Raw genomic sequence first — 58,818 nt, 5'->3', positions numbered from 1 at the left:
TGCCCTCAGTTGTGCTGCTGATGCCCTCAGTTGTGCTGCTGATGCCCTCAGTTGTGCTGCTGATGCCCTCAGTTGTGCTGCTGATGCCCTCAGTTTAAGTTCAACACACATTGTAATGTTAACTCATTTGACAGTTGCGTGCCCCACGGTGACTGTGAACAAATGCTTAACCTGCAACTATTTATGTGTTTTAACCTTAATTGAACATTTTACTGCACTGTACAGTTAAGTCTAACACACATTGTAATGTTGACACATTCGACAGTTGCGTGCTCGACGGTGACGGTGAACAAGTGCTATATCTGCAACTATTTATATGCGTTCTAACCTTAATTTAACATTTTACTGCACTTTACAGTTAAGTTTAATACACATTTAATACACATTGTAATGTTTAATACACATTAATCAACAGTTGCGTGCTCGACGGTGACGGTGAACAAATGCCTGGCAGCGCTACGGACGCTCCAGGGCTTCCCTTACTTCCAGCCAACATGTCTGTGCCGCGAGCCTCACATCGACAGAGAGTGCAACACCTTCCATGAGTTCATCTTCGACCATCCCTGCTCCTTCGTCCAGAAGAATGGTGAGTAATAAGGATGTAGTCAAATAAATATCTAATTTGAAACTGGTATTGTTTGACGATGTCTTGGAATTTATCTGTTCGAAAGATCCGAGATTTCGAAAGAACCTTTCCATGGTAACGATGAAAGTTTGAACGGAGGGCAAGGCTTTGCATTCGCCAAATGTAGAGCCCAATTAGAGAGCCATGGGAGCGCTCCGCCTGCTGGGCCAAGACCTGAAGTAGAACGTCGAAGAAGTTCTTTGTACCTGTTCACTGTGGATTAAAAAAGGAACCCCGAAGTTCTTTGTAACTGTTTAGTGTGGATCAAATGTTGAAACTCGTGTACTGAACCGTTTTCATCTGTTCCACTTGAATCATAACTGGGTAGCCAAAAAACGGGTTGTCTTGTCCATATGGTATCCGATAAAGACCAAAAGAAAGGAGCTTTGTCTCTGCTTAGGTTGCAAATTAGCTTAGCTTAGGTTGAAAGCCAGAGAAGTGTTAGCATCTGTTCCACGTGTATTAGAATCAGCCAGAGAACTGTTTGCATTTGTTGCACATGGAGCAGAATTTGAAAGCCAAATAATTGTTTCTATCTTTCTCATTTGTACCAGAAGCTTGGCTGTCGAGGCAGCATTTCCACATCCATAACATTCATAATAGAATTGCCAGACGGGCCGCGTAAGTGCAACGTTACGTTGGGGTACGTTTCTCGACCGTAACGTCTTGCAGGAGCCTAGTCTATCATCCGTAAATAGGCCGGTAATGAGGCAAGAGTCGCGCTCCTAACGACTGTAATAATCGTCAATTGGTCAAAGCTAATTACGGACTAGAATCCCTGACAATAACGGCGCAGCTTCCCAGCCTTTGTCTGCCCGTCCTCAGTTTGTACTTGGCATTTAAACTGACCTAAAATATCATTTGACGTTCTACTGAAGCATTTACAAAGGAGTGTTATCTTTTTAAGAAGCCTGCGTTAAAATAGCAGTTCGGTTTTCCGCTGGATCCACGCTCAAGGTTTTCGTCCAAACTGATCTAAATCTCTTAATATATATTCTAGCTCTCTGCACATTCCCAACTCAGAATTGTTCAAGAAATAGATGAAAATAAGCAGCACAAAGATAAAAGATATTTGAGAAAGAGATAACACAATAAATAAGATAACCGACTGAAGTCACAGTTCACCGACAGTAGAACTCACACGAGCCGTGTGCTAACAATTTATGTGGTCCAAGCACTCCCCTTTTATAAGCTTCGTAATTTGTAACGTTAGCCTAAACATATAATTTTCCGCACTTAATTTTTATTTTACCTTCAGGTTTTGGCATTTACATTGAAGAATTAGCTTGTTCAGGGTCTCAGCGATTATTTTGAGCTCTCAGGGCCGTTAATGTTGAAAGGCAATTATGCAAATAGTTTGGGTATTGATGAAGACGTTGTTCTTCACGGTTTTTGAGCCTTAATTGAGGAGCGCGTATTTTGCTTAATTAGCAGTAATAAAAACCGTATTTTCTTCTACACGACTCGAGCGCATGGATTAAATTCCATTAGCAGAAGCATGGTTCTCAAGACGGTTCTGTGAAGGCCGTGAGGAGACGGCGCTTGGCACGTCCAAACTTGATCACAATTAATTACTTTATTCTCTAATATAATAGATAATAAGTGATAATAAAATAATAATAAATCATTTTAAAAAGTTATACGACTATATAAACTGCAATAATATTTAACTGATATTTTGTCTTCTGAATGTGGGAGGATTCGATCAATACCGAAGCAGTAGTACCATCGAGATCTCAATACTATGGATAAATTCAAATCTGATAGGAATAACAAGGCAAAACGAACTCGTCGTTTTTAATGCTAACATTTCACAGAACAAACATGCGCTTCAGTCTCTGGACACTGCAGTGCGGTCTGAGTTTGTTCAGCGCTTTCATCTGTGCAGATTTGTGATGGCAATTTCAACAGTTTTATCAGAAGCGAAGTCCACATAGATTGAAATTCAGGGCTCCGCAGCGTAAGTTGTTAAGAGCTGCGTATGACTGCAAGATTTGTGGACTGTAAAAGCTATTAGTTTAGCCGAGTTATCTAATTTTTGCTCTAAATTTCCCTCTATATACGGCAAATTTCTTTGAACGGTGCAGTTTGAATAAATAAATGTTTATTAAACCGCGCGTTGCATGTACCAGACATATAAATTACTTAGCAATAAACCCCCTGCACAGAATGTGTCTTGCATTCTTATCTTGATCTTAATTTAGTTCGTTTCTTGCAGTTGCCATGGCATGAGAGATTGAGATAATCAAATGGAATGAAATAATGAAGAGTTATCCTTTAGGGACGGTATGAAGCTAATTAGGTTATTCCACTCGGCGCAGCTCGTTCCATCTCAACGTAATTACCTCCACGAGCTTCTCTCATGGCACCGCCTATTTTCCACCCTGCCTAAAACAGCTCAGAGCCTCCTTTTATCTCCAGCGCTTTGATCTCAGGATCTCCGATTCCCGCTCTCTGTTATAAGCAGGCTATCAATTTCATCATGGATATAAAGTTCCTGATGAAAATCATTGGCATGGTATATCGGTGGCCAATGGATGGCCTTCTGTTGACCGCCGCTTGCTTGTAATATTTTTACCGGGGTGAGTGGAGCTTGCTGGTAATGAGAATGTAGATTACGCAGTAGCTTCTTCTTTTGATGTGCAGTAGTTCCTTCTTTTGATTGCGCAGTAGCTCCTTCTTTTGATTGCGCCGTAGCTCCTTCGTCCGATTACGCAGGAGCTTCTTCTTTTGATTGCGCAGTAGCTCCTTCGTCCGACTTTTCTCCTTAAAATTGTACTCGAACGCAGTAACGGGCACTGTCCGGCGAGAAGGCTCACAGCAGATTGGGACGGATGCGCAAGCAGAACACTAGAACTATAAATCCCGCCAAATATTCGGCCAATGATGTGCGCCTCTGCCAATGGTCTGTGGCTCAGTCCCTGGTCTGATGTGTGGCTGTATTTCTGGTCTGATGTGTGGCTGTATTTCTGGTCTGATGTGTGGCTGTATTTCTGGTCTGCTGTATGGCTGTATTTCTGGTCTGCTGTATGGCTCTGTCCCTGGTCTGATGTGTGGCTGTATTTCTGGTCTGATGTGTGGCTGTATTCTGGTCTGATGTGTGGCTCTGTCCCTGGTCTGATGTGTGGCTCTGTCCCTGGTCTGATGTGTGGCTGTATTCCTGGTCTGATGTGTGGCTGTATTTCTGGTCTGATGTGTGGCTCTGTCCCTGGTCTGATGTGTGGCTGTATTCCTGGTCTGATGTGTGGCTCTGTCCCTGGTCTGATGTGTGGCTGTATTCCTGGTCTGATGTGTGGCTGTATTTCTGGTCTGATGTGTGGCTGTATTTCTGGTCTGATGTGTGGCTCTGTCCCTGGTCTGATGTGTGGCTCTATCCCTGGTCTGATGTCGGCAGAAAATCGCCGATGTCGAGGCAGGATAAAACGGGTAAATATTTTGCAATCCTCCAAGTGTTGACCGACGATGTTTGGCCAGCGGAGAAAATCGTGGCTATCATCCGCGCACAGCACACTACCCACATGAAAATTATGTCAGGATTTTAGCCTGGAGCTTAATTTTGATTGCTTGACCAGCCATAGACGGCTGTTAATTTGTAATAGGGTAGCGTGGAGCTCGCTCCTCTTCAATTATTTAAAGAGATCCTCAGGTGAAGCCACAACAATCGAGTTGCGCGCGTCGCTTCAAAAGCTTGTGACCAGTTTTAAATTGAATATGCAAATGTGCTGACGATCGAACTTACCGTCACAGCCTTCACACATTTAAAATTTAATGCGTCAATATATGATCGGTATAAATATAGACATTTGAAGCATTCACAATATGAAATAGAATTTCAGTTTAAATGGATCTTCAAGCCATTAGGTATAAATATTTTTCTAAAAATGGTAGCACCGATTCAACTCGGTTAATAAAAACTGAAATGCATTTAAAATATCAGAATATTTTCTGTCACCCTGCCCCGGCTGAATTCACAGGAAAGACGAGACTGAATTTGCAGCGACATTTTTTGGTTCAGCGCTCGAAATGTGGCTCGACAAAATTGCAAGCTCGTTCAAATTTCGTTTAATTTTTCCATGTATGAGCGTTTCTCTATAGCCATCAAATCCAAGAGAAAAACTCGATTTCAACCAGAATATAAAAATCATGTATTTATTTGCTTGCATTACCTCAGATGTATTCTGAATTTTGTATTCAATTTATTACCAAAATGGACTGATTACCGGCGCTCATAAGTTTCTGGTGTTCAGCTTTGTGTGTTCAATTAAAGTCCATGCATAGTCTTGGGTAGACCGCTTGTGTAGTCTCATGTATTACTCATATTATATAGCCTTTGTAGCCTTGTGTGACCTTGTGTAGCCTGAATGTGTAGCCTTGTGTAGCCTGTATAACCCGCTCGTGTGTAGGAGAGATAGAAAGAGAGTCCGCATGCTCGGTTATGCAAACAAAACTCGGCATCGGAAATCGACGCACGGCGGCCATATTGCTAATGCATTGTCCGTGTTTTGTTAAAGCGTTACCAATGTTTTGCATGTTCCTTGTTGAAACTTAGAAATTAGAAAAAATACAAGATAATGGCAATCTGGCCGCAGCCAGATAGCATACCCAACATCAGCCTTTTTGGTGATGAAAGTGCCGAACAGGCATCCGACGTTGAAATTACGTCGAATAAACGTTGTGTCAATGATATCATAATCAACATTGGCCTGGTTTAACAATTAAACAAGTGTTTAATGGCCTGGATTAAAATACTTGACGATGGACATCAGGCCACAATTTAGTTGATGGTGTAACCCTGTGGAAATTATAATTACTGGCGCCACATGTACGGCGTCGGAACTCTGGCATCTAAATTCCGAATATATTTGTTTCGTATAAATCAAATAATGAAATATTGATACAATAAACGTTGAAAACTTGGCCTTGGAAAATGATTGGAGCACACTTGTCCAACCAATTGTAGACCGAAAGCCAGGATTCCCGCGAAATAAGCAACAATCCTGAGGATTCGTGAGGCTGCCACTTCTGGGTGATTACCATAGCTGTCAGCATTAGGTGCAGTCAAACGGATGAAGATATTTTAAACTGCTTAGCCTAATTGATTTTCAACTCTAATATCGAGAAAAAAACTGAAAACAAACCCTTTTGGTCCGCTACTGATGGCAGACTTCTATCAAAGACGCTACTGAAAACTTCTAAAGGTATAAAGAGAAAGGTCCGATGGCCCAGTTGACGATCCAGGTTTTACTTGCATTCCTGGTAATGGCCAAAAAATCACTGCCTCAAAGAGCTAGAAGGATTTGTAATAAAATTTACAAATTCTTTCACCTAGCGTTTCTGCCCAAGTCTGCATGCAAATTCATCACAAATCAGCCTTATTGAAACTCTATCTATTATAAAATGCTCTTAATTTTAAGCGTGAGCTGGAGAAGGTGACACTCGATTTCTGCAGAGTTCCATTCGTCTTGCGTGTCGATAGCATCTCCGGCCCAGCAGTCAATCTGGCGTCGAGAAGGCTTAGCCGTGCAGATATCTTGGTCGGCATATCGGAGGCTATTGGATTGCTCACGGCCGGCCGCCGATAAACCTGCTGTCATTTTTATCTAGGAGGGGCGTGAGTTACACAGTTCAATTGCAGAGATAGTCACGCCTGATGCCAATCAACCGGTACGAGGTTAGGCCGAGACGGATGTGAAAGCCTTCTAGGATTGGTACGTTAGTGAACGGCATGCAGTGGGTGAACGCCTGAAATTAGACAAAATTGCAAAAATTGCAGAATGGAGTTTGATATTAAGGAGATATCTGGTGGTCACTTATTTAATTTCATGACATTGTGATAGGTCTTGAATGACTGTAGAGCAAGTTATGGGAACAAGTAATATTTCGGTAACATTAAAATGGAGGGTAGGTTTTAGGACTCTAATCGATGTGAATTTTTGTAGAGGCTTGCACTATTAATATATGGGATGACTGAATTTGTTCAAGAAGGCTCAATAAATGTACTTTAGGTAGACTCTATCAAGTATTATTGCATTCTCGAACTCAAACATGGAATCATTCTGGTGTATTCTTAAGTTTTATTCAAACCCACTTTTTATTCCGTTATTTTTTTTATACCCGGGGTTTTTCACGTTAAAAAAACCAGCCCGGGTGGGTAGGTGGGCAGCTACCCACCCAGGCAGGTGCCCAGTGGTGCAACCCTGTGATCTCCACTGGTGCATGCAGTGGGTGAACGGTGGATGCAGTGGGTGAAAAGCCTGAGAGTAGATGGAAGGAAGTCAGAGGAAGGCCAAGAGAAGAAGAGAAAGTCAGGACTGAGAAAGAAGTGGAAGCTACGGAGGTCGGGTCAATAGATGTGAAGGTCAAGAAGAGGACAAGAGAAGGTCATGTGAAGACCAAGTGAAGTCTGTACTATGTACTATGAGTGGTCTGTACTACTACTTGTGGTCTGTACAATGAGTGTCAGGAGATGGACGGAAGGATAAAAATAGTAGGTTGGAGGGATAGAATATTTCCGAAAGCTGAAGAGAAAACAAAGGCTTGGTGAAGGGTGAGGATGAAGAGGGAAGGCAGTGTACAAAATATAATAGCAAAGGTGAAGTGAAGGCTAAGAAACAAGAAGGCAGGGGAATACGATTCAGAAGTAGTATGAAGTCCATCTAGGAAGGCACCAAAGCGAAAAGGACGGTTGAAGTTAGTTGAAGCTTTGGAAGGCTATAGCTTAGCAAAGCAGAGAAGGCCGGAGGAAATCTGAGGCATGCAGAGGATAACTGAACAAGGTTAATTTGACAGTTGATTTGATATATATTAATATAATCTATAGTAATATTAGAAGGCCAGGCGAAGGCACAGCAGCGGAGGTGTGCCGCTCCCCGCTCAGGTGCGCGGCATCGATTAAGCCTCGGACCTGCGAGGCTGGGGAGGATGGGTGAGGCTGGGGAGGATGGGTGAAGGTGGCTGGGGATGAGTTTAGTTGGACGAGGTTAGGTACTGTGTCCATGGGTCATGCCAGTGCGGTGGTTTTGGTTTATTTTAGATTTGCTGGTTAGACGGGCTAATTTCTAGCCTGTCACTCTTGTCAACTTCAAAGCTGTCAGCCCGAACTTAAGTTGGTCGCTGCTATCTCCGCTCGCAAATTTGGATTGCGGTGCAGACTTGAATAAATTGATACCTCGAGCTTGTAGCTGATGCAGCGAATATACTAACTGATATCCTAGCAAATATCCTAGCTATTATTCAAGCTAATATCCTAGCTGATATCCTAGCTGTTATCATAACTGATATCCCAGCTTTTATCCTAGCGCCATGCTAGTACCTGATATCCTATAGCGCCTGATGTCCTAGAGTAACTAGAGCTACCATCAGTTACTAAAGTGACTCGAGTGTTTGCTAGGACAAAAAATACGCTGTTGATCAATATGTTGGAATTTAATCAATCATTTAGTCATGCTTTTTCTTTATTTAGTAATTACCTAAATAGTAATTTTCTAGTTAATGGAAAATCGTTGTAGTGGAAACATTTTGCCTTGAGTGCGGCACTATGGATACGTCAAGCCAGAAGACACGTCAAGCCAGAAGATTCGTCAAGCCAGAAGATACGTCAAGCCAGAAGATACGTCAAGCCAGAAGATACGTCAAGCCAAAAGATACGTCAAGCCAGAAGATACGTCAAGCCAGAATATCGTCAAGCCAGAAGATACGTCAAGCCAGAAGATACGTCAAGCCAGAAGATGCGTCAAGCCAGAAGACACGTCAAGCCAGAAGATGCGTCAAGCCAGAATATCGTCAAGCCAGAAGATGCGTCAAGCCAGAAGACACGTCAAGCCAGAAGATGCGTCAAGCCAGAAGATACGTCAAGCCAGAAGATGCGTCAAGCCAGAAGACACGTCAAGTCAGAAGATACGTCAAGCTAGAAGACACGTCAAGCTAGAAGACTCGTCAAGCCAGAAGATACGTCAAGCCAGAAGACACGTCAAGCTAGAAGATGCGTCAAGCCAGAAGACACGTCAAGCCAGAAGACACGTCAAGCCAGTAGATACGTCAAGCCAGAAGACACGTCAAGCCAGAAGATACGTCAAGCTAGAAGACACGTCAAGCCAGAAGACACGTCAAGCCAGAAGATACGTCAAGCCAGAAGATGCGTCAAGCCAGAAGATGCGTCAAGCCAGCGATCCTGTGTTCAATGGACAACTTTTCTCGCAGTCATAATTGCAGGGTAACTTCTTGTGGGAAAAGTTAGGGAGTGGGGAGAGTTGGGAGTTAGGGAGTGGGGAGAGTTGGGAGGGAACAATATTAGCAGCCACAGCAGCAGCAGCAGCCACAGTAGCAGCAGCGTGTGACCTATCACCAGCAAATCGCTTCAAGATTCCCAGAATGTCTATAACAAGAGCTTTGCACAGCGCGTCCTGCACAGCGCGTCCTGCACAGCGCGTCCTGCACAGCGCGTCCTGCACAGCGCGTCCTGCACAGCGCGCCCTGCACAGCGCGGCCAGCAGCGGCAGGCACAGCAGCGGCAGCAGCAGCCACAGCAGCGGCAGGCACAGCAGCGGCAGCGTGTGATCTATCACCAGCAAATCGCTTCAAGATTCCCAGAATGTCTATAACAAGAGCTTTGTACAGCGCGGCCTGCACAGCGCGGCCTGCACAGCGCGTCCTGCACAGCGCGTCCTGCACAGCGCGTCCTGCACAGCGCGGCCTGCACAGCGCGTCCTGCACAGCGCGTCCTGCACAGCGCGACCCTTCCTCCTGTTGTAAATAAACACAGAATTTCTGAAAATAAATCAAAGTATTTTTGATAATGAAAAAAATGAAGTAAATAATATAACTAATAAGAAAGTAGATAAAATTGATACTAAATAAATGAATAAATATCGATAATAAAACGAACAAATACATAAATATACGAGAAAATCAAATCCCATGGCTGTTACGTGCAAAATATTCAAGCGCATTTGTTTCTCTTGTTAAGAAATGTTCCATATTTCTGTTCATTCGGCATCAACATCTTTGCCTTGTGTTGAATGCCTGTGTCCTAATCATATAGAACTTCTAGATTTGGCTAGAAATAAGCATTTTATGGAGGTTGATTCAATTTTCAATTGACAGAGCCAATATCCGTCGGTCAGATATGTGGAGGTACTTAAATCTTCGACGTAGAATCCGTAGAGTTTCCAATAACTGAATCGTTCTTATACATAGGCGCTTCTGCATACATTTCGTTCTCGTCTGCCGCTTGGGTCGATATATCCCGAATTAGTGTCATTCACTGAGCGATGGTTCGAAATTATTCATGTATTGATCCAACAACTGACATTTCCTAGCCCACTGACGTCAGTTGCAGGGAGTCCCTATATATTTACCTCTACCAACATCTGTTTCTGAGGCTTTCTTTTGCCTCTTCTTCATCCTTAGCATCCAATTATCCAGCATTATGGTTTGATCTTGATCCCGTAGCCTGCACAGCAATGCACTATTGTATCTTTACCGGAATCTAGGTTTATTTATATTACAACTACTTCTTCCTAGCGCAAAAATTCTAGATATAAGTAAAAATTCTCTGCACAATCGCTCTCAGAGTGTGACGAATGCATGGTATGCTCATCATAATTGTTGAAATGTAAGTAGCAAGAATCTAAAGTAATTTCCAAAATGGGCTGCTTACTTTTTAGAAGAAACTTCTCGCCCACCACATTTTATTTTGTTGCTAATAAGTAAACTATTTTAATCCATCGTCTGAAATTCGTGGCCATTGATATGCACCCAAAATGTAATATTCGGAATTTGACCATTAACGAAATGGGAGTGTGGGACTTCGTTCAATTTCTAAGCAAGGACAAAAATTTTGTGTAACCTAAAAATTGAATTGGCTCGTCGAAGAACCGAATTTAATTATTTTTTATATCCGTAACGTAGAAATCGCACTCCTTTCAGCCGGTGCTGCAGGTTGTTTTTCTGGAGCGTTTTATTTGCGAGTGCCGCGCTTGCACCTTCGAATATCGGGTTACGGGCTCACTAATCCTGCTGTTGGGCGGGGCATTGAGCTGTTACGGGGAGGGTGGGGAGTAGGGGGAGAGACGAGTGGAGGGAGAGACGAGTAGGGATGTAAGGGGGTACAATAGAGCCCTATAAGAATGTGGGTTCATAAAGAAAGGCTTAATGCGGCTGGCCTAAAGGCACGTCCACACCTCGGCTCAGGTTACCTCGCCTTAAACGACGTTGAGGAACTCGAGGATCAAACGCCCGCCTGATATTTGCTCTTGATATTGAGCAGGAGGAGGCGGATGGATTAATGAGGATCTGGCCCCACAAGATTCTTGTCTAATTTAATGAGACTGCGAACTGAATCAATCAATTTACTATAGGCAATGAAATATTAAGCGGCTGAGTGTTCTGGTTCTTTGTATGAGCATTTTATTTATACCCGCAATTTATACTTTCATTATCATGATTTATACATAAGATATAACTGTTTTGGTTGATCTAGCTTGAGTGAAGAACATTTTACGAAATATTTTAATGGTTCGTAATTTTCTCGTATTTATGGTTAAGAAGATACGGGTGGCAGATTCCACTCATGTTGGATGTACAAAGATTATTTATAATCACCAGCATAATATCGCCAGCCAACGGTTTCCTAATTATTCGGTACACTTGCATGATGTCCTTCGGAAGTGTTTCGGACGTAGAAGTCCTTGACACCCCTGAAGCGCTGCTGTGTCAGGCCGTCCTCGATCCTAAGGTCCCGAGGGGCACTGGAACATAACTGCTCATCTGCCCTCAGTTGTGCAGGCTTAAGCCCTCGGCTGTGCTGCTGATGCCCCCTGTTAGGCTGACTGATGTCCTCAGTTGTGCTAGCTGATGCCCTCAGTTAAACCAACTGATCGTCTCAACCTGCTTTAAGATTATTTTCGTAATAAAGTGACTTAATTTCTTTGTGGTCTAACTTTTCTCACACAGTGAGATCAAAGCATCTAAATAGGTTTATATGAGGAGATAGGCTGTAATCCAATACTACACTGTAATATCCCTTATTTTAACACACTCAGCATAATGAATGGGTCATATTATCAAATAGTGACACTATTAGCCGAGCCAAACTGGGTCAGGATGACCCACAAAAAGGCAAAAAGTGCATCGATATTTGAAGAATGTTACTTTAATTTCCATGAGTGCAACTTGACACTTGACAGTGACGTGCTTGACAGTCACGGTGAACAAGTGTCTTAATTGTTGCCTTGTCACAGATTTCTGAATATTTCAATGCAGTCTACAGTTGTTTTTAAAACACACTGTAATATTAAACCGTTTCACATTTGCGTGCTTGACTGTCACAGTGAACAAGTGCGTTGCCTGCAACTATTTATATGCGTTCTAACCTTAATTGCAGATTTTACTGCAGTGTACAGTTTTAGTACACATTGTAATGTTAACACATTCTACAGTTGCGTGCTCGACGGTGACGGTGAACAAATGTTTTACATGCAACTATTTATATGCGTTCTAACCTTAATTGAACATTTTACTGCACTGTACAGTCAAGTTTTATACACATTGTAATGTTAACGCATTTGACACCTTAATTGAACATTTTACTGCAGTGCACAGTTTTAATACACATTGTAATGTTAACACATTCAACAGTTGCGTGCTCGACGGTGACGGTGAACAAATGTTTTACATGCAACTATTTATATGCGTTCTAACCTTAATTGAACATTTTACTGCACTGTACAGTCAAGTTTTATACACATTGTAATGTTGACACATTCGACAGTTGCGTGCTCGACGGTGACGGTGAACAAATGCCTGGCAGCGCTGCGGACGCTCCAAGGCTTCCCTTACTTCCAGCCAACATGTCTATGCCGCGAGCCTCACATCGACAGAGAGTGCAACACCTTCCACGAGTTCATCTTCGACCATCCCTGCTCCTTCGTCCAGAAGAATGGTGAGCTAGCAAGAATGGTGAGCTGAAAAGAATGGTGAGCTAAAAAGAATAGTGAGTTAAAAGGAATGGCGAGCTAAAAAGAATGGTGAGCTTTAAAATCACTTGTTTGCTTGAATCGCAAGTTAAGCAGGAATTTAAAAGCAAAGACAATACCACAAAATTCACCATATCTTTATAAGAGAAAGCGTTTCGGAGTCCTGCTCCATCGTCAGTTCATAACACAAAATTCGGTTCAGAAAAAGTTCAGTCCTAGAAACACAAATAAATCAATTAGTTAAGTAAAATGCACTCTCAGGTTTCAAAACGGAAAATAAATACGACATGAGACTAAGGCTAGTAATTGGCTTATCTATTTACTATTTCAAGAGGAAAGGAGGCTAAAAGCGGCATTCAGACTAGGCTTCTGTTTGAATATATACAGGGATCCTAAAATTCGTATATCACTAACACCGGATGCGGAAGCTAGAATTTTGAAATCACTATCAGATACACAGAGGTGTTGCTGATTGGTGAATTAAAAGGAATGGTGAGGTAAAGAGGTTAAAAAAAGAGGTTAAAAGCTGAAAAGATTGGTGAATTAAAAGTAATGGTGAGGTAAAGAGAATGGTGAGCTGAAAAGATTGGTGAATTAAAAGGAATGGTGAGGTAAAAAGAATGGTGAGCTGAAAAGAATAGTGAGCTAAAAAGAATGATGAGCTCCATTACCGTCATTATATTCCGCTACGCTATGTAATGTTAAAAATTAGCATCTCTACCTCTATGCTACCATTATTTACAATATCATACTTGTTATCATACTAATTTATGTTGCATTGAAAAGTTGACCGCCGTTTAGGTAATGGAATTTGCGTCACGCGTTCAATGCGCGCGGTACGGACCGTATATACGCGCGCCTAGCGCAACTCNTAATTTATGTTGCATTGAAAAGTTGACCGCCGTTTAGGTAATGGAATTTGCGTCACGCGTTCAATGCGCGCGGTACGGACCGTATATCTACGCGCGCCTAACGCAACTCCCCGCCGCTGCGAGACCTCTTTGCGTATTTAGCGTTTACGCTCAAATTGCGCAATTATGCGAACTACTTTCAGTTCTAGAGCTGGACAAAAAGTAGCAATTCAGTCCTTAATTATCTATGTAATTAAATCATTTTGTACAATTTATAGATTCATTGGTGTGATTTAAGTTAGTTATTTTAAACTTGAACTCTGAAAATATATGTTACGATGTTTCTCCGACCACTTTTTAGTTTGTAGCATGTTTCAAATCCATGCGTTGTAAACATGGTCTTGTGAAATTTCAACTTAATTTCATATTTCGATGCATGAGTTAAATAAAAAAGTATTGACTGAATTCTGAACATTTTCTCCCACAAAGTTCTCCCACAAAAAATGCTTGAGATTTCCATGCCGAGTTTCAACACAAACTAACTTGTGTTCAGCTGACGCGTGAAGTTGGCATTTATTTTGCATAAAATAAACAAATCCAAAAAACGAGACGCAAAATGAGCATTCATAGACGAGCACCGCCAGTTGCGACAAACGTTTTGTCGCATATTAAACGTTTTGTCGTATATTAAATGTTTTGTCTACGGACGACAATTTACGACTGTCATCGCCGACATTTCATGTACCCGCAGACAAATGCTAACTCCTCGTGGACCGACTGTCACCCTATACTCGCCTGGCTCCCCATAAACATTGCATTTTCAAAGGCTAATAAACCCATACACACTGCATTAATATCTTTCAAATAACCATCCACATACCCGCAACCCCTCCTTTTCACAACCCTCTCCCTAACACCCCCGGCAAGGTTAAGGCATAGATATGTTCGTGACGCTGGCATGTATAGTAAGTTGATTATACATTGAGAAAATCTGAGCAAAACACATTCATGTATTTTAATTTATTGCACCATTGGGGCTACATCTTCTTTAACTGATTTTGTGAGTGACATGAGTTTGTCAATTGCTGAGTCATCGAATATTTACGTGCAGCTGGCGCGTCACCGTATTGGGGCTACATCTTCTTTAACTGATTTTGTGAGTGACATGAGTTTGTCACATGCTGAGTCATCGAATATTTACGTGCAGCTGGCGCGTCACCGTACGCAGTGCACGCGCTGCCTACGTGCGAGTACGCGCTACGTGCGTGCGAGAGCCTGCCGGGCTGCATAGCTCTGCACACTAACTTCCGTGACGCCTGCATGGCTGATGGCGGCGTCTGCAGGATGACTAGCAGGTGCGCTCTGCATTTTCTGGACCTGTTTATATATTAATATAATGTAATGATAAGTTAAATAATATGACATGATATAACATAATGTAATTGAATATAATTTAATATGTTATAGACGCCTGCATGGGAGACGGCGGCGTCTGCAGGATGACACGCAGGTGGTCCCAGCATTTCTTGGATCTGTTTATGTATTAATATTATATAATATAATATTAAGTTACATTATATGACATAATAAAACAATATAATATAATATAATATAATATAATATAATTGAATATAATATAATATACCTAATATATTATAATATTGTCGTAACTACCTAACTGATAAGTATATTTTAGTAAATATTGAATATATTCTTCATTGAAGTTTGTGTGTGTTTGTTGTACGCCTGGCACTATAAAACTATTGAGGCTGTTGGATCCAGGATACTTATCGTGTCTGCATGTCGCCTCGGCCTGAATATTTATTCTCAATTGGAGAATGGAAAAGCTTTGCTATCTGGGAGGAAAGGATCAAAGCAAAAATGCAAAATTTTTTCTAAAGTTTAAAAAGTCTAAAACTTGGGGAGTGATCAAGCCCGGGCAACGTCGGACCAACCCACAACTCTGCCACATTTTCTAACATTTGACCTGACTGAATACATTTATTATTTGATAGTCTGAATCATAAATTTCGAATATCGGTATCGGTCGGCTTGGTTTTTTGAATTTTTGAATGACATACATTTCCTATTAGAAGTGTCAAAAGCTTTCCTGTGCCAATTTATTTTAGGTTTTCGATCAAAGAACGCCGTATGAACTTACTGACTGAATTTTTCCTGTCTTCCATCTGGATCCAAAGTGTGTTTGAAAGCTGAAAAATAATTCTCAACCTCCATTGCATAAGTTTATCGAATCACATAATCCTAACTATCTTTTTATTTCAATAAAATAAACATGATACCAAGATATTTACAGATAGAACAGTGCACAATAGGTACATAAATGTTACTCAATACAGTTAATGTTAAATGAAAATGTTACTGCCATACAGCCAGCAGTGCCTCGCAGCTTGGATCAAGCTCAAGATGTCACCGATGTTTGGCTGCATTTGCCCCAACGATAATCAAAAGCAAGAATGCACGCGCATATTCGAAGTGGTTCACCAGAACCCGTGTGTGGGTAAGTACGGCGCTCGTCTTGTGCACACGTCGTCGGTCCACACGTCGTTGGTCCACACGTTGCTGGTCCACACGTCGTTGATCCACACGTCGTTGGTTCACACCTCGCTGGTCCACACGTCGCTGGTCCACACGTCGTTGGTTCACACTTCGCTTGTCCACACGTCGTTGGTTCACACTTCGCTTGTCCACACGTCGTTGGTTCACACGTCGTTGGTTCACACGTCGTTGATCCACACGTCGTTAGTTCACGCGTCGTTGGTCCACACGTCACTGGTCCACACGTCGTCGGTCCACACGTCGTTGGTCCACACGTTGTTAGTCCACACGTCGTTGGTTCACACTTCGCTTGTCCACACGTCGTTGGTCCACACGTCGTTGGTCCACACATCGTTGGTCCACACGTCGTTGGTCCACACGTTGTTAGTCCACACGTCGTTGGTCCACGTATAGCTCGTGTCGTCAGCCTCAATCAACACGCAAAATACTTCGGCAGTTTCGGGTCTCAGAAATTCTCGAACAAGTTTAGTTTTCGAGCGATTTTGTGCACATGAATGGAATTTATTTTCGAGCGCATAACTTTATCTCTATAGTTTATAGTTTTTTCTCTGTCTTTCCGAAGATTTTGTGTCTCTACTTGTATATTTTTATCTGAGTCTTGAAAGTTTCAAAATCTCTGTAGATTTGAGCTCATTTTTTCATCGTAAAGTTTGTAATGGCGTGTAAATTATATTATACATTTTACACAAATGTTTTGTATTCTGTGTGTTTGTGTTTGTTTAATGTAAATATAGACTGGATAATACTAGCGGCGACCTGTGATTTTGGGACTTTACTGATTAAACTTCTAATTCATTATAAATATAGTTAATTTAATAGTCTACTCTATTTAATTATGAATCTAAAATACTTCTCGATTTGATTCTAATTCTATAGATGTCAAATAAATTCTTTAATTAACTCACACTTGTCAACTACCAAAGGAAATCTAACTAACTTGGCAAAATCTAGAGAAGTTCTTAGTAATATTCTATACTTCGTACATCTTACTTCTTATACTGAAGAAATAAAAATACAAAGCTTCTTCACTTTCTATACTGATAGTACGTAAGCTCGTTACCTGAACTTAAGACATTTTTGAATCTATTTAATCTAATTCTATTCAATGATATCATCAAAAGTCTTGCGTATATTTCATTCTCAAGCAAACGGTCTGGAACAGATTTAAGTTTCCTCGATGCCCATAGAAGTGATGGTTCGATAATTTATGTGTTAGTTATTTTACATTGTACCTATTCTTACTTATAGTTGTAATAATTTGAGTTGTACAGAATTTTGACTAAAACAATTCTGAGCCATTGTTAGTGTTGTACTTGGTTTTTTCTGCATTCTTGCACCTCGTTCTCTTTCCATGCACTTATTATGTGGAGTTTCTGGCTACTGTAATGTGAAAGCATTTGTTTGTAGGCTTCCTGTACTAGCCATTTGTGTCTTGACTGAAGGAACTGCACTAGCCATTTGTGTCTTGACTGAAGGAACTGTACCAGCCATTTGTGTCTTGACTGAAGGGACTGCACTAGCCATTTGTGTCTTGACTGAAGGAAGTGCACTAGCCATTTGTGTCTTGACTGAAGGGACTGTACTAGCTAAATACTTTTCATCAAGAATCTCTCTGATCATACGCTTCGCTCAACAAGTTTTTTGCTCATCAACAATTTCATTTTTCAAGTATTTTACTATTTAATAATCTAAAAAATATAAAAGATCTCACTGATCAAACATGTTACTCATCAAAGATCTTACTCATCAAAGATCTTACTAATCAAAGATCTTACTCATCAAAGATCTAACTCATCAAAGATCTTACTAATCAAAGATCTTGCTCATCAAAGATCTTACTCATTAAATCTCTTACTCATTAAAGATCTTACTCATTAAAGATCTCCTCATGAAAGATCTTCTCATTAAAGATCACTGCGATAGAGAAGCTGTGGCATGATCTTTTGCAAAATTCCAATAACTCATTAAAGATCACTGCGATAGAGAAGCTGTGGCATGATCTTTTGCAAAATTCCAATAATATGACTAGAAAAAATCCCAGCCAGTTGCCTCTAAGTGTTTCATAAACATCAGTACCTACGCACCAATCATATATGTGAATTTATGCAAGAACTACGTGCGAACTACAACTATATATTGTATTCTTTTATTTTTTCGTAAAGTACTTGTCTCGCCTTTTCTCTCTTGAGTCTTTTTCTTGCCACGTACTCAAGAAACTTTATTTCTACTAAGAGTTTGTTTTGACTTGTGCTAGCCTGGCTTTCTCTTCGATTCATTACAGATGAGTTGCCTGTCTTCAATGCACCTAACCTTATAGTGGTCACTGGCACCGATTCTCTGGGGGACGACACCTTCTGGAGTGTCATGTTCCCACCCAATCCCCCAACCTCACGGCCGCGACCACATGTGCACCATCACACTGCACCACACCACCTCTCTGCACCACTTCCCCCTGCACTGCCTCCTCACCGCTATAGCAATAGAATGGTACCAAGTAACGTCAATGGTAACGCTGCTCCCTACTATCCGCCCTACCTTCCTCCCTCTGTGCATGTGGTAACACCTGAGCCTTTAACGCCTCCTCCGTCTCTCGTGTACTCTGCACAAACTCACAATGTGCTCTCTGTAGCTCTGCCGAGCTCGTCAACCGTCGAGGATAACCCGCTTTGGTCATTTCCAGTCAACGTTTTACCGCGCGATAACAACTCCGCCTCCTTGCGGAGGATGGACGGTGGTTCTCTTATGAACCCCCTCATCGCCCCACCGTACTCTGCCAACCCCAGTGGGGGTGGTGGCATACTCACAAGTGGCAGGCCCCTGGGAACAAGTGTCAACGCCTTGTCCCCAGTGGCAGGGGATAACTCCCGCGCTGCCTCTGTACTCGGCAATTGGTTTACCAAAACCAACCAAGTTCCTGGCCTGCCGGCGGGATCAGCATCTGCCGCAGCCTCCGTCGCAGGGGACGTTGAGCACAGTATGTATTTCCCCTCGTTTATGCGCCCTTAATTACATGCTGGATGAATTCAGTGCTTAATTTTTAGCTAATTCAATGTTGCTTCAGTTACTGTAACTAGCTTTTAAGGCGCAATGAAATGCTTCGTAGGTGCGCTCTCTCATCGGCTTAACTAAAATGAACTAATATTGAGCAGCACTTAGTATGACGCTGCACAGCGTTACAGCGTTATGTTTCTGCTTATACTTGGATCACGCTTCACAAAGAACGCTTCTCGCTTCTGCTTATTCAAGAAACGAAGACATACCGGACACCGTTAAATTGCACGGTCTCTCCTCCACGTCTCTTGTGTTGCCTTCATCTCGCATCGCGCCGATGCCTCTTCTCCACCAGCTCTCTTCCATCTTATTCGATTTTCAATCAATTGGCTTATCATACACAACACAGCGTTACGATTCTATTCCTTGCGTTCCTCTGACATACCTTATCCTAAATTTAATTCGATCCTGCACTGAAGCATGAGTGATGGTCCTCATTCTTTATTTCTTGGTACAAATGAAATCAATCGCACCTACTTCTATACCTTTTCGCACTTTATCTTCTATATATATTCGCACCTTATCATCATCACGATGTTGCCACCAAAATTGTGCAAAGTTTTGTCTAAAATCTCCATTATTTGCACGTAATTATTTTTGCATATTTTTTCACATTGCCAATCCGTTTTTCAGCATATAGCGTAGCTGTAAGTAATTATACTATCAACAATATTATACGTATAACTAGAAAAATGTATTATTTTTATCGCATTATAGCTAACAATGTTGTATTTCAGCCACGGTGAGTTTCAATGATTCTTGAAGCAAATCCCTTCAATGATGCATCGCTAATTGTGAATACGCTCTGTAATGTCAATACTGCTGAATAATACGGCTGGGCTTACACCACACTGCCTGGCACATTCCAGGCGCATATGCCAGTCGCGGTACTGTCCAATACTTCTATGGGAATGCACTAAAGAATATTGGACTGGTCCGTGACTGGCACGTGCCAGGCTGTATGGTGTGAACCCGGCCTATAAGGAAAAGTTTTACCGTCTCCACGCAATATCTATTTACGCTATTCACCCCAAAAAATATGTATTGCAAACAACGCTGTCCATGTGCTCGATAAAGCAGAGTTACTGCCTTCAGTCAAACCCCGCCTTGTGATGCGAATTCTTTTACAATTGTTAGCAGATTGATTTCCTCCCTTCACTAATCTCTTCAATGAGGAGGAAGCGCGGATTAATGTCTGTATTGTGCATACTAATTGGAATTTGGAATGCCGCCATCTCTGCTGTCATCACTGACTGGTTGTTTTCAGTGTCATTTCTATACACGAGTCTGCCCTGCTAACCAACGCTCGAATGGAATGGAGCTGTTTGCGAACTCTTTCTATGAGTCTGTCCTGTTAACCAACGTTCAAATGAATTGTTTAGCGTTCTCTATACACGCATCTGCCCTGTTCACAAACGCTCCAATGCAGCTGTTTGGGTTCACTTTACACGAGTCTGCCCTGTTCGCCAACGATAAAATGTAGCTGTTGACGTTCTCTATACACGAGGTTGCCCTGTTTACCAACGCTCGAATGTAGTTGTTTGCGTTCTCTATGCATATTTAATAAAGAACTTTTAAGGACAACTACTTCGGAACATGTTCACTGCGGAAAATATTCAAGTTCAGTAACAGCTAATTGCTTAGCATTTTCAATTTTGTCTTCAGAAGAGCAAGGCGATTCGTGTTTTGAGAACTGACATCCGACCATTCCGCGTTTCAATTAGTGCGCAATCCGCCATGATTAAACCTACACGCTTTCACAAGTCATTAATTGTAATGAGACGCACTCGAGAAGGATCAAGTGAAGGCGCCTACTTGAAACTACCAGGCTTGTTTGGTTCTCAAGCGTACACCTGAATTGGCGGCATGGTAGTACCATCGTTGTGACGTACACTGCACTACCAGGCTTAATTGTACCAAAGTTAAGATAAGATAGATAAGGCGCTCAAAATAATGCGGAAATTATGACTTCTTGAAACGACTTGGCCCGAATCTTTGTTTAGAATAACGCTCTAAAGACCCCTCTGGGAAAATGAATAACATATACTCAACGAAGACTCCGTCTATATCGTTAATGAAGACTCCTTTTGTCACCTTTCTGAAGACATTTAATCGAGATCCGTCATTTGTAATAATGGTAACGACGCTGCAAAAANCTCCTTTTGTCACCTGTCTGAAGACTTTTAATCGAGATCCGTCATTTGTAATAATGGTAACGACGCTGCAAAAAAAAACCTTACGCGACGTTAGAAATAATGAGGCAATACTCGTGGCCCATAGAGACCGAAATACTCGGCTCGGAATTCAATAGAAAATACTCCCAAATAAGAAACGTGCTCTTAAAGAAAGTAAGAGCGTAGCTCTGTCAAGAGAAAGCAAGACACGGGGCTTTGTCTGGAGAAAGTAACACACGCGACATTGTGTGGAGAAAGTAACACACGCGACTTTTTCTGAAGAAAGTAACACACGCGAATTTGTCTGGAAAAAATAATACATGCGACTTTGTCTGAAGAAAGTAACACACGCGACTTTGTCTGGAGAAAGTAACACATGTGACTGGCAGAAGAAAGTAACACCCGTGAATCTGGCAGGTGAAAGTAACGCATGTGACTCTGGCGGGAGAAAGTAACACTCGTGGCTCTGACAGGATAAAGTAACACTCGTGGCTCTGGCAGGAGAAAGTAACTCTCGTGGCTCTGGCAGGAGAAAGTAACTCTCGTGACTCTGGCAGGAGAAAGTAACACTCGTGGCTCTGGCAGGTAAAAGTAACACTCGGGGCTCTGGCAGGAGAAAGTAACACTCGTGACTCTGGCAGGAGAAAGTAACACTCGTGGCTCTGGCAGGAGAAAGTAACACTCGTGACTCTGGCAGGAGAAAGTATTAACACTCGTGGCTCTGACAGGAGAAAGTAATTCTCGTGGCTCTGACAGGAGAAAGTAACTCTCGTGACTCTGGCAGGAGAAAGTAACACTCGTGGCTCTGGCAGGAGAAAGTAACACTCGTGGCTCTGGCAGGTTTGTCCGCCAGTCGCCGCGACCCTGCGGTGCTGATGCACAAGACCTGCCAGACGTCGCTGGTCGAGTGTCTGGCGGACCGCAAGTGCAAGCGGCTGATGGACGGCGTGCTGGCCACCTGCGACGCCACTCAGTGCAGTCAGGCCGCCTGCATGGACAACCTCCAAAAGTTCTACCGAAACGTCGACACCAAGTGGGCCATGGACGTCGCCTTCTGCCTCTGCAAGTCAGTTCCGTGCGGGATGCTAGTGCTGGTGGCAGATGTACGAGAGTGTGGTGTATGCGCGAGAGTGTTCGGAGCGAATGTACGAAAGTGTTTGGTGACGGATGTACGAGAGTGTTGTGGCGGATATATGAGAGTGTTTGTGTTGAATGAACGAGTGTTTTTAGCTGATGTATGTGAGTTTAGCGGATGTACGAGAGTGTTCGGAGCGGATGTACGAAAGTGTTTGGTGACGGATGTACGAGAGTGTTTGTGTCGGAAGTATAGAGTGCTTGGTGGCGGATGTACGAGAGTATTGTGGCGGATATGTGAGTGTTGGTGCCGAATGAACGAATGTTTGTGAATTATGGATGAGAGTGTAGAGGATGTACGGAAGAGTTTGCGGCGGATGCACGAAAGTAAGGCGGATGTTCGAGTGTGGCAGATGTACGAGAATGTGGCGGTCGTGTGGCTCTGGCAGGAGAAAGGAGTGTATGTATGAGAGTGTGACGAATATAGGTAAGGTGTTTAACTCATAATATGAATGATGCTTTCAACTTCATAATAATTTACAAATTTTAATAGTGCTCAGTGGCCAATTGTCAGTACTTAAGATAAAACTTCATCCCAAGATCGTAATTTTGTTATTAATTTCAAAATAATTTTATGCCATAGAGAGAAATTTTATAACTAAGGTAGTAATTTTATGCTTATGACAAAATTATTTCATACCTACGAGAGCACTTCGAATTAAATTCACAGGCTCATATGAGACCAAGTAACGAGACCAGTAGAGTACAACTTCTTTAAATTATACGTAGTCATTGGATTAGTCTTTAGAATCAACCAATACAACTACCGTATAGGTAGTTAACACCTTCAGCCGCGCAGATGCGTGCCATTTTCTAACTGGCTAGTCAATATTCCAATTCTCTATTGAGTTGCGACGAGCTAATGGCCACACGTACAATTCCTTCAACCATTTGTTAACTGTCTTTAACTCTGGCTACCCTCGGGAACCAAAGCATCAAAACTCGCTTATTAGCACGTAATGGCCTTAGTACACGTAACGGCCTATAAGTACACGTAGCGAAAAATTTCTGGTCTGCGATTGGTTGGTCTAGCGTGAGCAACAGTCTGTAATTGGATGATGAAGTTAAGAACACGTACCTACTGTGATAGTATGTATGGTCCTAGAATTTAAGATACGAATAACATTAACGTTGAGAAGGGATCTATTTAGAAAAAAAAGATGAATAGATAATCGTTAGAATTCACGCATATGAATTCAGCTCTGAAGACAACACACATATACCTGCAGACGCAGCAGCCAGACTGCAGACGCGTGCCTTGCAGCGCAGGAACAGTTGCACCCAACCTGCGCTCGCAAGCCTGCAGGCCGCGTGCCGCTGCTCTGCCACCGTCTTGCTGCCTCCTGCAAGCAGGATGCCAGCTGCAGGTGCCAGTATATTACACTTCAATCTTTCGTATTAACATACATAACTTAGTGATGTCGGCGCTGAAGTGTAGGCCTGATGTGGCCTGTCGCCGATTCTTTTACTTCTCGTGACTTGTTCATAGAAGATCTAAAATCGTGTCATTTGACCGGATCTTTTCATGACTGGCGATAGTTTGAAATAACCTTTTTGCCCATGCAATCTTCAACTGTAATCTTTATTGTTCAAGTTTTGTCTCTGCAGTCTTCAACCTGTTCAGGTAAGCCGACGGCACACATCTGGTAGTGAAACACAATTGGTAAGATAGCACGTATACTGATAACAGAGAGATGTGGAGGACTAAGTCTGATGGCGATAAAATAAATACTGACGCGACGTGTTGATATCCTGTACATTAGTTTCCGTAGGCAAGTTAAGGTTCTGATGAGAGTTGTGAACATCAACACTACAAGCAACCAAATCTTCATTGTTGAATTTTTTAATTTTTGTAAAGCTGCAATTTCTTCTTCAACATTTAGAGTGGTTTTTGTTTAAATTTTGTTTTTTGAGTCTGTAGGATATAATATCAGTCCCTTACTGACATTTATTTGACGTTTTGACTGATTATTTGATGTTTCGATTTTACAGTATCTCGTTGTTACGGAGGTTTCTTATCATTTTTATTTGCGCCAAATATCTTCCTTGTGCCAGGCTAGTTTAAATTCCTCTGTTCCATGCAGTCCCGTCATACTGACATGCTGGCCTCAATGTCAAACCTTTCGTTACTAAAATGATTTGCGTCCATATGAGAATAGCAATTGATCGTCTTACGCTGCATTGTTTGTTTCCACTCATAACGTTTATTTGGACAAGTTCCCAGTAACTTATTCCTTCTTACTTCCCAGACGACACTCGAAATGGACTTTCCAGCCATTTATTTCCGCAGACATCGGTTCGATTTTTTTTGTCCTTAACTCAACCCAGACATCGGCTCGTGTCAGCTTCTTCCTATCCTAGACGTCGCTTTGAAAGGCTCTTTTCAATCGTTTTCTACAGATCTAGGCTCCATTTCTATAAAGGAAGCCATAACTTATTCATGTCTTCTACTCGGAGTTGCCTACCACCGTGCAACCCTGACCCTAGCCTACCACCGTGCAACACTGACCCTAGCCTACCACCTTGCAACCCCGACCCCAGCCTGCCACTCTGCAACCCCGACCCCAGTCTATCACCGTGCAACCCTGACCCCAGCCTACCACCGTGTAACCCTAACACAAGCCTACCACCGTGCAACCCTAACCCAAGCCTACCACCGTGCAACCCTAACCCAAGCCTACCACCATGCAACCCTGACCCTACCCTACTTCCCGGTGTTGCAGTGGAGTCCCAGACAGACTACCACCGCGTGATGCTCAAGTCGCTGGCTCCTGACGTGGAGCTCACCACTAACCCTGACCCCAGCCTACCACCATACAACCCTAACCCTACCCTACTTCCCTGTGTTGCAGTGGAGTCCCAGACAGACTACCACCGCGTGATGCTCAAGTCGCTGGCTCCTGACGTGGAGCTCACCACCTCCCCCAGCATCGTGTACTCACCGCGTCTCACCACTGAGATCTTGAGTGAACCTGTCCACCAGAGCGGTGGTTCCTCTCAGCAAGCGCGACAAGGTGGTGGTGGTTCTGTGGTGGACGACACCGAGAATACCTGGCTACCACCACCTACTCTGCCGCCTACCACGACCACCACCAGGAAACCTACCACCACTACCCTACCACCAAGTGAGATATCTTTCTCTCCTAAATTATTATTTATATCTTATTATTATCACGGTCGTTCCAGGTGTGCTACAGTTGAGCAAAATAGAACTTTTCGAATTCGAATATCTAACGTTTAACTAGCAGGATCTCGCGTAGTGAGACAGCAAATAATTGTTACGTGAAATAAATTACTTTGTTCATTGCTTGAATTGACTTCAAGCTCTAACAACGTTGTCCAAGTGACGTTACACTTCAGCCACTCTGAAGCCAGTACAACTTTTGTTCTCTTCGCCGTGCCTGCACTTATTTGCTTTACCTTTCTGTCTCCAGTGAATTTGTTTTTTTTTCTTGACAAGGATTATGACATCACAAGGATTATGATATTTTGACGTGGATTAAAGATATCACGCATGGTAACCTTATGTTTATGTAATCAGATTACTGCGAGAAACATTACCCTAGTCGCAACCGAGCTGACCACATCGTGGAGGGAGGAGGCAAGCGCTTCTACACGGTCTCAGACCCCAGCTGCTCCGAGTTGTGCTTGTGTCACACGGGCAAGCAGCTCGTGTGCAATGTCCTGCAATGCGTCGAGGCTCGACCGTGTGAGACTAAAGTCGCCATTTACATCCACGCCGCCCCCGCCTTCATGGCCTACAGGGGCGAGTGTCTCTGCTACTCCGGCAACTTTATCTGCGTCAGGCCTGAGCACAGTGAGTCTCGATCTCGAGTGGCAGTGTTGCAAGTTACAGGTTTTTGTAAACCTTCACTTGGGAGTCAATTTCTTGACAGTCTTCTCTTGGGTCCTATTTTCTCGTAAGTCTTCACGTGAGTATTTTTATCATGACAATATTTTGCTGGGTTTTGACTATTGACTGATGGCAATGAACTTTCCATCGTAACCTACAATCCCGTCAAGACTTTCTTCCTGAGAATTATCCATCTTAACCTCCAATCTCTTCGACACTTTCTTCTTGAGAATTTTCCATCTTAACCTTCAATCTCTTCGACACTTTCTTCTTGAAAATTTTCCATCTTAACCTTCAAACTCTTCGACACTTTCTTCCTGAGAATTTTTCATCTTAACCTCCAATCTCTTCGACACTTTCTTCTTCAGAATTTCCCAGCTTAACCTTCAATCTCTTCGACACTTTCTTCCTGAGAATTTTTATCTTAACCTTCAATCTCTTCGACACTTTCTTCTTGAGAATTTCCCATCTTAACCTCCAATCTCTTCCACACTTTCTTCGTTGAATTCATCCATCTCAATATTCTTCTGGTTGAAGTTCCTGTCTGCTGTGTTTGCAGAAGTCCAGATATTCCGACGGTCTTCCAAAGAAAAAAGAAACACAAAAAGATTTCGCTGTTCTTCTAGAAAATTAGCTGCTCGACTATAGGAACGATTTTCATAACAAATTTACCGAGAACACAATTGTTATTAAAAACCTCAAAATGGCGGATAATTTATTGCTACTGACGTTTTATATTCCATGCAGCTGAACTGAAAGAAGGAGTGAACACAGAAGGTGAATTTCTCAAAGCGTCCCCTTATTTTTTAATATAATTTGCCTTCTCAGGTCTCAGTTCCTAGTGCCTGTTTGTACTATTGATCCCGCCTAATTCATCAAACTAGTTACTCTAGTAATTAGTTCATCTTGTAGTGCTTATATGCTTTCTACTACCGCTAAACTAGAGATCCCCAGCCTCTTTCCCTCTCTTACCAGATCACCCTCAAAATTCATCCTATGATGTCTCATATATCATGTATGTTCACATGGAATAATGAATGGTCCATCTTGTCGAAAAATGAATGGTCCATCTTGTCGAAATAGTAGCGGACTTTCACTACCAACATCACGGGCAAGGAGCTGACGTAGCACCAATAGATCTTTTGCTGGGCCCAACTGAGTTAGGATGATCTACTCGATGGCAAAAGTTGCATTGCCATTCGGACTAAGTTTTGCTCATTTGTACGAGTGTATGATACATTTGCAATGTTCCCGCGTGCGCTGCACGCTACACATTTAGTTACAAAAGTAGCGGCCGTTGCTACACACAATGATAAGTACTGCTATCTAGCCAGCTCGTCGTCTCTACTCGCGCGATGTACGTTCCAGTTGAGAGAAAATTGGGTTAGGTTTATGGAGCTTTAATACTGGACGTCGAAGCCAGTTTTGAAATGCTAATTGTACATAATTGACATTTTTTATTGTTTGCGTACGCCGTAGACAATATTTCGTATCAAATTTGATATTGCGTGCAAAAAATCAATTGAAAATTTCTATTTTATTGTAATTCTGTCGTGATTCAGTCCCTTTAATGTTGAACATTCATTCTAAGATATTTTCCTTCATAGCAAATAGTAATTATTTTCCTGCCTGGGCAACATTCTGTAGAAAACGTGTTTGCTTCTGTAGTGTTGGCTGACTAAACTACCCGTGTTCTCTGACTAAACTACCTCTGTTCTCCGACTAAACTACCCCTGTTCTCCGACTCAACTGCCCGTGTTCTCTGACTAAACTGCCCATGGTTGCTGACTGTACTGCCCGTGTTGCTGACTAAACTGCCCGTGTTTGCTGACTAAACTGCCCGTGTTTGCTGACTAAACTGCCCGTGTTTGCTGACTAAACTGCCCGTGTTTGCTGACTAAACTGTCCGTGTTTGCTGACGGAACTTTTAGTTTTGGCATGCTGACCAAGCTGTGCGATATGTTATTATTTGTTAAACCGAGCCATTTTGCATCGTTCTTTAGATCCCCGGGCCTCCGCAGGCATTGAGGCCCTCATTACGCTAACCGTGTCAGTATTTAATTTACCTATGATGCAATTAAACTGGGAGTTAACGGTATAATAATGAAAGTATGTATTATTGATATTGTGAGCTGATAATAGTGACGGTTACTATTGCAGAGTAACACTAACGATGTGTTTGTTGCCAGCGATGTGCGGCGGCAACTAACTACCGATGAGGTTTTAACAAAAGGGTCTAACTAAATGGTCTAACTATGCTGTTCTAATGATAGGGTTCCAGTTATGGAGTTCTAACGATGGAACCCTAATAATTGGGTTCTAATAATAGGGTCCTAACTAAAGGGTATTAACAGTGGGGCTCTAATGATAGGGTTTTAAGACAGGGTTCTAACGATTAAGTTCTAATGAGGCAGTTCCAGGATGTGGTACTAAAATTTCGGTTTAAAGATGGAAATCTAACTACGGGGTTTTAAAGATGGGGTTCTAATTACGGGTTTTAAAGATGGGGTTCTAATTACGGGGTTTTAAAGATGGGGTTCTAACTACGAGGTTTTGAAGATAGGGTTCTAACTACGGAGTTTTAAAGATAAGGTTCTAACTACGAGGTTTTGAAGATAAGGTTCTAACTACGAGGTTTTGAAGATAGGTTTCTAACTACGGGGTTTAAAGATAAGATTCTTTGAAGATAGGTTTCTAACTACGGGGTTTAAAGATAAGATTCTAACTACGGGGTTTTGAAGATGTGGTTCTAACTACGGGGTTTTGAAGATAAATTTCTAACTACGGGGTACTAACGACGGGGTTGTTTGCAGCGATGTACGACGCTGGGGAGGGAGTGTTCCTGTACGTGGGGTTCAGTCAGGCTGAGGAGGAGCTGCTGAACCCCTACACGCATCTCTCCGTTGTCGACTCCGTGCCCAGGCTGCAGGCGCTGCTGGAGGAGGCAGCCATCGCCGTCAACGAGGTACTGCTGCCTTGTGGTTCATTGGTACTATGCCTTGTGGTTAATTGGTACTGTTGCCTTGTGGTTAATTGGTACTGCTGCCTTGTGGTTAATTGGTACTGTTGCCTTGTGGTTAATTGGTACTGTTGCCTTGTGGTTAATTGGTACTGCTGCCTTGTGGTTAATTGGTAGATAATAGTAAGCATGGCCGTGCTAGCGAAAAAACTAAGACTATTAAATTAAGTAACTCGAAATATGCACTTGTATAAACATTTAGCGTTTTAGAAGACCTTAGAAACTGTCACTTTTAAAAATATTTCTCAAACTTTTTGTGTTTGAAGCCTGGCGCTGCAAATATATAGGGTGGGGGCTGTTGGGGGCCATATCCAGGAAAATTATCGTGTCGGGATATTACCTGGAGGGAAGGTTTTGACCAAAAATTTAAATTTGATTTTAAATTAATTTTTATAAATTTATGTAAGATAACGTAATTTTTCAGATTTTAAAACGATAAATAGATGTGAGTTATATGCTCCATTTAAATTGTGAGTTTTAGCGGTCTTTCCTAAATTATCCTACCTTAATTTCATTTTGAGCAACGGAATTATGAATTAGGGAATTCTAAAATTGCGGGGATTATTTATTATCGAAACCGGACCACGTCTGGCTAACCTGCTAGTTATTAATAATATTGAAGTGTCTAACCTGATCCCAGCAGTCATCTCATTCCTTATTTGTCCAGCAGTCATCCTATTATTTGCACTCCGTTATAACTAACATTATTCAGATAATTCAGTGTGTAGTATGAATTTATTTCCGTTTCAAGCGGCGTATGACAGATGAGGATGTGACCGAGAGCGCACCTGTTGTAAGTAGCGACTTTCTGATTTTTTATATCTTCTTATCATGAAAAAGAAGAAGTTATTCATTTTAACAATAATCCTCAAAAATTTCAGTTAACTATTGTCCTTGTGAGAGAATTTTTCAGACGCGTATAACGTTTGTTTTGTTGGGTAATTGGATGTTTGAGTCTACGGATAATGCACAAATTAGACCATTTTGAAAAATTGGATGTGGAACTTTGTTGAATTTGATGAGAGATATGGTGAGAACTTCGACGAGATAACTTATTTGATAAATTTGAAAGGGAACTGGGGGTTAGTCTAGTTTAATATACTTCTAACATACTCTAGTTGAGAGGTGCAAGTTAGTTTAGTCCTATTATTTAACCATCTATAACACCCTTACATTTAATAAGCCTTCAGAAGGCAGCAAGACGAGCGTGTAACTCTCATGTCTGTGTACACTCTTAAATTTAATAAGCCTTCATAGAGTAGGAAGACGAGGGTGTAACTAAGTAACTCGAGTAAGTAACTGTAACTAAGTCTGTGTTGTTGCAGTCGTACTGCGAGCTGACGCTGCACTTATTATTTAACCGTCCATAACACTATTACTTTTAATAACCATTAAGAAGGCAGGATCAGCATGTAACTCTCATGTCTGTCTTGTCACAGTCGTACTGCGAGCTGACGCTGCAGGAGCAGCTCAGTCAGAACCTGATCTTCAGAGCGACGCTCCCCGCCCTTGACGAGCACAGGGACAACCTCACCGCTGCCATGCTCAACAGGGAGAAGGTCTGTACTTTGTATAATGTCTCAAAACATAATTATCCATCTTTATTTTTAGCCTTCAAATCCTTATTTCAATAAATATTCATTTTCTTACTCTCCTATAGCCCAATCATTCCACGAATGTAAGTAATACAACGGGACTCTATTTGTCGTAGCGGCTATAGAAATGCAGAAAAATTATACGTCGTTATCGAATGCATCTGTCAAAATTTCAAATTAGTGTTCCAAATCTCATCCAATTAATTCAACATTTATAGGCAAAAAACATATGCATGGAAGCCACTTAATTTATAATGAGCTACAATGAATTTAAATAAAAAACAATGATTTCATTACCACACAATAATAACTCATCGTTGAACAATAACTACTCTTCATTGGCCGCTATTTGCATGGTGCAGAACGAGTGCATGGAGAGCCTGAAGATCGTGGCAGAGAAGATCACGGACCAGCACGATGACATCCGCAGCGACATCGTCTTATCCATGTTCCTGCTCGCTGAGGTACACGTGAACGTGCCTCCCGTGCCTGCAGCCTCTGAGGCTCTGCAGGCCTCTCTGCTTCTCACGTCTCTGCTCACATCTCTGCTCACTGCAGTCTCTGCGAGCTGGTCTCTCGGCAGATTATCTCTGCTGGATTTCCCAACCTTGTGATACTCGCTAACCTAGCCTGCGATACGCGCCTAGATTGTAAGGACTGACAAAACCATTAGTTAGCCACTAGTCAACTAGCAGCGCACTAGCTGTCACTTTCATCTAGTAGGACTTTGTATAGCCAACTATTTTTACACATCACCGTGGTAGCCACTCTTGTATGAACTACAACTTCCCGTGACTCGCACGTTGCCGTGTTACTGACCTAATACTCCGTATGAACTACAACTTCCCGTGACTCGCACGTTGCCGTATTCGTAGCAGGTAGTCGACGTTGATGTTAGAACTACTCACCACATCCTCGTCAAAACTTTTCTTAGGCACATCGGTGGCCATCGAATAACTATCGATAATTCTGCAGTACTTTTCGAACGAATTTGAAATCATGAAAATTTGAACCTGTTATGCCTTCTAGTCCCAATCCCCCCAAAGACGTCGATTAACACTGCCCCCAAAGCACGCTGTATTATGCCCATCCAGACCCCCGCACCATACACGGTGGATTTGAATATCTGCAAAGGATTCAGTAGTTAAATGTCTAACGAAGGTAAATATTAACAGAGTCCAAGTGTGGACATTTCCTCACCTGTCACCACAGCCACAAACTGAACCCGTAAAAAAAACATTTTAATATCAATTAAAAACTTGCGTTTCTGTGAAGGCATCAGGTTTACGGGCGTCCGTGGCGGTACGTCTTTGTGACGATATTGACGTACGGAGAACAAAATCTGAATTGATCAGTTAGGACGAGAAACGCCTTCATTTTCGCTGAATGAGTTGAGACACTTGAGATAGCGAGTCATTTTTTGATAACATTTTCAATAACATTTCATACTGAAACGTTGCTTCGAAAATGCTTGAAAGCTTCCCATTAGGAATTTAAAAGCAAAGAAAATACCACAAAAATTCACCATATCTTTATAAGAGAGTTCTCTCTTTATAAGAGTTCTCTTATAAAGATATGGTGAATTTTTGTGGTATTTTCTTTGCTTTTAAATTCCTGGTTAACTTGCGATTCAAGCAAACAAGTGATTTTAATAGCTTCCCATTAGTGTTGAAGAACACGTTCATACACGAGACTTACTCATAAATGCACATAAATAAACGTTAATCGACAAAGAATGAACTTGAACAGAGTGCCTGTTCGTTTTGGCACAGTCTATTCATTATATACTTGACAAAGTGAACTTATATCGGGTAGGCTTCGTGATAAAGCTAAAAGTTTGCCTTCTTCTAGCTCTGTCGTTCAAAATACTGCAAGTCATAATAATGTTTGTAAATAACCGTCTAGACTTAGTGGTATTGACCTGCTTCAGAAATTGTTCCTTTATTTTGTTGATATGTTTATAGTGTTATTGTTGAATTTGTGATCTAGAGTTTCATGAGCCCTATAGCATGTAAATAAGATAAGCAAACTATATTTACTAGCGCTTGCCGAGACCTTAGCCTTGACCTGAAAATATGCAGGTCTCGAGTGCCCCTCACTCACTGTACTCATACCCACTGTACTCATATTTGTCGTACTCATACCCACTGTACTCATACCCAATGTACTGTTGGGTAAACCTGAGCCTTCTGCTGTCAACTTCCATTCTTTTATTAACGATGCCTGCATGCAGATTCCGTTGAAGTTGATACTTATATTAATAATGACATTGCAGTTTATAATATTAATAGTTGCGTTGAAGTTCATTCTTGTATTAATGGTTGCACTGAAGTTCATGCTCATATTAATGGTTACATTGAAGTACTGGACATGTAGACTCGAAGAAACGCTTATCGTTAGAAGCTTGCGGGAGGGAACACGAAAAACAGACTCGTTTGCCACATGACGCCAGTAGATGGCTTTTACAATGATACAGTAACTTTCAGCCAATCGATGCACTCTTGCAATGATACAGTAACTTTCAGCCAGTCAATACACATGCCCAATTCGTTCGGTTTGCACATGCCCAAGTCAGACGAAACTTGCAGGCGTTCAGAATTTGTTAACTTAATTGGATTGGATTAATTAACATTGGAATTATTCCAATGTTAATTTGTTAACATTGGAATAATTTAATTAATAACTTACTAATTGCATAATAAACCTGATGATCGCTGTGTTATAAATTGAAGGAAAAGACACGTGTTATTGATCAACGGTTGACTTTTGAAGATTTTTATCATAAATAAATGGAAAACTAAATAACGTAAGATCAATATGAATTATAGTGTTACCTATCAATGTGCTCAAAATTGCCACAGAATATATTGAATCTCTAGCAGGCAAATGCTATACGTATTTACTTTGTGTATGTGGTTTAGTTTGTATTTTGAACTAATTTCTCAGAAAATAAGCACTTGAACTGAAGCGTCACTCTGGCGCAGACTCTGCACACGAGATTTGCTACGCAGATCTCGCCTTCTTACTGAAGAGTCTCCTTGTTCTTAAAATAGTTCCTTGTTTATTTAAGAACCTCTTTGTCTATTTTATATCCTCTTGATTAAAGAAGACGCTCCCTGTTGAGTACAGAGCCTCCTTGTTCTATCGCTTTTCCTGTTGACGTTTGCACCAAGTTGCTCCGAACGCTTGTTGCCGAATGAAAACATATCCGATCCCATGCCTGACCTTGGTCGCGTGGAACTTAATATCAACAGATGAGTAAATTGTTGTTAAGTTAGCATCAAATTTTTCCCAAGCTTGTGTTTGATCCTATTGATTTGCTTCACTATTCATTTCTTTGAAATTCTATTTCCACTATCAGCCTGATATTGTAAGCGGCCTCGGAGTGATTGCTTTGCTCGGCTTTAAACAGCTTACGTCACATGTTCAGTGCAATCAATAACAAAATAGATTTTAAAAATGTTATTTGCTGTGAATTATACGAGAACTTTTTAGTAATGACTTGAAAGTTAGTCTAATCTTGAATTGTAAACAAAGAGATGCCGATTAAATTAATGCAATATTTTCTTTAGGACCAATAGACATTTCACCCGTTGATTTTATAAACCATGTCGAGATGAAATAAAAGTGTTTCATTTTCGTCTCCCACTAATAAAGAAACGGAAAATGTAATATTTACAACATTTTCTTTCAACATTTTACAGCTCGCATCTATCAACTTCATTGGCGCCAGGTTTCCGCTGGTGGCTATTAGAAATTTTTGAATGGCAGTGCGGACTTGCATTCAATTTATTTTTTATGAATAATTTCAATTATAATTCGGGTAACTCAACTCTCTAAGGCATTTACGATAATTAGATTGTTCAATTGGTATCCGTAATGATGATTTCGAGTAGTAAAAAATAGACCAATCTAACCTACTTGAAATGCAAACGATGAACCTGCCTCCAATGGAGCGGATGTTACATGCTACAATAGTGCTTAATAAATGAGCTGGAGATAATAAAAAGACTACCAAACGAGAACTGAATAAGAAAAATATTTGATTAATTCAAAAATTAGGAATGGGAGCCTGAGTTCCAAAATTTAGAATGAACATAGATGTCACTCAAATTAACAACACTGGGAAAACTTGTTTTCCGGGTTTTAGCCTCAAAATGGGATGAAACAATTTCATACAAACAAAAATTCGAAGTAATTATAACTCAAAGCAGAAATTCCCCACTATATTTAAAGCGAGGCAAAAGAGGAAACGGAAACAACATCACAGCTTTGATCATCTATGGCTCATGATGGCGTGGTGCTGCTTGAGGAAGTTTTGCACCTCAGCATGCATGCCCTGGTACAGTTGCTGGCACCCAAACAGTGCCATATCGAGCACGGCATCAAACTGGCTCTGGTGCAGCGGGTGACACGTGTGCAGTGCCACGATGCGCTGCTTGTTGGGCAACATCGCTACTGTCACCTCGCACCCTCCAGAGCTCTCCGACTGGCAAGCGTCCACCAGGGCACACGTCTGCGGCATCGCGATATGGTTACATTGACACGACATCGTCACATTAACACGACATCGTCACATTGACACGACATCGTCACATTGACACGACATCGTTACATTGACACGATAGTGTTACATTGACATAACATCGTTACATTGACACGACATCGTCACATTGACACGATAGTGTTACATTGTCATCAATACTTTGAAGCTTCACGACATCAATACTTTGAAGCTTCACGACATCAATACTTTGAAGCATCACGACATCAAAACTTTAAAATAACTCTCAATTATACTAGCATTAAATGGCAGCTGTCAGAAGCACCTGCGTGGACGTGTGTGCAGCTGTAGGGACGGCAGAAGCCGTACACGCAGTCACGTAATCATTAACTTCGATGCCTGCATGCAGCAGCGCCAGGCACGCAGCGTTGATGCAGCACGCAGTCACGCCACCATCTGCCTGTATCACCTGCAACACGTCACTGCGTCATCAGCATTCGTTAATTATTTTCATGAATGCTGATGAATCAACCTAATAGAAACCACTCTTCGTCACCAGCATTCATAAGCCCAACAGAATCCGTCCTTCGTCACCAGCATTCATCAACTTAACAGAGGTATATAGTGGTCTTCCCTGATTATAATGAAATCCAAGATTATCTTAGATTTTAACCAAATCAACGTTCTTGGATCAAAATTAATTCTTCGTACTTGTATTATATTCAATACCATGCTCTTAGATTCTTATCAATTCAAGATTCTTTGATAATAAGTAATTCTACCAAATGATTCGTCACTAGCTGCGTGATTTGTTAAAGCTCACGTCTCAGTCCACTGCGCTGCATTATACTAATAAACCGGCATTAGTAATGAGTCGGCATTGGGTTCGTTCATAGCTTATTGACAACTAGAGTAAATAGTTATTCAGAGGCAAACCCGTCAGAATCACACAAATTAAAACTTGATACAAAGTTTTCAAGTGCCAATAAGCATTCACGAAATACGAGCAAAAAATGAGTAACAGTTAATCAATTAATGATCATTTCACTCACTCATCGAAACTAATTGAGGACTTTTACTCATAACGAAATCATAGCAAAAACAATCACTTTATCAGCAAATATGATAGTTTTATTCGTTATACGATAGATATATTCTTTAATATAAGTTGCTTTGGTGTCCAACAAAACCAATATTAAAAGTTTCCGTCAGAATTATTTTCCACCTAAGAAGAAATACCTACTCGAGCGTCGAGGAGCCCATCAAACTTTTTAGCTTATTACTTAATGAAGTTTGAGCAGCTGCTAACACAAGCAAATGAAGCAAATTTAAAAATCATTGATTTGCTACGGTCCTGAGGGCGTACTATCACAAATAGTTACTAGATCGTAAACCCGTCAGGCAATTACTAATTCAAGCTAAACCTACTAATCTTTGGCGAGAAATCGGCCGCTATGCATAGTTTGACCACTAAGTGTACTGAGGCAGCTACGTGTACTGAGGCAGTTACGTGTACTAAGGCAGCTACGTGTACTAAGGCAGCTACGTGTACTGAGGCAGCTAAGTGTACTGAGGCAGCTACGTGTACTAAGGCAGTTACGTGCACTAAGGCAGCTACATGTACTGAGGCAGTTACGTGTACTAAGGCAGCTACGTGTACTAAGGCAGCTAAGTGTACTGAGGCAGCTAAGTGTACTGAGGCAGCTACGTGTACTGAGGCAGCTAAGTGTACTGAGGCAGCTACGTGTACTAAGGCAGTTACGTGCACTAACGCAGCTACATGTACTGAGGCAGTTACGTGCACTAACGCAGCTACATGTACTGAGGCAGTTACGTGTACTAAGGCAGCTACGTACGTGTACTAAGGCAGCTAAGTGTACTGAGGAAGCTACGTGTACTGAGGCAGCTACGTGTACTAAGGCAGCTACGTGCACTAAGGCAGCTACGTGTACCGAGGCAGCTACGTGCACTAAGGCAGCTACGTGTACTAAGGCAGCTACGTGCACTGAGGCAGCTACGTGTACTAAGGCAGATACGTGTACTAAGCCTGCTACGTGTACTAAGCCTGCTACGTGTGCTAAGCCCGCTACAAAGGTCAATACTTGTACTTAAGCAAGTGTTGATATTAGGGGCCCTGTTAACTGACTTGAACAAAAACGTCGATCTGAGAACCAGCGTATTTAGAACCCCTGACGGCGGCCTGGAGTGCGCCGGCGACCAGGTTACTCGTGGCACGCGTCCTCTGGTCTCTGGGTTTCCTGAGGCGCTCAGCTGAGCACGCAGCAACGCGCGATACTGCGCACGTGACCACACACTCGCCCAGACCCGTGGTGGACTTCACTGAACGCGCCTGTTTGCCAATAGAATTGTTTTTCATATATTATAACGTAACACAATTAAATAAACCTTAGCATTTACAAACGGATAAGCTTTACACATGAACACAATTTCAATACATTTTCACAACACCACACGATGCATTCATGAAACAGAACTGAACTTTTAATCCTTTTTAGTTAGACTTCATGAAGCAAGATTGGTCCTATGAAATTAATGAGATCACAGAAATAACGAGCTCACCTAGACAGAAAATTAATTAATGAGTTGGCCATACTAGCACAAACACTGATCAAAATAATTTCGTCAAGAAATGATCCAGAATATTTATTGGAAGAAATATTTTAACATGAATACCTCCTTTGGGCCATAGACTGATGCCAAAACTTGAGTGTTGCCCATCTGCATGAAGGCACTGCCATTAGGTCGGTCATAGAGACCCAGCTTACATTTCATGGCGCGCAGGCATGTTGTTGTGCGGCCATCTTGTCGTAAGCCCTCATTAGACAGAAGCTCCATTACTGTAGATGAAATTAACCTTAAAATTACAAAATGATTTACATCTACATAATAATTTAATAGGTGCATTATTACTAAATTTGTAATTTAGCAGCACAATCTTCAATTATTGTAATAATCAGTTAAAAATTAATTAGAAGGGAATCTAATGGCTTCAAAAAGGGCATAAAATCTCTTGGAATTGATCAAAAAAGCTAGTGTCATCACTGTCATGATTAGAAAGTCATCTATTGCCCAAGTAGGTATGCCAATATGCAAAAACAGCACCTAGGGCAATACCACTACAAAATATCAAAATGATGAACCATTGATAGCAGGCATAGAATTTATCTATTTGATGAGCAGCGACTGGATTTTTCGAGCCATAGTTTCAAGGATTTGCCAGCTGTGATTCTATTTTTTCGAGTCATGAATTCCATATCTATAGGTCCCAAGAGGAATACCTACTAGAATTTGAAACAAGAACCAATAGCAGGGGCCACAACTATAAACTGAAAAAAGTGCATTCCAACTCATCCACACTACAACATTTTGTCTTGCTTTGAATCCCCGACACGTGGAAAACCCAAATACATTATTGACGCACCAGGTATATATGCGTTCAAGAACAGACTGACTAGATAAGGCTATGGGAGAATATATGTTCAGCCTTGAAATGCCTAGCACCATTTCAAACCTGGTGGAATTCTAGCAGCTTTTCAAACTATCATCAGTCTTGAAATGATCTGGTCAAGGAACATGCCTTTGGATCTTTTGCAAACATCACCATGTTATGTTATGCTATCACTGCAAAGAGCCATTTATGAGCAATGAACTTATTTATGGTCCTGTGCATGTGTTACCTCAAATTTTTAATTTTACCCTGAAAACAGTCAAAAGGCAACAATAACATTTGTCTTTACTTTAGTGGCCACTAAACATGTGATAATGCAGTCTGACCACTCTGACGTGACCACAACTATGAGATCTTCAACAAAACCTTTTGGGTTGACTCATTATCATTACGTTTTGCAGGATATTTTTGCAGGGGCATTGAAGTACTGTTTATTGCGGAAGTTGAAAGTTTTACAAAATGACATGTTGGCACCAGGATGTACTGTGTAGAAAATGGGTGAATATTGAAAGATTATTGGCAATGCATCAGCAGCAAAATTTACATCTTCAGAAGATTTTACCACCACATTTGGATTGAAATTATTGCATTTTAGAAATAAATTTGAAATTATTGCAAATCTGGAAGACCGCAGACGCAGCACACACAGTAAGGTTTCTAGTACGTCAGATGGATCAGGATGCAGTGAAGCTTGTCAGGAAATCAGTTCAATTTTCAGTTGCAATGATGCAGTGCGTGGATAGTAAGGCCCTGTAAGGGATATACTATTAAAGTTGTTAGCAGCATTTTCTTATTAAAAATTACCTACATAAAATACATATATTGGCAATGCTTTCTGCACCCTCTGTACCCTGGTGTTGGCAAAGTGCAAACCGCAATTTTTTTATCAAACATAAATACATAACATTAGAGCAGCAAGATTTCTTTCATGCCTACTGAAATTATATGATATCAAAGCCACAATTTTTTTAAAAAAGTATGACTTTTCCTGACTTGATTGATGATAGACAAATTAGGCCTACCTGGCTTAGCTGGCTACCTCTCATCTAAATCTAAAAAAATTAAGATAATAGAGACTTGAGCCATTGTGACATGATTTGATAAGATTCAAATAAAATAAGTATATAAATAAATATTACTAGTGCTTTTAGCATTAATTAGGCCATTAGACGTGTTAGCTTTTGCCAATTCTTAACATTACACCACTATGCAGAGGGTGGATGCAGCGTCGGCAATATATGGATTTTTAAGCCCAAAGCGTTGCCGGACATTTTAAAGATGCGTCGCCGGGTAATTTTTAATGAAAAGCCATTTACGCTGAGTAATGACGAACTATTTACAAGCCACGAACTTATTACAAGGTTGCATGCACGTTGATTTCCGGACAAGCTTTGCTGCATCGTAATCCATCCAACGTACCGGAAACCTTACTTTTTTTCTAAATAGTTGGCTGAAGACTGAGAAATATGTTAAATGCAAGAATTTAAATCTAAATGTGTCGGCAAGATCTTCTGAAGGCAAAAATTTTGCCGATAATGCGTCGCCGTATGTCTTTAAATCTTCGTTCACTCTCTGCACAGTGGACATTACAAAACATTAACAGCTTGTTGCAGAGTCAAACACATTTAAGTCACATAACTTAGTCTTACTGATCCAATTTTACTGTACTTAACTGCCCCAGAGCATTGTGGGATTTGTGGCAAAGGCAAACCAGAGCTTTTTTGGAATCAGTTCATTTTTAATTTCCTCAATAACTCAAGATTTATACCAATTTCTTATGTATGATAATGCAGGTAGCCAGGTATCAAGGATACTCTACTGGTCTACATATAGAACTCAAAAATGAACTTGAAAGAGAGTCTAAAAAACTTTCTGCTTTGCCACTTTGCCACAAGGGCCCAGAGTGCCCCTCCTTGCCAATTCTAACCAGAACTATTGCACAGGCCACAGAGCTGGGAAAGCCAAAAGCCTAGGATTTAAAATTTGAACCCGCACCTCAATATTGAGCCACCAAAATTGATGACTTTTAGAATTTGGAGAAGCATTATTTTATTCAAAATGGTACATCTGATAAAAAATACATTACTGAAATAAGTTACTACTTACTTTGAGTCTTAAGAAACAACTTCTTGTATTTCTTTAGAATCAACAGATCCTTAAATTGGGACAACCGATAGTAACTCGAGCGGTCTACCAAAGTGGGTACCACACCACGCTGCTTTGTTTACAAATGTCAAAACGGATGTTACAACACTGTACGCGACTCCAATGAAACGGAATAAAAAAAACGAAATTTCGAAATAATTTTTATCGTAAATTTTATTGAAATTCTCGATTTAATCTAGAACGCGTTCTTTCATCGAAATTTCTTCATGCCATTTGACCTATTTTGTTTGAAAATGTGATTTAATTTAAATGGAATGTTTCAATCATATTTCATCCTTATATAATAGATACTTATAATGCAAAAAAAATCATTTAGGATAAATAATTCTCTACATTGATATCAATTTTCTGAAAAAAAAACAGTTAGGCCTCCTAAGAGTCCATTATGCTCCCGGAAAAATTACGAGTTCAGCAATTAGGTCTCGGACAAATTTACGGCCGGACTCGCAGCCGGTCTCACAGCCAATATCCAAATTCGGCGACCAAAGAATATCTCTTACACTAATGAATGTAGCTCAATGAAACTTGGTACACGTATTCATCAAGACCTAACGGTGATGGTTAGCTCATGAAATTTTTTTTCAATTCACCTTCATTCCTGTGTTAAAGGACAATTCGGGCCAAAATTTGCAGCGACCAAAAAATTTCTTCTAATCTATTGAACAGATTTGAATGAAAAATGAATATACAGACCTAATCTCCCAACGGTGATGTTTTAGCTCGTGACAATTTTTTCGATTTTGCCTTTGTTTGTGAGTTATACGACGCACTTGCAGAATTGTAGCAGTGAGTTGCGAGTTCGAGACCGCAAAATGCTGTGAATGTTCTGCGATGTTATGAATCGGCGACAGGCCTACGGCCTAATAACGCTGAAACCGCTATTATTATATTATATTATTATTATTCCTGTGTTAAAGGACAATTCGGACCGAAATTTGCAGCGACCAAAAAATTTCTTCTAATCTACTGAACAGATTTGAATGAAAAATTGAATATACAGACCTAATCTCCCAACGGTGATATTTTAGCTCGTGACCATTTTTTCGATTTTGCCTTTGTTTGTGAGTTATACGGGTATACGTATACGGCTTTTTGTCACTGCGAATTTAAAAATATGCCTCACAATTTCTGATCGTTTCTTCGTATAACTGGCCGTATCCGTATAGAGACACCGCTGTGGTCACCATCCCTCATATGCTCCTACAAACACCGCCTGGACAGCACTTACTCGTACCTACATATACGTAGGTGCCTGTACACGATGGATAGTACTAGCCGCTAGTTCATCCGCCGCTTGAACTGTCCACGCTACTAGCCTCGTGTAGCCGCTTCAGAGGCTTGTGCCCAAGACGCGGCCGAGAGGGACAACGATGTGTTGTTTTCTTCGCTGGAGATGGAGAAGCGGCTTGTAGCGCTGATTCAGCCGTGGTGAGCGTATCTGTGCCGCTCTTGTGAAGTGTCTTAGGTCAAGTGAATCATGGCTTGTTTGAACGATAACGGTTCTAAGAAATACCCTACAAAATGGAGTCCAGACGATATTCAATTGTTCTTTGAGATATTCCAAAAATATGAATTAATGTAGAATGCATGCCATGCTGGTTACTTCAACAAAATGAAGAGAGAAACGAGTTTTTTTTTAAACTGAAAGAAGACATTATTAGTCAGGGTTTAGTTGTTATCGACGTTGCATATTTAAGGGCTAGAATAAAGACTTTAAAAACAACGTACAGACTAGAGTTGTTGAAGGTGATCCCACGGCACTATCCATCTTCACAGGCCTCACTCGACGACTTCTAACGACGCGCTGGCGGTCGCGAACGAGAAGATATCGGCACTTTAGACTGTCCTCGTGTGTACAGGCTTACTTGCCGGATAGTCAACAAGCGGCCGACATTTGCCTGATCTACTTGCCGCCTGCACTATTCCCGCGTACAAGCACCTTATGCCCCGATTGTCATAGGTACTCGAGTGTGTCCTCACGGTGTATCCCCACACCGTCAAGCATCCTCTGCTGGAGTGTTTGGTAGCACCCAGGCTCTGGGTCGGCATAACATCAATCGCACAGCTTTGGCCCGAGCCGGCTTGGGTGGCGGCTTCCCTGCGCTGCGTGGGTTTCCTGACGTGACAGGTACCCGTGGAAAACCAACAACTACCTTGGTACTCAGAACTTCAACAACTCAGCCACCCTCCCATAATACGAGTATAAAAAATGTTAGCCACAACATAAAAGAGCCGGAAATGTGTGACCATAATTTTCATCTGATGGAAATACAAGTTCATTCACTCAGTCGTCAAGACGTAGCGTGAGGCTACAATTTTGTCGTGCTGCAAAAAACGTATTAAAAACCGCAGCCTTTTGGCCTATCGTAAATAAATTAGCATTTATATTTAATGCCCATCATACTCAGGAAAAACCCGTAATGAGATTAAGATGAGGTTCATTATTTTTTCTACCGTTATTTCGATATAGAATTTAGTTATAGCCATAAACAGCTTCGTTAATTCTCATATAGAAGCTGAGACGCGCTTCTTTACTTTGATTATCGTGGTCTCGTAGCGACCTCGTTTTTGGTGTGACACTTCAACGACCGCTGACGGATGGTTGCTGGCAGGACAGCAAACTCTCATGAATGGGCAATAAGCAGAAGCTAAAATGTATCGCTGGATACAAGATTTTCCAGCCACGTTGTAATTTCAAAATTTTAAGGGCAGCCATTCTTCGCGAGTTGAACTCCCATTACATTAACCTTAGAAAATAATAATCGAAAAAATTTAAGTAATCATGCAAAACCGTTAGATAATATGGAACAGAATGTAGTTTTCTCACCTGTCTTAGAGCGACAGTGGCATGAGAGCACGAGACACTTGCGTGCCGGCAGCTGTGCGACGGGAGGCGGGAGGATAGGGGTGCACTAGCGTCCTCTGCCTCTCATAGGCGCAGCTGTACCACTCTCTCTTCTAAGGTTCTAAATAACTAAGGTTACTACAGTAATGGAGCGAAAATACTTGGCCACAAATAAATTAATCTGTTTTATTTTTTTTATCATTCACAAACTTCAAGTATTAAGAAAACAAACATAGTTTTATGCTTATATCCGAGCGTGCTTATTACTACTATAAACTCAGTAAGAATAATAGAATATCCTATTTTCATCTATTTGGGTGATCTCTTCTTTTGCAGATCAAAATAATACCCATGTCCTAATATTCAAGAAGATTAAACCCAGATATGAAATGCTGTATTTCGTTAGATGTTGATGGAGTGGTTGGAGAAAATGTCAACATTGGTTGACGTGGCTGCATATCTGTGACTTGTCGGGGTGCAGTGAGGTTGTGTCTGAGTGAGCTGACACTTGCAACCGAGCGTTGCATGTGGGCGGTTGTTTTGTTGGCGGCGTCGTCGTATAATCGTGTTTTTGTTGAAGGTGCTTCCGAAATTCAAACTAGCAGAGGCAGGTCTGTCGCCGATTCTTATTTAAATACCAACAGTTCACATATATCAGAAATTCTATGCAGGGTTGAGACTGTGGACATGATGCGGACTGCGGTGATCATTGAATATAGCGACTATGCCGCTATGTAGGGAAGTTTAGCAGTAGTTCGGGCCTCGGCCCGATGCCCTCCGCTAGTGGAACTCTAATTATTTGTTGGCTATTTAAATTTAAAAAACCTACCAATGTATATATTGAACTTTTGACTCTCTTCCTAGTCCTCATGTGTCAGCTGGATAAGATCCACGTACAAAATATTATTTTATATTTAAGGTGGGTCGCCTGCCGAAGACCACCACTGCCCTAGATGTAATGGACCATCATGATTCCTGCCTTCCGGAACTTAGCCTTCAACACTTCAAGCCGTCCGTATCTAGGCCGTGCGTCGAACCAGCCCTCGGTCGAACGGCCACTTGTCAAAGGACGATAAATTTTGGAACAGAACTATGCTATCTGAAACCTAACCTAAGAACGTAAAATTACGCAATTCAACGATGCCCGGAAGTCAGATTCGATCCGCGGCCTGGTGGTGCGCGGCAGGTTCTATGCGAGGCCGGAGGAAGACAAAGCCGAGTGGTTCACGGCTGATTGGTGGATGTCCGGAGAGATCCAAGGCAGGGCTTATTGTAGATTTTTGACTATTTCCAAAATATTTTCTTTACTGGCTTTACAATCAAAGAACCCCCAGCCCGGCCCTAAACTTGCGTTACCACTGCTTTAAACCTGCGCTGAGTGGAACCGTTAAATCCAACCACTTCGACACGTTTTTCTTCCTCAATTCGTAAGCAATAATTAAATACATAGTTTTAAATACTTATTCAGTTGCGGCGACGATTTTTTTTCTCGAACTTACACATCGCCTTTAGATTCTAATGAATGCAGATGCTAAATTTCATCAAGCTACGTTCATTTAGTTTGGGAGATATTTTATACAATGAATCCTGGAGATTGGCCAGAAGACCAACTGGAATTGTGTACGCGAGGTGCAAGTCGTAATAAAAATTCAAGCTGATTAATCAGTATAATTAAGATCACTAGCAATTACGGAACTTCAAAGTAAAGTAACATTGTTAGAACTTCGGATACTGGATTTAGCTTGGCATGCAAATTTAATTAACATTCTTTGAATGTTAATTGAAATTATCAAATTTTCTTGTGTTTTCATTGTATAAAAAAAACGTAAATTGTTATAAATCTTTTGTGTTGTCCAGTTTAGCGATTAATTTTTGTGTAAAAAAATCGACCTAACAATTCATTATTACCAGATACTAAACATTGTATACAGAATATTTGCGAGACTTTCCAAATGGACAGTGATAATACTATGATATTAAAAGCGTAGTCAAATGAACATTGTATATATATAAAAAAAATAATACTCAGTACTCACTTCAGTGAGTGACAGAGAGCGCATTTTCTCGTCGACGAAAACATGAAATCACGGATGGACAGACAGACGGACGGACGGACAGACAGACGGACATGGCGAGCACAATGGTGCATTTTTTCATAAATGAGAAAATGCGCTAAAAATGCTTAGCCGTTTTCTGATCTCATTTGTAGATGTAAAACAAGCGCATCTAACGCAGAAAACCGCATGTATGGGCATATGGTATGCGTGCACTTACATACATATGTACAAATTTATCGATTCAATCACGCACGATACGGCAAGCACTTTTCTACTGATACGTGTCTGACTATAACTCTGCTGGCGACGTATGTTTTTCATGCGCGTTCCTGTTGATCATGGAAAATTGGTCACCGATGCTTGGAGACGTTGGCGCGGGCAGCTCCACTTCAGTATACTTGAGCTATCTCAGATATGCGTTTGGGTTTGGGCTATCTCAGACCACTAGCGTCTGCATGTCCAAGGTCTCATTTTCTTGTCCTGTCATGGCGCTGAGACTTCATGACTGCGTAGTATGGCTCTGCGACTGCCTCGCTGCCTCCCAAGCGTGAAGCCACATCTAATAATGTGCAAAGATATATTAATATACCTCAAATATAATGAAATATTCTATAGCTCAGAATTAGAAAAGGTAGGCGAGTACAGCACGCCGTCATTTATTGCTAACAGTTAGAGGCTCATTCTTATAAGAAAGTTTTACTACAAAATGATTCCACATTTGTAAGCTCTCATTAACTTTTTCCATTAGTTTTTCAATTATGAAGTCATCTCCCAACGCGCTTATTGGCTGGCCAGAAAGTTAACAAAAGGCTGTGGTATTCATCGTTGAACTAGCCTATAGTTCAAGGCCCAGCTATCAATGGCCCAGCTTGCCATTGATTTTTATATGTGCTCCATTTTAATTCATTACGACTGCAAATAAAGAGATCGCGAGATGAGGCTCCTTGAAGAGGCTCTTCTTACTCAGTTATTATTTCAGTCAATATATGTGAAAAAATGTACAAGTAGTTTTTCAGTATAAAAACACTTGGCAACAGCGTATTGAAATGCATTGCTGCATTGGCAAGTGGCAACCGGAATCCGGTCTCCCTCCCTACGGACTCTAGTACTCTACTACTACACTACTGTATCTGTATATATATATATCAGTTCAATTCAGTTGCACTCATGCTTTCATCGTAGGTGCACGTGTATCGTTTTGCTCCAGCAAGCAGCCTCTGCGGTGTGCATCGCGTTGAACTCTATTGGTGACGTGATTTGTTATTAGGTAGGCTACTTCATAAAAGTTAATTCCTTTGAAGTTGTGCTCAACTTAGAGATAATTTGTTGATAAAATATTATTTTGTATTTATTCTAATTGAATTTATTGAAATCTTTAAGTGTTGCAAATTTAGTTCTTCAAGTGCAAATTAATTCATCCTATTTTTCTTCCTTTTTTATTTTAATCAAAGTAAAAGTTTTGGATCGAAAAACCGGTCAAGGTGGAATAAAAATGTTAAATCAACCATTATTTCTAGAATTTTATTCTGGTTTCTGCAGACAAGACAAAGTCCTGCTCAGGCTGACTGGCACTGCCGCACTGGTACTAGGTAGTTGGCATTGCCGCGCTCAGGCTCACGCCAGCCGCCGGCGCACTGTTAGCCTACCTACTGCATTTGCATTTGCATCAACCTGCAGCCTAAGGTCCAACCATCCAAGCCCCATGGAAGATGACAGTTCTTGTGCCAAAGTTAATTACTTAGCAATTGCATTTTTCACCATAGTCGCCTTTTTGAGGCTTTTTCAAAATTTGGTTTTTGAAGGGTGTTAGCAATACTAGCTAGTGATATCAACTATCAAGTACACACATATATAATATATATTATATTGTATTAGATTATTGATAGAAAGACCTGCAACTGTCTTTCTTGTATTTGTATATGTTGGCATACTAAGTCAGCTTAGCTGATAATTGTATGTTGTCAGTTGAGCAACTTGCAACTTCAAGTTGCAAGTGTCCTTTGCCAGTTTGCCTAAGGGAGAAGTGACCTGTCTGGATCAAGATTTAGGTAGGTATTATAAAAACCTTCTATCAATCTCTATTATTATTAGTGTTTGATTGATGCTAGAACCAAAGTGCTAAGTAGAAAATTGGGTAGAAGCTATCTGTGAATTGGACAAAAATGCCTGTGAATCTTCATAATTTCGTGATTTTTCGTCCATGCCTATTCATTGCTATTTCGTAATTTGACTAATTTCTTCAGTAAAAATTATTAAATGCGCCTATTTTTACCTGTTAAAATAAAAAATTTCCTGTGAAACAATAGTTTTTTCCCTTGATTTTAGGAAAATTTTGCCCAGTATTTCTAATTGATGCTAAAAAGTTATGCCAAAATTTCTGACTTGGTAATTCAGCAGTTTAGCCTTAAGCTTTATCAGGTACAAAAAAAAATTTTTTAGAATTTTCTTCTGTACCAGGTTTCATGAGTTTTTCTATGTTCCTGCTGTAAAGACGGGAAATTAGCTAGTACTGGTATCCTGGCTGACCTGGCATTATGTGGCATAACCTAAGATATTAAGAGCTGGTTTCCAGGTATTTTACTACGTTTTTCTTAGCTCGCTTTCGTGTCTGTGATGATCAAATCTTGCAATCGATATTTCACCAACTTTCCCATTAGGGTAAACGCGGTATATTCCGACACTTTAAGGACGCATCGAGAAATGAAAAGCTATAAAAAAAAACTGTATGCGTTACATAAGTTCTGTTGCCTTCACATGACTCTCAAAACACTTCACTACGCGTCAGCAACAATGAAACGTCACAAAATGTTGCCATATTTATTAAAAAGCCTTTAGAATGAAAACCTACCAAATCCTCCAGTAACTGAAACTGCAGAAGTAGCTGCTAAACAGCCCCTACTTGAGGCTACTTCTTAAATGTTGCCTACAATAACTGAAAATTGGTGAAGAATGTAAATTGCACAGATAAAGTTATGCCAGATATAATGCTGTCAAGTGTTGAGATTAAGCACACAATTGCATGTAAAATGAATTAATACTTATTGGCTGACAACTACATGATCTACATCACTTATTACAATGAGCATGGAGAGGGAACTTCATGTGAGATTTGAATCTTTCAAAAACAAAGATACTAGAATCCTCAGGGTACTAAATTGAAAGTAGAAAATTATTGTGAAAAATATCTATATGAAATCAACTTCTTCATAAATCATTGACAGTAATTTTTAGAACTTTTAATTTTAAGTATTGAGCAAGCAAGCAAGCAATTCTGAATTTTTTAATTTAAGAGCAATTAATCAGACTATATTAGATGACTGTGCAGGTGTGCACCTTCTCGTTCTTTTGTATGTACCACTATTATTAATGTGTTAGAAAACCTATTCATTTATAATGTTTCAATTTGGATGAGCATTTCTCTAAACATTATTTTCTTAATTTCTAGTACAGAAATGAATTATAATAAGGGTTATGCATGAGATGTACTGGAACATTGTAATTCTTAGTTCAGCTACCAGTCAACTAGATAGCAAATTGTTCCATAACTTCCACGGAAGTGTGAAGTCATTGGCTCTGTCATCCATATTATAATTATTGGTCCATCTCTTTCCCTCTGCAATGTCAACCACTGCCACAACATCTCCCATTGAAGCTGTTTCACTCATCAACAGCAATTCTGACCCTGGTGCTCCATCTCTTCTCACCCCTACATCTCCCATTACAACCTCATCCCTTATTAGCATCTCTTCTCATGCCAATGCATCATCACACGTCACTGACCCACCACCTGAGATCAACTTGCCTCAAGGCACACCTCTGGGCGTTTCCACATCTGGCTTGGTGAGAATAAATTTCTGTTTTAAATTCTTGGATTTTTTCAAAAAGTTGTGGTATTTATGCTTTATATTCAAGTTATATTATGTACGTATATATAATCTTTAGCATAAGGCAACAATCGTGTTTTTATATGGGTAGATACTTAGGAAGGTCATTCATTTCACAAAGTTTGCAGGCAATTGATTGCTATGTAACTTTCATTCAACTCATCTTGGATTTATGCATGCCATCTGATATATTAACTATTCCTTTTACTTTTAAAAATTTCTCACTCATGGTACAAGTATTAGTATTGATCAGCTGATAAATTTTACCTCTGATTAGCAGCAGGAGCAAAAGCTGAGCAAGCGATGTGGAACACGAGCGAAAAAACTTGTGAAGAAGTATCTCCCAATTTTGACCTGGGCCCCATCCTATTCATTGGGACATGCTGCTCGGGATGCTGTAGCAGGACTTTCTGTGGGACTCCTAACTGTGCCTCAGGTCCTGGCCTACAGCATGGTGGCTGGTCTACCACCAAATGTAAGTTGTAAACCAGATAATATTATTTAAATAGGAAATATCTGCTCATTTTGGCTGGAAACTATAATAGGATAAATTTAAATATGCACGCACTATGACCGATAAATTTCAGATTAAGAAACTAATTTGCTTCAATTAAAATTCTGAGTATCAGTTTTTTTTATATTTTTGGTGAGATCTTCTAACGAATGTTTTTTTAGCAAATCGTATCTACATTATATGTTTTTAAACAACATGTGGAATTGCTAAAACATGTGGAATAATCCTTTTACTCCTGTGTGTGCCTCAGTATGGACTGTACTCAACTTTTGTGGGGTGCTTCTTGTATGTCCTGTTTGGATCAACCCCTGGTCTGCGTATTGGTCCTACTGCCGTGATGGCCATTCTTGTTGAGCAATACACCAATCATGGCGGCCCTGATTATGCTGTGCTCATATGTTTTACATCTGGCATCATTGAGCTTCTTTCTGCCATCTTTAATGCAGGTAGGTACTGAAATTGCCAAGAAGTCTTGTGCTTAACCAAAGCAGGAATATTTTTATGAATATTTATTTTATTTTATTTTTATGATATAAACTTTAGGAATATTTTTATGAAGTCAGTTTATTTATGTACTCTTTGGAAGTATGGAAACTGCTTTAGGTTATCTACTATATCTTAGCTCCAATTAAGTTATGTAGGGATAAAATGTTCTCATTTAAGTTGACATAATAAAATTTAATTTATTTTATTGCATTGTTTATCAAGTTCTCCTGAATTAAGATCGATTCATGAGCTTTAATTTACATTTTAAATTTTCCACAATAGCTACGTATAAGTATTAGCTAAGGCAGTAAACAAGTTTTGACTCCCATCAAATTGTTTTTCTTGCCTTAGCCAATTTCTGGTAGCAGCCAATTTGCATTGAAAGTCCACTTGATGTGAATTTTCAGCTACAATATATCTCAGTTGATTTGTTTGTTCCCTTTGAAATTATGCTCTTTCTCAATAGTCAACAATAATTTGATCATTTTGCAACAACTAATGCATTTTAATTGTTTTTTTTTCTATTAATATATTTATTCTAACAATTGATGCTACATTGCAGGGTTCCTGGTGAACTTCATTTCATCCCCTGTGATGAGCGGCTTTTGTTCTGCAGCAGCAATAACGGTGATGACGTCACAACTGAAGGCATTACTGGGCATTAAATTACCAACTAAAGGTGTTGTGCACACCTGGGTTACGCTTGTCAAGAACATATCCCTCACCAACTGGCCAGATTTGGTTCTTGGTGTTACCTGCATCATATCATTAGTCTTGCTCAAGGTGATTTTAAGTAGATTTAAAATTTTATTTGACCATTGATGTAAGACTAAAATATTCCTAGAAAACTTACCTTTGCATGCAATGTTTTTCACTTTCTGCTTGCTCCTCACTACACTAGTTATGGAAGATTGTTTGTGTGATTCAATAGGATTTCATGCCATGAGCTGTGGAATTTTTAAAATTTGTATTAGTTCTCCTTGTATCTTTGCTGATTTTCATTCAAAATGTTAAACTACAGAATTTGCAGGAAGCAATTTATACAAGTCATTATCAGACTCGAAGTGAGCATCCATTGCAGCAAGAAAAAGTCACTATAGATTCCTTATATTTTTTATTGATTGGGTACTCCCATCTTTTATTGACTGTCAATTAGAGATAATTAACAAAGCAAATTACATTTGAATTGAACTGGTCGTTCTTGCTACTTCATTTGATAAAGGCTTTTTTTGTTGAACCAATTGCACTGGCCTTCTGTGTCTAACTTTCTGAATTTTTACAAGCAATTATCACAATTTATCAGGACGTAACCTACAAATATTGAAGTTTTTAAACCTTTGAATCACACAGGATAATTCGTTTGTTTTAATTTGGTTCCTTATTAAATTACGGTATAGACTGGCAAAGAACTAATTGATAAATTTATCTTCAGAATATGGAGGCTCTTGTAAAGTGCTGCATCAAGAAATTCAGGAGAGATAGCATAAAAGAGGCACCAGAGAAGCAAACTACAAAGGAAGATGCAGAAATGGAGTCCATTCAGGAAGACCCAGAAAAGGCAAGCATGAAAGAGGAGCCAAAGGAAAAGAAAAATTGTGCCAAAGGAGTTTTCTTCTTTTTCAGCCTTGGAAGAAACGCCATCGTGGTCCTTCTTGCTACCCTTGTTGCTTTCATTACTGGGGGAGGAGGGTTAACAGTGACGGGTTAGTGAGGGTAACGTGCTGGGGGAGGCTTAACAGTGATGGATTAGTGAGGGTAACGTGCTGGGGGAGGGTTAACAGTGACGGGTTAGTGAGGGTAACGTGCTGGGGGAGGATTAACAGTGACGGGTTAGTGAGGGTAACGTGCTGAGGGAGGGTCAACAGTGACGGGTTAATGAGGGTAACGTGCTGAGGGAAGGTTAACAGTGACTGGTTAGTGAGAGTAACGTCCTGGGGGAGGGTTAACAGTGACGGGTTAGTAACGGTAACGTGCTGAGGGAGGGTCAACAGTGACGGGTTAGTGAGGGTAACGTGCTGAGGGAAGGTTAACAGTGACGGGTTAGTGAGAGTAACGTGCTGGGGGAGGGTTAACAGTGACGGGTTAGTGAGTAGGTTAACAGTGACTGGTTAGTGAGGGTAATGTGCTGGGGGAGGGTTAACAGTGACGGGATAATGAGGGTAACGTGCTGAGGGAAGGTTAACAGTGACGGGATAATGAGGGTAACGTGCTGAGGGAGGGTTAACAGTGACGAGTTAGTGAGGGTAACGTGCTGCTGTAGGAGATAGTTCACCACGCTCAAGTATGATAATGATCTGTACATCACGTTGCCTCGGTATCACCTCCCTTAATTCTGCAGTTGCAGTAGCCGTACACATGCATACGGCCTTTTAGCCTAAATTAACAATGTCAAGCCTTACAAATTGGGAATGCAGAATCCAGCGTGAATTAATATCACCGCGGATGCTGGCCCCCAATATTATTCCTAGGGTTTCAAAGAGTGTGAAATGTTTAACAACAGGTCTCTAATATTTTTAAATTAATGTTTAGTTTGTGGTTATAAGCTGTAACGGCGATGCCTTGCAGGTTCAGTGGAACCTGGAGTGCCATCATTCAGCGTCCCCTCGTTCTCCCCGGTGGTGGGCAACGATACCGTGCCGTTCCTGCAGGTGCTGGCTGACGTGGGTGTTGGTGTGATAGTGATACCCTTCATCGCAATCGTCGATGACCTGGTCATCATCAGAGCAAGTTTTCCGAGCCTCAGCGTGGACACCAACCAAGAGATCGCCGTGCTTGGCCTCATCAACCTATGCGGGTCCTTTTTCAGGTGCTCATTTCCCGTCATTCTGTGTTAGACACAAAATAATATACATGTGGATTTATACACGCTCTATTGCTCTTGTTGCAAAAGAGAGATGTTGGAGATTGACCAGATGAATTCTTTATAATTACAATCTGAAATTGGGACAAGGTGGCAGGATGATTTTAATCCCACACGTAATAGTACAGGAGGTCTTAGCAATTCAGCCACTATAATGGCTGCTATTTAAGCTCGTACTCACGCATAGTACTATTTGTATCAATAAATTGATAGGTAATCCATCTTGCTATTGTAGACAACTGAATGTTTGAAGAAACCACCTCCTCTCCCCTCCCCAAGAAATCACATGGAGGCCCGTAGTTGACTATCATCTCATGGTTGCCTCCAGCCCCATAAGGCGATTTATCTCTAATGTATGCCCAGGGAAAATTGTTTCATATTTAATTTTCAGCTCTCGGTTCTATTGCGTAGTGAGCAGTTTATCAATCAGTTCAGTTTATTATAATTATTGTAACTGAGCTTCGTGGGCAAAGCTCGTGGTCTCTTCCGTGGCTTTTCTTACTGGCATCCTTGACAATTGCATAAATTTGGCGATATTTACTGCATGTCCACGGTATATCCGACTACCTTGTTGCTCATTATTTTGTTATGAGTATTCTCGAAAGTTCGCCTTTATATTTATGTGGTATTGTTGGGGTTGAGTGCACGTCTTTATTGACTAGTTCCTCTGCTTGGCAGCGATGGCGGGCTCATCTGATTAATAATTTTGTTATTTGTTAATTTTTTTCTATACGTATTACTTAAGCTCCGTAATTGATATTATTGGAATATTAGACAAGTTGTTATTGGACAAGTTTGATTGAAAGCCAGAAAATGGCAGTTTTTAACGTATTTAACGTATAACGTAACGTAACGTATTTTTTGCTGGCATTGGCAGAGTAGTGAACAGGTACATGTTGATACAAATATTATGTTATATATATATTTCTCATTATGCAAATGATGCATGGAGTCACTGATAGGAGCCTCCTGGCGTAGGGCGATGCCGACGACAGCGTCACTGTCGCGCACGGCGGTGGTGAACAGCAGCGGCGGCGTCACGCCCGCGTCAGGGCTGGTGGACGGCCTCCTGGTGGTGGCTGCCCTTGCCTTCCTTACTCCTGCCTTCAGGTGAACAATGCACTCATACATCCAGGAACTCTCTCTTTATTATCTACTTACACTCAAAAATATATTTAACCGCCCAACTTCTGCTTCTCGGAAGCCTCTCTATATGTTCTCCCTACACGACCGAACATACATCTCGATAGCAGTATCTTTTATAAAAACCCTGAAAGTTGATTGCATTAATAAACCCTCTTTATGCATTAAAAGGTGAACCTTCTCTATAACTTATCTCTGTTCCTCATTCGAATCCCCTCTGCGTTACCGTTTTCTTATTTCCATATGTAGCCGCTTCACGACCTCTCTTTGTAAGTCAGTTGTACCTCTGCACCTCCTACTCTGTTCATCAGAACGCTCTTCCTTACCACTCTCTGTCCTTTAATTGAACCGCTCCTTACCTCCCCTCTATCTATCGACCCTCTTCTTAACCCATTCTGCCCATCAGTTAACAGTACTCTATCCGTCAAATCCACCCTCTTCTGAACCCTCCCTGTCCATCAGTTGGACCCTCTTCTTACCTCCTCTCTATCCATCAGTCTCACCCTCTCCTAAACTCCTCTCTGTCCATCAGTTGGATCCCGCGCGCCAGTTTGTCTGCCGTGACGATGTGTGCCGTGATCCACTTGGTAGACGTGCACTTCGCGGCGATGCTGTGGCGGGCGCGGCACAAGATGGACCTGCTGGTGCTCGTCGTGACGTTCCTGACGTGTCTTACGTGGGCCATCGAGTGGGGCGTGCTGCTGGGGGCGCTGCTCCACCTCCTCGTCCTGCTTTTCGTCACAGCTCGTCCTGTGGTCGTGGTCAGCACGTCACTAATAACGTGCTGCTGATATCATTTAAATTCATTGTAACGATGTTCATTATTTGTGTATTTTCTCCTGTTTAGTGTGATCCATTATTGACACGTCAATATGTCATTATTTACTTTAATTACCTACTGTTTCTTTCCTTTCGGTAAACTTTTTTCCCCATTGGTCAAAATGACATGAAATACTAATTGAAAACTTCATTTTTGTTGTCCCGTTTTGTTAGTTCCATCACGTGATGGCGTCAGGGGTTGGCTGCAATTATTTATTTCCCCCCTCCCTCGCCCAGCCAATTGTGATAAGTATTCTTCCCCTTGGGCAGGTACAAGCGGAGGTGGACGAGGGGAAAGTGAGGGTAACCCCTCACCACGGGGTGCGCTTCCCCAGCATTGGCCACATCAGGGCGAAGGTTCAGAAAATTTTGAGGCCCAAGCGAGGCTTGCCCTCGGCCATCATCCTGGACTGCAGCTACATCACGGCCGTGGACTGTACAGCCGCTACGGTGAGACTTGTGGACTGTACTGCCGCTAAGGTGAGACTGTGGACTGTACTGCCGCTATGGTGAGACTTGTGGACTGTACAGCCGCTACGGTGAGACTTGTGGACTGTACAGCCGCTACGGTGAGACTTGTGGACTGTACTGCCGCTACGGTGAGACTGTGGACTGTACAGCCGCTACGGTGAGACTGTGGACTGTACAGCAGCAGCGGTGAGCTGTGGACTGTACAGCAGCCGCGGCTCGACTGTGTACACGTCTTACTCATTGCCTGCCGCGATTCATGTGCCCATTCATGGTCATTACCACCATTACTCTCAGTTACCATTATCCCATATCGTTGTAAATGTCCACTTATCGCCGCGTTCACCCCCAGGGTCTGGTGGAGCTGGCAGGAGAGTGTGAGGCGGCGGGTGTGGTGCTGCAGTTCGTGAACCTGGAACCTCGGTTGGAGAAGCCGCTGCTGGCGACGGCCAGGGACAGGAACGTCGCTCTGCTGGTGGTGGCTACGGCGAGTGCAGACATGAACAGTGGCGGTGTTCTCGAATGCAACCAACTTGGAGAACATTCTGTTTTACCCTTAGAACCACCCAAGACAACCGCAGGTTTGCCAAATGCATCTTCAGATCTTCCAACTCTATTATATAAACAAAACCCAATACTGCCACAGCCCCGCACTTCTCTACCAGAGCCAGGTGATTATTCTATCGCATAATTGCGTGAAAATTATTTGTTTCGATGCATGTTGGAATCTATGTATCTTACTATGGGCATGCCAATAATTTGAATCTTACATCACTGATCTAATATAAAATAATTTTAAAGTCCGTAAAAATGAACGTTGTTAAATGTGCGCGTTCTTTAGAACTTGGAATTTATTTAATTTTCTTATTTCAGCCAACCAGGTTGAGAAAGCCACGCCTCTAACAACTACAACGAGCCTTCAAAACACACAGTTACGAAAAAATACATCAGTTGCCAGTGAAGAAATTGGAATGAACGTAACAGATCCCCTCCTGTCCAGTAACTGAAAACTGGAATGGACGACAGAAATCCGTTTTCTCCCTCTACAACAACTGCCAAGTACTTAGTCTTCCGTCCAGCTAATCATTCATCGTGCCATTGAAATCATTCCCAGAATATTTTATGTTAATATAAATCGCCGAGTGTTATGAGAAATCAATGCAAAGCGGTTCTTATAGTTGAATATTTTATTAGTCAATATCTTTTCAGACAAAGTGAATCCAGTTATTATCGTGATTCTAATGACAACACATTGAAATCCAATCCAATTCATTTGAAACCCAATCCAGCCTTAACTATGGAACTCACAGGAACGGTGTTGTCGTTAAGAATTGAAAAATTCATGACAAGATTAATTGAGTTAGCCATGCCACTATTTCAGGGCTTAAGTTATTAAGCGTCTAAGCTCACGGTTTTTTACTTAACTGATTACCATATCAGAAATATGATGACGTTGCGCATAAATTTTGTTACGTTTGTTTGTTTAATAGAGGGCAATTATCGGTGCTGAGTAAATATATATATTTATATATTGCTAAAACATTACATTCATGAGTAATTTGGTATAGTACGTATATATTCGCTTTGCTTTTAAAATAAACGGGGCCGGGCCTACTAAATGCGTTAGATAACTATTGTTGAATTAAGTTTTGCTAGAAAAAGCTGATTTTCTTTTTATTTTGATACAGAATATATAATGTGCAATGAATCTCCTTTCCTTCAAAGTATTTTTTATCCATCAGACATGTCGATAATACCGCCGAACATCCGACCACGCTACTTCATTGACGTCGTAATTTACCTATGATGATAATTTCACAAACTTTCTCTTCCCTGATAAAATTACATACATTCTTAGTCGTAGATCCTCAAGGCAATCTATTTCACATCGGTTGCGCGGCAGTGTATAATGAACATTTAGGCCGTAATGATCATCATGAAAGCTGTGCGTCTCGTTAATTCATTATATGCAAATAAAGTGATAACGTTGGATTTATCCCATGCACTGGAGCGACACATCAATTCCTCTAACTTTTCATGGGCCAATCTGACGAAACTACTGAAGAAATGTAAACTCTGGACGCTACTAACTTTCATCTTCATTCATCTAGCTGAAATCTTCTGCCCATTTCAGCTCTTGGATCTTAATAACTGAACTACAAGCTCTTGGAGGGTCAAACAATGCGGTCACGACGTTTACATGTTCACTTCTTGTGAAAACAATACAGAAAAAAATTAGTGCCTCTACGCAAGACGTACATCGAAGCGAACGCTTGTTCTCTAAGTGCCGGAGATCAAAGTTTACGTACGAAGCTAGACAGATACACGTATTGCACTGAAAATAAATATGGGAACATGGATATAATAAAGTACGTAATTAGAGGACTAACGTAAAGCGAATCCGCCATTAGCTAAACACTGTCGCTTGCTGAAAGTTTTATTTCAACATTCAGCAGCTATCTTGGTTAGGAATTCTAATTTCTGACACCGAACATCTCAGCCCGAGTGATATGTTGAAGAAAACGAGCGCTGTACCGGATAGACAAGAGAGGCGCTGTACCGGAGAGACAAGAGCTGTACTGGATAGACAAGAGGGGCGCTGTACCGGAGAGACAAGAGCTGTACTGGATAGACAAGAGGAGCGCTGTACCGGAGAGACAAGAGGGGCGCTGTACCGGAAAGACAAGAGCTGTACTGGATAGACAAGAGGAGCGCTGTACCGGAGAGACAAGAGGGGCGCTGTACCGGA

The 58,818-nt window shown here is 41.1% G+C and overlaps 3 protein-coding genes across 4 annotated transcripts; 2 read left to right on the top strand and 1 right to left on the bottom strand.

Moving 5' to 3' along the window:
* Positions 1-11,279: 11,279 nt before the first annotated feature.
* On the top strand, positions 11,280-31,620 carry LOC108673827. The gene is made up of 14 exons (XM_018161708.1): positions 11,280-11,370; positions 12,396-12,566; positions 14,659-14,806; positions 15,842-15,969; positions 18,310-19,002; positions 22,094-22,319; positions 23,617-23,754; positions 24,845-25,512; positions 25,929-26,204; positions 26,988-27,017; positions 29,054-29,205; positions 30,011-30,052; positions 30,699-30,818; positions 31,217-31,620. The coding sequence occupies exons 1-14, from the start codon at positions 11,280-11,282 to the stop codon at positions 31,466-31,468; spliced, it is 3,135 nt and encodes a 1,044-aa protein (XP_018017197.1). The 3' UTR covers positions 31,469-31,620.
* A 3,500-nt stretch (positions 31,621-35,120) lies between these two features.
* LOC108673862 (exosome complex component RRP41) lies at positions 35,121-41,065 on the bottom strand. The gene is made up of 5 exons (XM_018161744.2): positions 40,934-41,065; positions 38,053-38,216; positions 37,505-37,708; positions 35,684-35,827; positions 35,121-35,370 (listed from the first exon to the last, which is right to left on the bottom strand). Exons 2-5 carry the CDS (start codon positions 38,212-38,214, stop codon positions 35,131-35,133), a joined length of 750 nt encoding a protein of 249 aa, XP_018017233.1. The 5' UTR covers positions 38,215-38,216; positions 40,934-41,065; the 3' UTR covers positions 35,121-35,130.
* An 8,249-nt stretch (positions 41,066-49,314) lies between these two features.
* LOC108673870 (sodium-independent sulfate anion transporter) lies at positions 49,315-57,785 on the top strand. Of its 2 annotated transcripts, none has more exons than XM_018161755.2 (11): positions 49,315-49,735; positions 50,057-50,254; positions 50,544-50,739; positions 51,342-51,562; positions 52,212-52,482; positions 53,345-53,585; positions 54,618-54,749; positions 55,315-55,543; positions 55,872-56,051; positions 56,422-56,740; positions 56,943-57,785. In XM_018161755.2, exons 1-11 carry the CDS (start codon positions 49,514-49,516, stop codon positions 57,074-57,076), a joined length of 2,343 nt encoding a protein of 780 aa, XP_018017244.1. In that variant the 5' UTR covers positions 49,315-49,513; the 3' UTR covers positions 57,077-57,785. The 2 variants fall into 2 exon arrangements, with proteins under 2 accessions (XP_018017244.1, XP_018017252.1); XM_018161763.2 differs by having other exon boundaries at positions 49,316-49,735; positions 50,060-50,254.
* Positions 57,786-58,818: the final 1,033 nt, after the last annotated feature.

Source organism: Hyalella azteca, unplaced genomic scaffold (genome assembly GCF_000764305.2).
Source record: "Hyalella azteca isolate HAZT.00-mixed unplaced genomic scaffold, Hazt_2.0.2 contig14379, whole genome shotgun sequence".
NCBI classification, from domain to species: Eukaryota; Metazoa; Arthropoda; class Malacostraca; order Amphipoda; family Hyalellidae; genus Hyalella; species Hyalella azteca.
The sequence above is the reverse complement of the archived record's forward strand: the minus strand, read 5'-3'. Positions and strand labels throughout refer to the sequence as shown.

Excerpts from the sequence above, each read along its gene's own strand:
- LOC108673827 (XM_018161708.1), top strand. The coding sequence starts at position 11,280 with ATGTCCTTCGGAAGTGTTTCGGACGTAGAAGTCCTTGACACCCCTGAA. Across the intron at positions 15,970-18,309 it reads TCACCAGAACCCGTGTGTGG|ATGAGTTGCCTGTCTTCAAT; the intron begins GTAAGTACGGCG and ends GATTCATTACAG. Across the intron at positions 26,205-26,987 it reads CTGCGTCAGGCCTGAGCACA|CTGAACTGAAAGAAGGAGTG; the intron begins GTGAGTCTCGAT and ends TATTCCATGCAG.
- LOC108673862 (XM_018161744.2), bottom strand. The coding sequence starts at position 38,214 with ATGGAGCTTCTGTCTAATGAGGGCTTACGACAAGATGGCCGCACAACA. Across the intron at positions 35,828-37,504 it reads AGATCGACGTTTTTGTTCAA|GTGATACAGGCAGATGGTGG; the intron begins GTCAGTTAACAG and ends GACGTGTTGCAG. Across the intron at positions 35,371-35,683 it reads CTGCACACACGTCCACGCAG|ACGTGTGCCCTGGTGGACGC; the intron begins GTGCTTCTGACA and ends GCGATGCCGCAG.
- LOC108673870 (XM_018161755.2), top strand. The coding sequence starts at position 49,514 with ATGTCAACCACTGCCACAACATCTCCCATTGAAGCTGTTTCACTCATC. Across the intron at positions 53,586-54,617 it reads CTATGCGGGTCCTTTTTCAG|GGCGATGCCGACGACAGCGT; the intron begins GTGCTCATTTCC and ends CTCCTGGCGTAG. Across the intron at positions 56,052-56,421 it reads TGGACTGTACAGCCGCTACG|GGTCTGGTGGAGCTGGCAGG; the intron begins GTGAGACTTGTG and ends GTTCACCCCCAG.